The 63,108-nt window shown below is 40.2% G+C and overlaps 5 protein-coding genes, 1 long non-coding RNA gene and 1 pseudogene across 6 annotated transcripts; 4 read left to right on the plus strand and 3 right to left on the minus strand.

Moving 5' to 3' along the window:
- Window positions 1–233: 233 nt before the first annotated feature.
- Window positions 234–1,210, minus strand: LOC146580629 (uncharacterized). Its single transcript, XR_014891699.1, has 2 exons — window positions 1,083–1,210; window positions 234–482 (listed from the first exon to the last, which is right to left on the minus strand). It is a non-coding gene; the product is annotated as an uncharacterized LOC146580629 (long non-coding RNA).
- Window positions 1,211–24,738: 23,528 nt separating this feature from the next.
- LOC146580630 (uncharacterized) lies at window positions 24,739–26,035 on the minus strand (annotated as a pseudogene).
- A 2,953-nt stretch (window positions 26,036–28,988) lies between these two features.
- On the plus strand, window positions 28,989–30,338 carry LOC146580631 (uncharacterized). The gene is made up of 5 exons (XM_085269655.1): window positions 28,989–29,034; window positions 29,137–29,469; window positions 29,609–29,719; window positions 29,873–29,907; window positions 30,003–30,338. The coding sequence occupies exons 1-5, from the start codon at window positions 28,989–28,991 to the stop codon at window positions 30,123–30,125; spliced, it is 648 nt and encodes a 215-aa protein (XP_085125781.1). The 3' UTR covers window positions 30,126–30,338.
- Window positions 30,339–39,137: 8,799 nt separating this feature from the next.
- Window positions 39,138–45,349, plus strand: LOC146580632 (uncharacterized). Its single transcript, XM_085268081.1, has 8 exons — window positions 39,138–39,363; window positions 39,450–39,567; window positions 39,699–39,845; window positions 40,387–40,450; window positions 44,204–44,598; window positions 44,784–44,894; window positions 45,040–45,074; window positions 45,167–45,349. Exons 1-8 carry the CDS (start codon window positions 39,256–39,258, stop codon window positions 45,284–45,286), a joined length of 1,098 nt encoding a protein of 365 aa, XP_085124207.1. The 5' UTR covers window positions 39,138–39,255; the 3' UTR covers window positions 45,287–45,349.
- Window positions 45,350–49,082: 3,733 nt separating this feature from the next.
- On the plus strand, window positions 49,083–50,133 carry LOC146580633 (TRAF-interacting protein with FHA domain-containing protein A-like). The gene is made up of 2 exons (XM_085269656.1): window positions 49,083–49,129; window positions 49,269–50,133. The coding sequence occupies exon 2, from the start codon at window positions 49,461–49,463 to the stop codon at window positions 49,752–49,754; it is 294 nt and encodes a 97-aa protein (XP_085125782.1). The 5' UTR covers window positions 49,083–49,129; window positions 49,269–49,460; the 3' UTR covers window positions 49,755–50,133.
- A 2,133-nt stretch (window positions 50,134–52,266) lies between these two features.
- On the minus strand, window positions 52,267–56,957 carry LOC146580634 (RNA-binding protein 4.1-like). Its single transcript, XM_085267378.1, has 4 exons — window positions 56,839–56,957; window positions 55,969–56,387; window positions 55,227–55,856; window positions 52,267–54,900 (listed from the first exon to the last, which is right to left on the minus strand). Exons 2-3 carry the CDS (start codon window positions 56,375–56,377, stop codon window positions 55,249–55,251), a joined length of 1,017 nt encoding a protein of 338 aa, XP_085123504.1. The 5' UTR covers window positions 56,378–56,387; window positions 56,839–56,957; the 3' UTR covers window positions 52,267–54,900; window positions 55,227–55,248.
- A 1,378-nt stretch (window positions 56,958–58,335) lies between these two features.
- Window positions 58,336–59,520, plus strand: tifa (TRAF interacting protein with forkhead associated domain). Its single transcript, XM_085267379.1, has 2 exons — window positions 58,336–58,498; window positions 58,639–59,520. The coding sequence occupies exon 2, from the start codon at window positions 58,676–58,678 to the stop codon at window positions 59,279–59,281; it is 606 nt and encodes a 201-aa protein (XP_085123505.1). The 5' UTR covers window positions 58,336–58,498; window positions 58,639–58,675; the 3' UTR covers window positions 59,282–59,520.
- Window positions 59,521–63,108: the final 3,588 nt, after the last annotated feature.

Raw genomic sequence — 63,108 nt, forward strand, 5'->3', positions numbered from 1 at the left:
TAACTCTTTTTGGAGAGTTGGTACGTTAACTCTGATTTAGTGTTAAACACCAAATCTGTCTGGAGTTGATAATTTAACACTTGGTGTTAAGAGTTTATATATTAACTCTCAAAGAGTATTTTAGTTTAACTACGTAAGAGTTATCTTCTAATTCATTCTAAAAAGCGGGAATTTTACTGTTCTGAACTTCTAGAAATTTCTTTTGGAAATAAACATTTACTAAAAAGACGCAATGGTTTTTGAAAACCATTTATTCTGAACTGTGCACCACAATTTCAAAACATTTTCTGAAAGATGTAACAGTGTACATGTTCTCACTTTCATTAGAATTTTGTTTATCAAAAGGTCTGACATGGTAAATGCAAATAACAGCATTCTCATCACTTATTTCTTCAATACAATATGCATGTCCTTCATTCATCCCTTTGTGGAACTTCAACGCACTTCTGCTCTCCCCCATATTCCATCTTCACAAGCATATCCTGTGCGGAGATTGAATAAAAATGAGTTGACACTAATTAATGGCACAAATAATCCAGTAAACAATTGCAGCACAGTAAAAAAAAAAAAAAAAAAAAAGGAATCCTCTTTGAGCCATTACTTGTGTAAAGTATTTTCCCAAAAGACAAGGACACAGGCAACAGGTAATACTGAACTAAATGTAAAACCTCAACCTTTTTAATTTTTACCTAAACCGTGTGCACAAAACTCTGGAGGGATCTAACTGCTAACGTAGAACCCAGTCAGGACGTCTGCTACTGCTGTTTGCTCGTTTTGTTTTTTAAATTTTTATGGGAGATCATTTTCAGGCTTCGAGTAGCACCATTATACCAACATTTCACATTCTAGACATTGTTTTAGGTGTATTTGACCAAAGGTTTGACTGAAAATTCACATGCAAGCTTTTTTTCAAGGCTGTGGTATTTGCCTGCAAACAATACCTTTCAGCTAGCTAAAACAGAATGTTATGCTATCAGCGAGCAACATGGCTAATGCCTTTCACACAGCTTTGTCTCAACTCCAAAGAGCCACAGAAGTAAAAGCTAATAACAATTGAAACAATCTTTGAAAAAATGACTTACCAAGCATGGCAAACAACTCAAATATGTAGAGCAAAATGTTCTGAAACGGCTTCACTTCAGCTTCGATTGGAGCCGTGCTGGGGGCGGAGTCTGTGAATTTACTCTATTGGTGTCATAGCCCCTCTAGGAGTTCAGAGTTAAGAGGGCAAGAGTTAATGTTTCCATTGTAACACCTCCAGATTTGTTTTTTTGTGTTCTTCTGTCCACAGTGGAAGTCACTTTCAAAGGATGAGCATAGGAAATATTCTGATCAGGCGGAAACAGAAAGATGTCGTCATGCCAAAGAAAATCCAGCGTGGTCTACCAAAGACAACTACATACGTCCAAAGGGCCAATATGCAGTTCATACATGGGCCCATCGCTGCTCTAAATGATGAAACATTCACAGCAAAGCGTTTGAATCACTTTTTAAAATTCGAATGTGTTTGTATTTAGGGCAAAAAGAGGAAAAGACATCTCACACATCTAGCACAAGTGAAAAAACCATTTCAGTTATTTTTAATGCAAAATGTGATAAAAACAAGACAATAATTTGGCGTTTTTGTTTGTTTTGCAGCATCTGCAGTTGAATCCAAGGATGAAGCACAGCAAACCAAGAGGCTTTGTATGAGGCCAGCTGAGAGAGCCATCCACTTCCTCTTATTCAGTTGTGAAGGACCCAGATCAGCAGCCACAGCTAGATGTTAGCAAAGTGCCTCACCAGCAATCAGTGTGTGCGCAGAATCCAAACACACAGACATCACTCAATACACCTGTGTGTCAAGGAAATCAGGTCCCCACTTCCTGTCACTGGCTGCCTCTGCTGCACCCGTTCAGCTCCGCACTGAGGTCACCTTTAACAGAGACGATCATTGAATTCAACTTGATCCTTTCACCTTCTCACAATCTCAGCAGCCCTCCTGTCTATGTGCAGACCCCGGCACTGATCTTCTATTTAAAAAGACCTGGGGCCCGTTCTTCGTACGTCGCTAAGTAAGTTAGCTGGATTTGATTGTTGACGATTTCGCGTGATCTTGGATCGTTCGGTTCCCCGAAGCTCATCCGGGACTTGCTGTCATAGCAACAGAGCCGTAAGCGTAAACCTGCTCGGGAGCAGGCTTACTTTATGTAAACAGGATTAGATCGCGGCCACTCAGGTATGTCCGCCTCATGTATACGAAAGCAACAGCGATATCCCACCACTGTTTCACCAGAAATAGACATCATCAATGTAACTAAAGATAATGCAGCACTTGATACTGTTATTGATGTCACACAGATACATACAGGTCATTTCCTAAAAAAGGGAAATGTACTATTAATCACGCTATGTCATGTAGGTGATCACGCCAGATGCAACTCATATGTCAGAGTAGTAACAGCAAATTACGTCGTGTAATCAAGATGGGAGACCACGGCTATAAAAGCGAAGGTGGAAGTGGGAAGTCTGTCGCAGCCATGTCCTGTCCGTTTGTACGCGAGCCACCCATTGCGGAAGGTGCAAGAGTGATAAGGAGAGTTTTCAGAATCCAACGTATATTGCGGGATAGACAGGATCCTTTAGCTCAGCGCGACAGTGTGCTCATAGAGAGATACCGATTTTCCCGTGAGGGTATCATCTACCTAACCAACTTGCTGGATCCCCATGTTAAGAGTACCACTCACCGTAGTCGGGCATTAACAACTGCACAAACTGTGTGCATTGCCTTGCGTTACTTTGCGAGTGGCACATTTCTGTACGCTGTTGGAGACGCAGAGAACGTTGGCAAGAGTGCTGTCTGCCGGGCCATTCGCAAAGTGTACCTGGCACTCAAGCATTTCCTGGGTGCGTTTGTGGTTTTTCCAAGCCACTTAAGACCACAGGTTGTCAAACAGGGCTTTTTTGCCATTGCAGGTACAGTAAATTCGATAGTGAATGTGATGCAATCATGACCTATGTCGGTAACTGTAGCTCGATTGTCCGCAGGCTTTCCGAATGTGATTGGTACCATAGACTGCACACACATTGCGATCAAGGCCCCCCCAGGCCCCAATAAAGGGGATTTTGTCAATCGAAAGGGGGTCCACAGTATAAATGTGCAGGTGAGTAATACTAACATTCCAGATGGCAATATATAATGGGAGGAGTGTGTTCACATATAATGTAATCTCCCAGATGGTGTGTGACTCTATGTGCCATATCACAAATGTGGAAGCTAAATGGCCCGGATCAGTGCATGACTCAAGGATCTTCAGAGAGTCAGGGCTATGCACATTATTCGAGCGTGGTAAGAAAAAGAGGCTTATTCTGATATTTCACACTCATTTCGGGCCTAACATAACAGCATTTCTCCATTACACAGGGGCCTACGATGGGATTCTCCTTGGAGACAGGGGTTATGCATGCAGGCAGTACTTCATGACACCGTTCCCTGACCCCAACCCTGGGCCACAAACCCGCTACAATGCAGCTCTAGCCAGGACAAGGGCACGCATTGAAATGACCTTTGGGCAAATGAAGGAACGATTTCAGTGTCTGAAACGCCTGAGGGTTGCACCTGACAGGGCATGTGACATTATTGTTGCATGTGCCGTACTGCACAACATTGCCACCATCAGAAAAGAGAGGACTCCCGTGGTGGAGGTGCAGCCTGATGATGACCTCCAGCCAGTGCACTTGGACCAACCTAGTGGCAGAGCTGCACGGGACAGAATTGTGCAACACAATTTCGAATAATTAAATCATGACATAACATATTTTCTATTGACGTTTATTTGAGCATCTTTGTCTGTCTCATCACACACAAGCCAGTCATCAGTTGCCTGGAAAAACAAATCATATATACTGTGTCATGCAAGGTCATCAATAGTGCTCCGTATGAAAGTGTATTCTTACTTACTCTGAAGTTCCTTTTGAAGCAACTTGATTTCCAGTTGAAGTTTCTGCCTCATTAGAGCTTGAAGTTCGAGTTCACCTAGGAGCCTTTGTTTCTTCAGCTCAGTGTACTCCATTTTTTGCTGGAGACTTCTCTTGTAGAGCAGACGAATGTCACCCTGTTTCAATTGTAGTGACAACATTTAACGGGAAATACATGTCATATAGGCAGTAAAATTAATCACAACACTGCCCACCTCTGTATCAGCAGGCCTCTCTGCCGGCCTCTTGGCCTGCAAATCATACTGCAGTCAGACACACATGGCAGTGCACAAGTAGATGGCAATTCAGGCCAATTCATGCATGTACTCACAGGGTCTTCCTCCAAACCACAGTCATCTGACAGGGTTGCGTCACTGTCCTGTGCAATGGAAACACAATGGTGTTACAAAGGGACGTGGTACAGCCTATTGTTCTGTACAATTGGGTGGGGACATATATATATATATATATATATATATATATATATATATCTCCCAACTTACTATGCATGCTCCAGTCACCCCTTCCATGGGAACAGGTAAAAGTGATGGAGTGTCATGTAACACTACACACAAAGGAAACCCACAATGCCAATGAATGTCAAAGTACGAATAGCATTTTCATTAAGGCAACAATCAAATATTTTACATTGTGCAAATGGAATCATGAGCCCATTCACCAGTTATGTAGGTGCTGCTGCTACTGCACCCCGGCTTCTGGTCTGTGGAAGAGCTGCCCCCAGGGATGCCCTCAACAATGGATCTGGTGGCATTCAACCTTAGGGCCAGCTCCTCTGCCGGGGTGTGACGAGGGGGTGCAGGACCACCACCTGTCTTTTGTTGCTCTGCCCTTTTCTTGGTTGCTGTTATACACAAACACAGGGATTGTTTCAGGGTGTCTTTTCAAGAGACTGACAGCAATATGAGTGATAGATATTACCATTCTGTAGAATGTTCTTGTATTTCACTTTTACTTGTTCCCATGTTCTGGTGGGTCCTTTTGTGGCTCTAATGTGTAGGAGGATATCATGTGATATGATTTGATATGATATAATATGATATGGTATGGTGTCATGTAATATGTTGAATTACTTACGTGTTTAATTTGTCAGCAACTTTCTGCCAGCCCTCTCTCCTTGCTTTTGCAGCCTTTGCAGTGTTCCCTTGCATTTTAATTACACTCTGGAACTCCTGAAATCCCTCAATCAAGAGTTCTTGCTCTGCTGCGGAGAAATACTGGGCGCGCTCCTTCAACATTTTCACCGACCAATCAGAGGGTTGCCGATCAATGTTTCTGCTATCGATGCGTAGCTCCTTTTACGACACCCAGTGATCTCACATTACTTCATCCAGCTGTACTAATCGTCAACAGCAGGTGTGTTCGGAGAACCGGATTAGCGAGCTCACGGTTAGCGCGATGATTTGGTCTTGGATGTAGTAAGTGACGTACGAAGAACGGGCCCCAGCCCTGCTTCTCCTGTTGATTCTACTTCATCTACATAATTTTCATCTGCAGTTACATTCTTTGAACACAGAAAAGAGCCCATCTGTTTTGCTGATGTTCAAGAAGACATGTGGTCACTGTTTGACTTTGATTTACAACCTCCCGGAGACACCCTACTTCCAGCCCCCACCCATCCACATCTGGGATTTAAAAATGCGGGACAGGGTCAGGGTCATCACCTGGGACCTACAGGATGGAGTGGCTAAACCACTCATCACAAAACAAAAAACAAAAAAAAACAAAAAAAAAACAAGGTGGCAGCCATCTCCGATGGGGAGATGGTCATAAAAATAGCATTGTTTGAGGAGTTCTCCTCAAAAGTCCTGGAGGGGGACATGAGCTCAGAGCCACAAATCCCCCTTACGTGATAAATATAACTGCCAAGACTCAGTTTTTCAGGGTAGCTGTCCTTCCAGTCCCTGAAGAGCTTATGGCAAAAGCGGAGGACCTTCTGCATTCCCTTGCCCCTGTAATGCCACTGAGAACGAGCTAAACTGTGGGGGGGCTTATGTCAGTGGACAAAGAGGTCGTGGAGGTAAGTGTTTGAGATTAGTCAAGAAAGAAACAACCATCACAGATCTATACAATCACTATTCCTGACATTGTATTTTAATTGAATTTTCAGTGTGTGGCAGTGAGGAAGGTTGTCTCACGGAAACAACTGAAAGTGGTGAAAGTAATTTGGCATATTTGAGATTGGTGGTAGATGAGCAGATTGTATTAGCTTGTAGGCTTGGTTTTGGTGTTAGTGGCTTTTCGTATTAATTAATGAAAACATCTTTTATTCTGTCATGTTTGTGATTTCAGGATTGTTATACCATGACAGTGTCTCTGTGGAGAGAGGCAGCAATGCAGCACTTTCACGTGGGAGATCACATAAAGGTCTCCCATGTCAAACTTAACCAGTCTGCTTATGGTCCGCAGCTGCACACGACCTCATTTACAAACATTGAGGTATGAAGAAGCCATATGTTTGTACCAACATGTAAAAGCAATGTAACAAAATGCTTAGAATTATAGGTTTTGAAATGTAAATAGATCCTCTGTCAGTGTTGGTCAAAATATGATATATATGTATATCTATATATGTCTAATTGTCTCTCTATATATCCCTATCGAAGATAGATAGATAATGCAAATGTAACCAACCCAAAAGGTTGATTCTGTTTATCTGGAAATAGCATTTTCAGTGGGATAAACATTTCCTCACTCATCCAAGTGACTTCTTCAGTCTCAGCTGATCAGTGGTTGTTGATCATTGGTCATGAGATTTTGCATATTGATCAAGGAACTGACTTCACAGCCCATTGTTCATTCAGTGGTGCTAGTTTCAGTCATTGTGCAAATGTACTGTTTATAAGATTGGGGGAACCTGCAGTCAGCTGAGACTGAAGAACTCGCTGGGATGAGTGATGAAACGTTTCTCCCACTGAAAACACTTCATCCAGATGAACAGAATCAACCTTTTGGTATCTACTTACAGTGGGGCAAAAAAGTATTTAGTCAGCCACCGATTGTGCAAGTTCCCCCACTTAAAATGATGACAGAGGTCAGTAATTTGCACCAGAGGTACACTTCAACTGTGAGAGACAGAATGTGAAGAAGAAAAAAAAAATCCATGAATCCACATGGTAGGATTTGTAAAGAATTTATTCGTAAATCAGGGTGGAAAATAAGTATTTGGTCACCTCAAACAAGGAAAATCTCTGGCTCTCACAGACCTGTAACGTCTTCGGTAAGAAGCTTTTCTGTCCCCCACTCGTTACCTGTATGAATGGCACCTGTTTGAACTCATCATCTGTATAAAAGACACCTGTCCACAGCCTCAAACAGTCAGACTCCAAACTCCGCCATGGCCAAGACCAAAGAGCTTTCGAAGGACACCAGGAAAAGTATTGTAGACCTGCACCAGACTGGGAAGAGTGAATCTACAATAGGCAAGCAGCTTGGTGTGAAAAAATCAACTGTGGGAGCAATCATCAGAAAATGGAAGACATACAAGACCACTGATAATCTCCCTCGATCTGGGGCTCCACGCAAGATCTCATCCCGTGGGGTCAAAATGATCATGAGAACGGTGAGCAAAGATCCCAGAACCACACGGGGGAACCTGGTGAATGACCTGCAGAGAGCTGGGACCAAAGTAACAAAGGTCACCATCAGTAACACACTACAACGGCAGGGAATCAAATCCCGCAGTGCCAGACGTGTTCCGCTGCTGAAGCCAGTGCATGTCCACGCCCGTCTGAAGTTTGCCAGAGAGCACATAGATGATACAGCAGAGGATTGGGAGAATGTCATGTGGTCAGATGAAACCAAAGTAGAACTTTTTGGTATAAACTCAACTCGTCGTGTTTGGAGGAAGAAGAATACTGAGTTGCATCCCAAGAACACCATACCTACTGTGAAGCATGGGGGTGGAAACATCATGCTATGGGGCTGTTTTTCTGCCAAGGAGACAGGACGACTGATCCGTGTTAAGGACAGAATGAATGGGGCCATGTATCGTGAGATTTTGAGCCAAAACCTCCTTCCATCAGTGAGAACTTTGAAGATGAAACGAGGCTGGGTCTTCCAACATGACAATGATCCAAAACACACCGCCCGGGCAACAAAGGAGTGGCTCCGTAAGAAGCATTTGAAAGTCCTGGAGTGGCCTAGCCAGTCTCCAGACCTCAACACCATAGAAAATCTGTGGCGGGAGTTGAAAGTCCGTGTTGCTCGGCGACAGCCCCAAAACATCACTGCTCTCGAGAAGATCTGCATGGAGGAATGGGCCAAAATACCAGCTACTGTGTGTGCAAACCTGGTAAAGACCTATAGTAAACTTTGACCTCTGTTATTGCCAACAAAGGTTATGTTACAAAGTATTGAGTTGTATTTTTGTTATTGACCAAATACTTATTTTCCACCCTGATTTACGAATAAATTCTTTACAAATCCTACCATGTGGATTCATGGATTTTTTTTTTTTTTTTTTTTCCACATTCTGTCTCTCACAGTTGAAGTGTACCTCTGGTGCAAATTACTGACCTCTGTCATCATTTTAAGTGGGGGAACTTGCACAATCGGTGGCTGACTAAATACTTTTTTGCCCCACTGTACCTGGATGAGCACACATTGAGACATGTGATTACCATATTTTTGTTGTTTTTATATGAAAACAGGTCAAGTTGCAAGGTTACATATTTGCTTATTGTGTATCCACAGACAAAGGAAGAGGACAGAGCAGAGGTTCATATAATTGGTGTGGCCACTGCAGAGAAGTCCAACCAGCTCGAGGTGCTCATAGAAACTGGCAAAACCCTGTACATTGACAGCGAAATGTGGAAGCCCTATGATGAAGACCTAGAGAAGGCAACTGTCATCGTCAGTGTGAAAATCAAAAAGGGAAACAAATTACTGACATCAAAAAGAGAATTTAAAATACAGTTACTTTGTTTTGTTCAAAGTGTTTATAATGTTCAAATATCCAAAATTATATTTTATAAAGGATGAATTAAGTTGTTTTTGTGGGTATTTATAATTGTTTGTTAGATGGTATGTTCGTTCATTTAAACTATATTTACATTTTATACTTTCAAGTGTATTCCTATGCCAAGTTTTTATATTTTGAAAAAATCTAATAAATAGCTGGAAATGCATAAAACAGTCTCATGTTTATTAATGAGACAGAAGGCATGTTAATAAAACACTCTTTAACGTACAATTATATTGCAACCTCCAAAGTTTTAGAAGTAGTTAGTCGTTATTAGAAGTGTTTGTGAACTCAAAATCAAGAATGTGGGATACTGTTTGTCTGTGATTTGGAGAGCCCAGCGTGTGCTCCCAACGCAAAAGCTCAACACTGCGCCTAGCATCCTGGAGCACTTCTGTTGTGTTTTGGAGTTCGTACGTGCTTTGTCTCTAGGGACCTATGGAGTTAAATCAGGGCCATAATGTTTGTGTAGTTAAAAGAAAAATTTGAAATCGAAAATATGTAAACTTAAAGCAAAAGTCACATTTTTAGAGTGAACTTTGAAAAAGAATGATTTTATTTGAAATCCAACTCTAACGTTTTGAATATTTGTATTATTTCTCTGAGTAAACTTTATTTAAAAATGTTCAGTAATCTTCTTTTCATTATTATTATTATTTTTAAAAAATCTATTCAGTCTCAGATTACATTTTTTCAGATTCAGATCTTTTAAATTAATGTACAAAAAAAAAAATTCTTCAGGTTCGGATTTTTCTCTCAGTTTCAATTTTTTTTTTCCACTTTAAGATCTCTATTTTTCAGTTACAGACTTTTGGCCCTGTTTTGGCCTGGTGGGCGTGGCTACACCGAGAGGGCCGGGGAGTCATGAGTGACAGCAGACCGCTGCAGGCTCAAGATGGTCCATTTTTCATGTTGCCTTCAGGAAACCTGGGAATGGACATAATTTATCAAACACCTCCTGCACTGTATTATTTGATAATGTTTAGAAAACATGTCATGCATAACTGCTAAAACTCAGTTACTAAAGCTCTTTCAAGCAGTAATGTGTACAAATTACGCTGTAACTGATCAATTATGACACGTTTTCCCAGCCACTACGTGAGAAGTGGTCATTTTCCATGCTCTCAAATTAGCGCGCATTGTATCGGGTGGGGGCTGCTGTTAACTTGTCCCTCAGTGAACGATGGCGTCGTCTTCCAACAACACTGCTGGCACGAACAATCAGGTGAGTGTTTAAGTTTGGAACAATTACACTGCAGTCTGTGAATACTACGAATTTAAGAAGTGGCTATTGTTACGGTTAATTTTTTCGGCTATTCTGTTTTTTTTATTTTATAACGTTTTTTGCTGAAATGCTAGCTCAACAGAAACGCCTCGCTATCATTTTCGGCTGAAACTTACGTCCTAGTTGATCTGTAAGCTTGGAGAACAACAAAGTTAGTGAAGTAACGTAAAATTCTTTGTATTTAATTTAGGAGCAGCTAAAAAGAGAGATGCTTCAGCGACTACTGCATAAAGTTTCCCAGGTCATGCACAGACAACCCCTCGATGTGGACTATTTGCAGTTTGTTATCGACCATGAGATGGTCCTTTTAAGATCTTTGTCCGATCAGGTTGAGATCCCTCAAACTATTATAAATGCTCTGATAGAGCTGTCAACTGTGCTCAGTATGGAGGACGTCAATGAACAAACCCCCTCTCAGATGTCAGTGTCAGAAGGAAAGCTGGGATGTCCAAATTACAATGTATCGCCTGTATAGCTCCAGATACTGACAGAAATGTTCTTATCAATAAACAATAAATGTAAGTATATAGGGCTTGACATTACGCTTTGAATTCTGGTATGTAGGAGCCATGTTAATTGTGTAAGAAATGTAAATAAACCATAGAAACAAACAGTACATCAGAGAAACAGCCAATTTAGAAGAGGGAAGGTAAAAACAACATATTAAAATTCCCAAAAGTATGCTGCATATGAATACCTGAACGAGGGAAGCCTGGAATTTGTATGTGGACAAAAATCTGCATTATGTACAGGTTGGATCTATATGAAACAGCCAATAATGAGCACATAGACAGAAGAAAAACTTCTTGCCACCGCAGTTTGCTCTCTCTCTCTGTTACGTAATAAATTGTAAACTCCTTTAGTAGTGCCTTTATTAGTTAATTATTATTATTATTATTATTATTATTATTATTATTATTATTATCATCATTTATTGTTATTTACATAATCATGTAAACATCCAAATAAACTAAACTCAAAACACCCAGGATCGTGACAATCTTTGCCTGTTATGTTATTTCCTGTTGTGTCCTTTGTGTGTTGTACTCTGTCCATAGTTTTAGTTATAATTGTCATTGATTATTTTCACCTGTACCTTTTTTCCCCAGCTGTGTCTCATCCCCTTAATTAGCCCTCAGTATATTTGAAACCCTGTCTACCATGCTGTTAGCTGGTTTCTTGTAACGTGTTCGTGTTTCTTCTGGGATCTCTTTTTTTTTTTCTTTTTTTTTTTTGCCATAGTGTTTGCAGCCCTCTGGAGTCTGTTGTCTTTGGGTCTCCGCATAATGCCCAATAATGTAAATTTTGTTTTTCCAGATTTTGTGGCCTGCCTCAAATGGGGGCTCTTCCTGTTACAACATGTGGTGGTGTTATTCCATTGCAGGAATAGCAGCATTGCAACCTTCAGTGTTCTGCCTGAAACAAACACCCAGACAGCTGACTGTAGTAGGGTTTAACATCCAGGAGCCTGAGGTTAACAGGCAAGTGGTAACTAGGGGTGGGTTTTGATTATCGATTAAAATCCATTCTAGCTTGGATAACGTGATATCAATTCATTAAAATCCTGAATTGATTTTTTTTAATATAAATTTATTTTGGCCGAAACGCCAGAATCTCAGTGAGATGTCTCCTTTCTCACCCGATCGGGGCCATTTTTTATTATTAGAGTCAATAAATAAAAGAATCTTAACCTTTTTTTCCCCCCACTGTGCCCAAAATGATGCACCTGAAGATGAACTAACTGGGCAAAGCTCTGGCCACACTGATCACAAGAATAGGGTTTTTGTCCAGTGTGCAGACGCTGATGCACCTTCAAACTGTCACAGTCGGGCGGAGACAGATGTATATATTGTGAAGAGTGGACCCAAAATGCAGACACATAGGAACTTGGACCAAAGCTTGAGTATTAACAAAAAGCGAGCCGTTTAATATGGCTGGTAACAAAAGGTACAACTAGTGATGTGTCCTGTGTGTCGAAGCTTCGAATCGTGCGTCGGGTAATCGCGGGGGCGTTTTTCTGAAGCGCGTATCGAGGCTTGCTTTGATTACGTATGCAGTGACGTTCGAGGCCTCGCGGGTAGTCCGTACCACGTGACTGATTCAGGGACTGGTTCACCGGTTCGCGCCAGATTCGAAATAACATGGGCAGGAAAACAGCTGATTCCCCATCACACCGTGTTGTGGAATTGGATTACGTACGTGCTACATAGTTACTTGTGCATTTCTTCTTCGATGGAACCAGCAAGGAAGAGATTTTTTTTTTTTTTTAATTTTGTCTCTCCTAATAAAGTATGCACACAGTAATAAATATCACAAATGATAAACACCAAAATATAAATAAACAACACTACACATCCTATAATCTGATTTCTGTCTTTTAGTTTATTAAAAAGTGAAGCACCAAACACTAGTTTGTGTCATTATCCAGATGTACATAAGGTTTACACATCATTATAATCAAAGAGCCCGCTTCACTTGAATTGTCCACTTGATGGCGCAGTAGAGCAAATGAATCATCACAATGCTTCGAACCATGAGTCGACCAATTGGATGGAAAGCTTCAGTTCATCATGAGGCTTCATCTCACCATCACTAGGTACAACCAAAGTGCAAGGCAAACTGAAGTAAAACTAACATTAACCTAAACTGGGAGAACTAAACAAACAACAAGAAAAACCTAGACTTGAACACATGGCGTGGACAACAGACGACCTGGCAAGAAATGAACAGAAACACACAGACTAAATACACACAAGGGTGATTAGGGGAAGTGGAAACACATGGGGAAACAGCTGACACTAGTCTGACATAACGAGACAAAGGAAGCAAAGCTGACTACACTGACATAGGACACAGACCTTCAAAATATAACAGGAAACATGTGATGCAGACAAGACAATATAAACTTGACAACATAAGACACACAGCATGAAACACATAAAGGGCAAAGGGAGAGGGAAACTTAAATAGAAAACACAAAGGGAAACTAATAAACAACTTAGCTACCCTAAAGAACTCAAACATATCATCCAAATAAACTAAAACTCAAAACGCTGGGTCAACAGACCCAGGAACATAACACAAACTTAATAGTGTTTTGAACGTAAAAACTCCAAAACACGTAAAAGACAACAGAAGTGCTCCAGGATGCTGGGCGCAGTGTTGAGCTTTTGTTATCTTGTGGCTACACAAACCAGCAAGTACCAACGACCGGATTTGGTGTGTGGTAGTAACAGGTAAATGAACTTTTTTTAAAATTATTTGAATATATATGAGTGCCTGTGTATAAATACAGAAACAATACACACATGCTTTCAATTGTGTAATTTAAGTGATCTAGTAGCTCTGCTTTGGAAGTTCAGTTCATGCTAGAATTGTGTTTTGAAGTTTGTACGTGTTTTGTCTCTAGGGGCCACCGCATATATTTATATATAAACATATATAACTAAAACCACTTTTTTTTTTTACGTTAGTAATTCCTTTTGTGCATAATTTCATATTATTGTTAATAATAAATTAATTAAAGCAACAAAACAACCCGAAGAGCCGGTTCGGAGCCGAAAGAGCCGGCTCTTTTTAGTGAGCCGAACCGAAAGAGCCGGATCTCTAAAAAGAGCCGGAAATCCCATCACTATTATTCTGACCCTCTCAATTGAGACCAAACAATTTTGATAAGTTATTATCATACCTTGTTTAAATATTTTTCTTTATTTGCTTAAATAGTTTGATTGTGAGCAGTGGAGTAATGTGGGTTTCTTAACATGACAAATTAGATTAGATGTATGTTATCTATGCAACTTAAGACAATTTTGAATATTCTTTTTCCAGTCCCACCATTAATTGCGTACTCTACTATGGGACTTACAGTCTATAAAAAGTAAAGGTAAGAGTACTTGGAACCACTATTCACAATTACAAGTGGTTTCCCTTCTAAAGTCAACATTTACTCACCTTAACTTCCACCCCAGGGACAAAAACAGTGATTGGCAGTCTTTGGGTACTGGCTCAGTAGATCAGTACGACCATGAAGTTTTAGACCATCACGTAGCTGGGTGGGAAGAGGCACCAACTGAAGGATGGCATGAAGAACAACAGCATTGAAATGCAGAAAGAAAAAAAATTGCATACTGTTAAATTAAAAAGAAAAAAAGGTTTTTGTGGAAAAACAGAGTAAAACAATTTTACCAAACAATTTCTTCTTTCTTTTAAATATTAACAGTGAGTTCTGTCTTTTTATCTTCTGCGGCCGACTCAATCTTAAAGGACAGAAACACACACAAGAGATGGTACAATCTGTGCCACAAACATGTAATTCCAAACATTTTAGAGCAGTGAAACCTATAAAACTTAATACCTGAGAGATAAAAGAAGTATAATGAACATCACAGACATCCTCCTCTCATAATGCTTTCAATCAAAAGCTCTCCATTGCACAAGTACTGGTAACACCAATCTTTGAGGCAGCAGAAATTTCACCAGTACTACTGTGAGAGAAGAGATAAATAAGATCAGTCAAGTAATTTCCAAAATGTGTGTTTGTGTGTACACACAGACAAGGACCCCACTGCATGTAAGCAAGGCCTACTGGAAGTTTCCTTGATCAAGATCCAGCAAGGAATATTTGGGAGCCTTCGCAGTCTGGTCACGCTCAATGACCGTTGCTCCAAGCCTGCAACCATTTCTTTTAACACAAATAGTTAGTCAGGTCAAGTAGCTATTTTTATTCCTAGCAATTTAGAGCATATTTTAAATATGTGTACCATCTCTCCTGACACAATATTCTGCTAGAATGACACAATATTCAGAAGAAGCATCTCATTGTTTTATGCTAATTAATTTATATAGTACAAAAGTAACACACATGTCAAATGATTCAAAGGTTTTTTGTTAATCTGTGCATATGTTGCTTGCGTCTAGTTTCACAAAACCTGGGAGGCTCTTGGGGAGTTTGAACACTGGGCTGAACAGTGGTAGATGTAGAAGTGAGTAAATTTAGCAGGCGTCTTGCTGACCTGACAAGTTCTGAACTGTCTGTCAAACACAACAATTGAGCAGTATGTTAAGAGTACTCTGTAATTAAAAGATCCTTAAAAAATAACTTAAGGCCAAAAAAACAGCCACTTCCCAAAAATTGCTGCAAAAATGTTATATGTTAATATTTTAATATTAATTTAACATTCATGTCTGATGTCAGTGTGTTCAGTTTCACTTGCCTCCTGTCTCGTTAGCCCTAATTTCTCCCAGCTGTGTCTCCCTCCTGTTTCCCATTCCCTGATTACTCCCTGTGTATATAAGCCTTGTGTTTCCTTTGTTCTGTCGCGTTGTGAACGTCTGTTTACCCTCATACCACCCTGTGTGTTCTGTTTGCCTGCCTGCGAGTTTATTTGCTTTCCAGTTTAGTTAGTTCTTTGTTCAGTCTGTAATTCACCTGTGCCTCCGTGAGTTCTGCTCTCGGGTCCACCTTTCCTGCCTGCCTTCACACATTCATGACAGTTTTTTTTTAACAGAAAAAACAAAAGGTTTAAATATTTTCCATAAAATGCATTTCAATAAATATTTGATTGTTATTATAATTAGGCCTTCAGGTGGGTGAAAGATTGGCACCAACACTGATTTTGATACATCATTATTATAAATTTTTTGCAGCGGCACAGTAAATTTAATAATTGTAGCCTAAATGGTATACGTTTTTCACTTTTCCCCACTAAATGTTTATTACCTTGTTGCGTTCTAAAATTAAAAAAAACATTGTGTAAATAAAAATACAAGATCAGTTTGAACCAGAAGAACATTTATTTTTGAAAGATAAACAAGAACAGGTGGAGCAGACGCTTCAAATGAACTGGCTGTGGTCTCTGCAGGTAAACCTCCCACATTTGCAGCAGGTGTTCCCAATTCGTCTTTTTTTGTCAGTGCAAAACTCGCACTGCTTCCTGCCCTTGGATTTTATGAATCGAGAGGGGCCTGCAGCAGCACCCTGCACAGTTGTAGCGATGCCTGAAACGGCTGAGCGGGGAAAGCGCCCTCTCTTCATTATGTGCTGGTTGACTATCATTTCTCCCACCTCTTTGATGTACAGTTCCTACTGTGCCAGTGGCCACCAATTTGTTCGCCTCCTGCATGAGTAGGTGCCAACAATCTAACAAAAAAAAAAACCCGAAAACATCAAACCAATGTATATTTTACACAAGAATATATGAGCAAGAATGAATAAACGGGTGCGTAATTAATGCATAATGACACCTACCTTATCAAGGTTGTCGACACCACCTTTGCATCGGTTGTAGTCCTGTATTATGATGGGCTTTCTTTTCCCTTCATCGCTGACGTCCTGACTGCAGTGTTTGGTGTTTAGTAGGACCACATTCTTGCCCAGGGGATGTAGGACATGAGTGCGTGCGTCATTGTAAATGCAAAGGTGGAGGAGAAGACCGCTCTCCCTTTTGCTTGGGAGCAAAAGAGGTGGAAGTTCGGGTTTTGTTTTGTCGAATTATGCCAACTAGAGCCAGTTTCTCTTGCGCAGCTCATCTGCCAGTGCAAACGAGGTGAAAAAATTATTGCAGATGATGACGTGTCCATGGAGCCCTCTGTCATTTCCAGGACCACCCTCATCCCCTGGTTAACTTCAGAGCGATCGCCAGCTGCTTTGCCCGTGTACACCTGCAGCCTCCAGGCATAGGATGTTTTCAAATCACAGACTGCCCAAATCTTTATGCCATATTTGTCTGCTTTTTCAGCATGTACTCTCTGAAGCTGCACCTGCCTCTGAATGGGACGAGCTGCTCATTTACACAGAGGTCTTTTTCTGGGATAACAGCATCACCAGGCGGTACGTCCACATATCCCATACCTGGCGGAAGACAGCCAACTTGTCTTCCCAGTGTCGGGGTCAGGAGAGCTTGTCATCAAAAGGCAGCGCCCTGGTGATGTGATTAAATCTCTTGTGGGACATCGTAGCCCGGAAAATGCTCCGTCCTGATTTTTCATACCAGAGGCTGAGGGTCCACATTTCCAAATCTCGCCAGGCTTGGATTGTGCGTCTCCCATCAGATTGGTCATGGCAACAATATGCTGCACGATTTCATCGGTCAGGAACAACACGAAGCTGGAGATTGTGTCAGTTATTCGGGCGGCGGCATAGTGAGTAGGTCCCGGGATAAACCCTGTGGCTGCTAGGACATAGTGGAGCGTCTTCGTATTTGTGGGAGACCAAACTATTCTCCAGTTTTTTGAGGTCCATCCTGCTGCTTCTTCATTCATCTCCCCTTTGCTCTCATTTTCAGAAGAGAAATCAGATGATTTGGACGTGGACTCCAGCAGCTCTGTGTGTATGCTTCCTCCGTGTCCTTGGCGGGTGACGAGGAGCCATCCTTGCTCTCACAGTGCATGAGCATGTCAACAACTTCCTCTGTGCTGTAGTATTTTGCCATCGTGGAAATGACTACTCCTGCGCTATGACTCATTCTTATAACCTCGGCTGCAGTGCACCTGAGCAGAGCTTCAAGACAAAATAAAATCTAATTTGGTTTTGGTTCTTGCTTTTATATTTAATTTGTTTGTATTGCAGTGTGGACAATAGAAAAAAGAGTGTCTAAATCCAAAAGTCTTTTCTCTTTGAAGTTAGATACAGACATACTTTTTTGGGGGGGGGGGGCAAAAAGACCCTTTTTTTTTTTCTTTTTTTTTTTTTATTAAACACACATGCCGTTATCCAGTATTGATAGTGACACATAAACCATTGCAGAAATTTAAGGCCAGTAGTCCAAAATGAAATCCTAACATAAAGGAGTGGATTAGTTGATGTTATAATAAATGTGGAATGGAAAATTGTGTTTTTAATGGTTCTCAGTGGGGCAGTTTTTGTCCCTAGGATCAATAGTTTAAGTTTTTGTGTAGCTTAGCCATTTTAGGCTAATTTAATGGACCGAGGCCACAATTCTAAAATTAAAAAAATATATCTATCTATCTCTCTATCTCTCTCTCTCTCTCTATATATATATATATATATATATATATATATATATATATAGATATATATATATAGATATAGATATAGATATAGATATAGATATAGATATAGATAGATATATATATATATAGATAGATATAGATATAGATAGATAGATATATAGATATATAGATATAGATATATATATAGAGATAGATATAGATAGATATATATATAGAGATAGATATAGAGAGATAGATATAGATATAGATATATATAGATATATATATATATAGATATAGATATATATAGATATAGATATATATATATATAGATATATATATATATAGAGATATATAGATAGATATATAGAGATATATATAGATAGATATATAGAGATATATATAGATAGAGAGATATAGAGATATATATATCTCTATATCTATCTATATCTATCTCTATAGATATAGATATAGATATATATATATATATATATATAGAGATATAGATATATATAGAGATATAGATATATCCTTTAGCAAATTTGTCTATATTCCACTCAACACAAACACAGTGAAAATGGTTTAACATTAAAAAAGCAAATGGCAGAAAATGTCCCCAGGATCTTTTAAGGGAAATAACCTCTGAAGGATCCTCCATGGGTCTCTGTATCTTACCCAGAGTTGCTGTGGTGATTGATGACTGTTCCATGCATCTCTGAAAGAGTCGAGGTTGTTCTGCATCTCTGGAAGGAAGACTAGGTGCAAGGCATAAAGATGGATTTCATTGTCTGGCTGAGGTGTTCCCTGATCTACCAGTGAAATGAAGATCTGATCTGAAGAGCTTTAGTAACACACTGGATAAAAGTCATGACTTAAGCTGTAAATACCTTAAGCTGCTTTGTTCCATACGCCTCCTGATTGTCCTTTCAGACACTGAACCTCGCCACTATTTCTCTCACCGTTAATCTACAGAGAACATGATGTTATAGAACGGCACTCGGTATGTCAAAAGGTGGGCGCCCTGGTCTGTGAGTGTGCCGCTGTTCCAGGATTAGTGGTGTGCGGATTGATATTGATTCCTCCGATACCAGTTATTAAAATACCAATATTTTAGTAATTTGGGGTAAATTTCTAGTTTATCATTAACGGGATCAGTGGAAAGAAACTCATTCGGATTGTCTAACTTGGAAGGAACTACTTCCTCTTCCGCGTTTCACAGTCATGTGCGAAATATGGCTGTATAAATGTGTCGCAGCCCTTTTGGCGTGCGCGCATTCACAACAATGGCTGAGCGTAAACAGAGTCATGTGTGGACGTATTGTACCTCCACAAACAGCCAAGACGCAGTTTGCGATACATGTGGCAAGAAAATGAGGTGTTGTGGCAACACCACTAACCTTGTCAGTCAGTCAGTTTGATATGATATATGATTCTATCAGTGTTTGACTACCCTAATCTTTCTTAATAACTCTTGGGTTACTGAGTGTATGATTAAAGAACAGCTTTTTAACAAAATTATTAAAATTGTCTACTCATAGGCAAAAAAAATAGCTACATATTGATCTTAGTTTAGATCCAAACCTAAGCTCTCCAAGATTTTCTGAGCTGTGAAGGTTTCCTGTGGTGCATGTACATGTAGCAGAATTGTACTGTTTTACAATATGTATTTGGGAACATATAGTATTAAAAGAGTTGAGCAAAGTGCTTCACAATTGGTTAAAAACAAGAGAAAACAATAGAGAAACAAATATAGATAAATTGGAAACAAATACAGATAAATGAGAAGGCACTGTATTAACAATAAACATAACAAACAAAACGGGCCTGATGGTACTCATACTGAACTCTAATTAAAAGTCAAAATAAAAAAGCGATTTAAAAGACTGAATAGACTCTGAAGTACGAATCTCCTCTAGCAGATTATTCCAGAGTCTGGATGCTGCTACAGCGAAGACATGATCTCTTCTATTCTATACTTCAATCAAGACTATCTCAGTGCTCTTTTGGGGTCATACATGTTGAGGAGTTCATTTAAATAACTGGGCGCCATATTATTTAAAACTTTAAAATATCAGTACCTGAGATTCAGATAAAGAGCTCGCTGCTTTGCCAGTTCCAGGAGTTTCTTTAACAGATGCAAATGGATCATACCTGGAGACAGTCCAAGTCCTGTCAAGAATCACAGGAGACTGACCAGGCTTTTTATTTAGCATGTTAAAACAAACAGAGATGCACTGTCACAGGTTTCAGAAGGACTCACGCGCAGACCAGGAATCCTTTTGCAAAGAGACTGTGATTTATTTATAATGTTTACCTAGTGCAATATATGCAATGCGCAAGGAGGGTCCATGAGAGGGATATGGGGAAAGGTCCACACATATGAAGCTCTCCAGAAAACTCTCCACTCTTTCCACATGGGAACACCTAATAATCTATTTACAAGAAATGATTAATCAGAACCAGGCTAGAGAAAACACACAGGTTCAGCTATTGGTTGCTGGACTAAATAACACAGGTTATTCAACGATCCAGCAACTAGAAGCACAGAACAGCCATCTTAAATAGCAATCAGGTAGATCAGCAGCAGGTTTGGCAACCAGGGCAGGTGTGTGGGCCAGAGGCGAGAGCCCAAAATGAGCCCTGCCCAGGCAGGCAAAGACAGAGGAGATGAATTAAAAATAATTTTAAAGCCCATTTCTTAAAGCCCGTCATCACGTTTGTCACATAGTTAAGCTTTTTTTTTTAATATCACATTATAATCTTCGGTTTGTTGTAAATGAAATTACCTTTAACAAAAATAAACATGACGGCTGGAGATGCAAAACTGATAACTTTCTCTAAACGAAAGATACATTTTGAATAAAAATGAGAATCTGCTGTTCGTAAATGTGTAAAAAAAAAAAAATAGAAATAATTGCGTCCTCAAAATCTTTGTACATTTGGAAATGAGCTGGCAGCTTCAGAGTTTTAAAGCACGTGGAGGCTGTAGGAAAGGTCCCCCCAGAGATCTCCACTTTCAGTTCAGGAAGAAGCATTTAGTTCATTGTTCATAATACTTCAAAGGAACTACACCGTTAAACTATAATTTTCATGCATTCTATAACTTTAAGTGTTTTATTAACAAGCATTTGCAATATGAGCAATAGCTTTGTTTAAAAAAAAAAAGTTGCCTATACCGGTTTCAATGAACATCCATAGAAAACCAGTGATGCAGCAATTCTGGACTCAACATCAAATTCTTCATCTTCATCAGTATCCTCAACTGGCCGTGTAATTTTGTCTAATACCATCTGATAGAACATGAAAGAGGACAACTTCAACCCTGTGAAAAGAATATGTAGGTTACCATTTTTGTTAATAGGAAAATAACAAGTTCAGTATATAAATATTGCATGGTAAGTTCTACACACATATTTATAAATAAGTTTATATAAATGATGAGAAAGAACTGATTTACCTGCGGAGTAAACAGGATTTCTGCCATTCTTGGAAAAAGAAACGGGACAATATCTGGCCTACATGTACTGCTCAACAAACAAGGCAACTTAAAGATGGCAAGGCAGCTGTAGAGGTGAGCCAGAGCGTCGATCAAGCTAAAGACTTAGTATGGGTAATGCTAAGAGAGTACTGGAGACAGTCGGCTCTTCCTGTATCTTCCCATTAGGGAAACCATGTAGTCATGGGCTGCTATTCTGTGGAAGGTATATCACTTATCTGGATATCAGTATGTTTAAATGACTGAAACAGAAACACTGGATGCTGCCATCTAGCTAAGTGCTACGTGGAGCGCTGTTTACATGTGAAAGCCAGTCGTTAAAGGTTTGTGTGGGCTGTATGCTGTACAATCACACAAAGTTTAAAATAATATTTAAAAAAAATAAAAGAAGGTCCATTAATTTACAAGATAAGAAAAAAATACATTTATAAGAAGATGTGACACTGGGTAGTATATATAGAATACACCAGTATATACTTATTTTAAAAAAATTGCAGACTGTGGATGTATATTTCTGCAACAAGAAGCAAATGACTATTAATATGTGTGGCGTGGGTGTGGTCTCTGGTCGGCTGCAGAGGAGGGGTGATGCAGTGAGCTCCCGGGGCAGCGCAGAGGCGGGGTGAACAGGTGTGCTGGGATGTGAGTGTGATTATGTCTCTTTATATGTTCACAGTGACAGTCGGAGTGGGAGAGACCGGACGTGACAGCAGAACGGGAGTGTCTGTGTCCCTGTGAAAACAAAAACCACAGTGTGATCACATTCGAAAATAAAGTAGTGCTGTCATTACGTCCGTGTCCTGTCTATGCTTAACGGGTCCAACGTTACAATATGAAATGGAAAATGTGTATTTAGTTCAACAACTACAACAATCGTTTTGACACTTGACCAGCAAGAAAATTGGGATCTCCCAGCAGTCACTGAAATAAATTGGAGATGGCTGCATACACAAGGCAGCACGGTGGCACGGTGGTTAGCACTGTTGCCGCACAGCAAGAAGGTCCTGAGTTCAATTCCACCATCAGGTCTTTCTGTGTGGAGTTTGCATGTTCTCCCCCTGTTTGCATGGGTTCCCTCCGGGTACTCCGGCTTCCTCCCGCAGTCTAAAGACATGCAGCTTGTGGGGATAGGTTAATTGGATAATCCAAATTACCACTAGGTGTGAATGTGCGAGTGAATGTGAGTGCGAATGGTTGTCTGTCCCTGTGTGTTGGCCCTGCGACAGACTGGCGACCTGTCCAGGGTGTACCCCGCCTCTCGCCCTATGACAGCTGGGATAGGCTCCAGCGCCCCCCGCGACCCTGAAAAGGATAAGCGGAAGCGAATGGATGGATGGCTGCATACAGTTTCTTGCTAACAGCGTCTGACAGGTTTTTGACATTTTTTGTGCACATCGTGCGATGTATTTGTTGTTACTCGAGCCGTACCGGAAACCCGATCCATATCACGTATGTGCAAAAAGCATCTACTTCTACTCTGAGCATTTTACAATGGACCCTGTGCACGAGAAAATGCTAACTTCCTGGTTTGAGACCGGATGTGGGGTTGTACATTTCCGGTAGCTTTACTTTGCGGTCAATCGCTACTGCGAAGATATACTCCAAAATCATGTCCAAAACCCGAAAACAGAAAGATCGCGTTAAGTTACAAAGAGGAGAAGGTGGGAACACTCGCCACCATTGTGTCATAAAAAATCTAATGATCAATTTTGACGTTTAAAGCGTTTAGATCGATCAGTTGTTTACATCACTCAACACAAGCAGAACTGCATTACTGCAGCAGAAGACACATCGTCCACATTCAGAAGCACATCTCTGTATAATGACTGGTCTTATGATTTAAACATGCAAATGTTCAGCATTCAAACTACAGGTGAAGAATAGTCAAACCAGATGTTTCCCTGTTATGTTGATATCAGCTAGTCAAGTACACACCTACACAGCATGTTAACAAACCGTGAAAAAAGCCACACAAAAAATGAATGATTGCTGGTAACGGTTTCTATGCATTAGTATTTACTCTGTATAAATACTAATGCAGGTATGTTGTGACTTACTTTCAAAATTACAGCGGTCCTTCGCTATAACGCGGTTCACCTTTCACCTCGCTGTTTCACAGATTTTTTTTTTTTAGTGCAAGTTTGCATGCTTTTTTTTTTTTTTCTTACGTCACATTGTGTCCTGCGTCCTGATCGCTGCAGACGATCTCCTCCGTGACGTCTCTCCTGTACAGTCCAGAATCACTGCATCGATCGTTAGCAGTGTGACACTGATGTGCAGTACTGGATGTCCACAATGTCCATGAAACGTTTTGCACCATCAAAAAATAAAATTGGCTACTTGATTTCACCCATCGCTGGTTATTTTTAGAACATAACACCCGCAATAAACGAGGGACAGCTGAGAAATATAAAATTTGAATCCCTTTTCTCTTTTGCTCTGAGGCGCAGGGGAAAAAAATCGACAAGTCGATAAACATCATTTACAGATATATTGGATAAATGCCCAAGACATCTAGAGAAATGTAAATCGCCGCTTGATTCATTCATTTGCTTAACTTGTTTTGGACCGTAAACAAGGTGCGAATAGGACACCGGAAACAAAGCTCCCCACAGGAGTTTCCGCACCGGAAGTAGCATATGCTAACGTGCACATAGTCAATAGTTACGGGTGCACTCAGACCAAAGGGGGCTGAATAATTACACACACCCCACTTTGCAGTTATTTATTTGTAAAAAATGTTTGGAAGCATGTATGATTTTCATTCCACTTCTCACGTGTGCACCACTTTGTATTGGTCTTTCACGTGGAATTCCAGTAAAATTGATTCATGTTTGTGGCTGTAATGTGACAAAATGTGGAAAAGTTCAAGGGGGCCGAATACTTTTGCAAGCCACTGTATTCCACCTAAATGAAAAAAGCATTTCATGTGATTTTACTTCAATATAATATATAAAATAATAAAGAAACAGATTAAAAAGACAACTACAAAATAAGGCTGGCATTATTTCTCATGCTTCAGCAATTCTAAAACCATCAAGGTTCAACGTGAATGCATAAAAATGCGCCTCACCAGACTGGAATAAATAGGGTCCAAGTCTTTCTGACACTTTGCTCCTGGACTGGCATACCGATGATCAATTTGCCATTCAGGAGTCCCATATGAGTGGTCCAGGAGAAACTTCCTCTCAGTTGGTGGATCTGATAATATGCAAATAATGAATAATGCATCTCTTGTGCGTCTCCTTTTTGGATCTCCTGACAAAAGAACATCATCGCCTGCTTGAACAACACAATGTTGTACCTGCTTCCTTTTCCGTGTTCCAAAGGTCTTCCACTAAACAAATCTCCTTTCCCTGTCAGTCAGCCCTTCTTAAATGTACAGACCATTTCATTCAGAATCGTCATCTCCTCAAGTCTTGTGTCTTTATGTCCTCTTCTGGGTTGGCAACTGCAAGGTCATCATCCATGGGACAGGCGTTTGTCACAGCAGGAAGACGTGGATGTCGGTGGAAGAGCAGGAAATAGGGACTGTGGTGGGTGTAGTGCTGATCACATAAAATCTCTTCATTAATTCATTATCTCTTGCACTTGTCAATAACTTTTAAACTTTAAATAAGTTTAAAAATACATTCTTAAGACGATGATACACTGTAAAGCATCACGAGTAGTCATCGTGGTTCTGGTTGATGCACTTTCTGAGAGCACGCTTAATGTTCTGGTTGGTCCTCTCATCCATTGAGTTGTATTATAGAATAGATAAATAAGCATGACTGATTTCACTTGAGTTACTGAAGGTTAGACATCCAAATGCTAACCTGCCCGTTGGTCTGGGGGTGGTATGCACTGGACACAGCATGTTTAATATTGAGCTTGCTGAAAATGCTGTTGTTGAGCTGCAGTTACATGAGCAGACTTGGCCTAAATACATCATATCATAGGTAAAGGTACGAATAACACTTTCACAAGTTTTACCTGGTTCACAAACTCCTTTCCTTGGTCAGTCATGATTTTCCTGACCATGCCAAATGTGTATAACTTAAGAGATCATGATTGCAGAGACCTCAGCTGCAGTCTTGGACTTAAGAAGTTCTGCAATCAGCATTGCCAATTAGTATACAGATCGGTCATGGTTAGCACATATCGGTTCCCTAGACATGTTTCCGGGAGTGGTCCAATTAAATCCATGCCCAGCACTTCGAAAAAGTTCTTTTACCTGCAGGTCACAGAACTTTTCAAATTAAAATTTAAAGCTACCCTGGAGCACACAAGCTTTTTAACATGTAAATTAAAAGGGTGAACAGGCTTTAAGATGTACCTTGATGGGATGTAATCCTGGTGCCACGGTTTTGATTTGGTCCTTCATCTGGCAGCGATGATGACATCTGACCTGAAAAATGTACTCCAAACAATATTCCTAGGATACTGAAAAAACAGTTGATGTAAATTGATAACAATAAAATAAAAAGACAGAAACTAATGTTGAAATGTAAGTGTGCAAGTAAACACATTCATACAGAATTATATAGTTAACAAATGTTTTAGAAAAAATTAGGAAGAGGTTCTGATTTCTCTTGTTAACTCAAATAAGACCATGTCCATTCACCGATGTCCTGGTTCAATGTTGGCTAGTAATAGCCAGCAACAACCCTGTTTCTGGTACCTCTGACAAGATTCTTCTTATTTTTCGGCTTGTTGTTCAGTCGGAGGAAGCTCTCCGTTGAGAAGAAAAGCATGAATTTGTTTGTATACGGCGGTATCCATTGTTTAAATGTCTCGGGCAGTTGAAAAGGAGGCAGAGCTGTCGAGAAACGCTAGGAGCTGACTGGGTGCTAACCGTGTCATTTAAATATATTAACTGTCGCAATGTTGGCAAAGGGAGGAAGTGATGTAAGATTCGCGCATGCGGTACCACACATGCGCGAATGGTAATAGTGACGCACACAACTATTATCAAGTTATCCTCTTGATTTTTCAAGCATTCAGTATTTCAGCATTTAACTATTCAAACAAAGTTAACGATGAATATCGCCTCCTAAAGGAGCAGAGTGTAATTCACTGGGTGTACATCAATCTATTATCTGGCATGGACCTGTGTGGACTTGTTGTGCAGTTTAACCAATCAGATTTTAGACATGCCACAGTGGCAGTGTTAACCCCGCCCCCCGACTTTGATCAGTGAGACTGACAGATAAAATTAATTCATGATGACAGCTGCAGGGCCAGGAGTGCCAAAATGAATGAAATAAATACAGCATTAAATAATTAATTTAATGCTTCAATAATTAATTAAAATTTAAAATAACTAAATAATTAATTAAATGTGTCGATAATAAATAAAAAAATATATAAAAAATAAAATAAATGTGTCATTAATAATAGAAATAAATTAATTAATAATTTATTAAATGCTTAAATGAAATGGAAGGGCATTTAAGTAATTATTAATGGGATATTTAATTCATTCATTTTGTCACTCCTAGCCATCCATACACTATGGCCCTAAGTACATAAGTGGTTATAAAATTAAGCTGATATTGAATATGAACATTAAATGGAAATCCACTTGTAATAAAAAAATTCCTATGTATTCGTAAGACTTATACGAGTAATATGGATAACATTTAAAGACTGAATTGCTAACCTTAACCCTGGCTCAACAGTAGACAATTCCTGAACTGTCAGCATTAGTAAATTTTGTGAAGGTGAGCAGCTTCGATCATCGTTTCAAAACTTGTCCTCTGGGTTTTAACTTTGAGGTAGAGGTTATTGTGTTCATTTATGTTTTTTGAGCAGTGTAAAAAAAAAAAAAACATAAATAAACACCAAATTAAAGATGTCCTTTGTTTTAAACAGCATTCTATTTGTAAAGCTTCTCTCATACCTGTTTGCATCCATCCTTTACATCACTGACATCTTGTGGCCCCAGTTGGCCACTGTCACTGGAATAGTTTCTGCTTGTCTTATTGTAAAAGTCACCACACACCACCACAGCTACCAATCAAATCTAATCATTGAAATCTCTCCAGGGTAGTTGAATTAAACTGATTCTACAAAAAAATTAAAACTCAGGAAGGGGGCCAAAGACACATAAACACTGTTTACAACAGTATACCTTGAACTGGAAGCTAATGTTAAAGCTGAACTCATATGAAGGTCTTTAGAAATCTTCCTAATGAAGAAGTACATACGATTAGTCTGTTTCTGCTACCAAAAACGAAACATTGCTATCCATAACTCTAAATATGTGACTTCTTTATTGCAGTAAGAGAAATAAGCTTCAATAGCAGGTTGATGCCATGATGCAAAATAGAAAAAAAAATCAGGATTATGAACATTTGAATAACTAAAAACCAGATTTGGCCCGCAGCCTAATTACATTTGGCCCGCGAAGCCATACCAAATTACTATTAGAGCTGGCCTACTGGTATTATACAGCTAATATATATATCGTTTAGTATTAAGCTTTGCTTGTTCCATATTCAGTTTTTCAGCAAAACTTGTTTGAGTCCATAAGAAGAGATTCATTCTTAAATCTGGAGGAAGATTTTTCTTTCAATAAATATTAACGTTAGCCCGCGACTTTGTTCCAGTTTTGAATTTTGGCCCACTGTGTATTTGAGTTTGACACCCCTGCTCTAAATAAACACCTCTGCGTTAGTGCATTTGGTGAGGTCTGTAGTTACAGGCAACAGCTCACATATCAATACAACTCACAGTTAAAGCAGGCATAGTCCTTCATCTTGACATTTTTGGCTACTTCTTCACTGCAGTTTTTGAATATAGCAGTGACAGAGTAACACCCCTAAAATAAACTGAAAGTTGGGAGCCAGGAGGGGAAAAGTGGCAGCATTTTATTTTTTTCTATTGACTGGTATAAAATGCCAGGAAACAATCACAAAATAAGGTCAGCCACAAAGATCCTCCAGAAATATGTAAATCAGGCCTTAGAGAGATGGCTTTCAGAGGGAGACAGACAAAACCTCAAGCCTGTCAGGATCGCTTTGGTTGCTGTATCCTTCAAGGTCATCTGTAACCCCAGTTCCAAGAGCGTTAATGTGAAGTTGTACTGGGACTCTCTGAGAGGTTTGTTTTTAATGAGCAGATGTGATAAAATATTTCAACAGTGGTTTGAGAGTCTACATGCGAACAATCACAATCTTTGTCTCTTGGTTCACTGTTAGGGTTAAACTTTCTGGGGGGCGTGATTATTCTTTCACAGATGTATTGTACAGCACATACAGATACTAAAAACCACACCTCTTCAGACCACCCTATATGAACTTGTAGAGCACCATTTCAGGGACATCGTGTGCACAATGAGGAACTTTGACTCTCTAACAGTTTTACTTGTCTGCAGCCTCAGTAAGTACAGCAACTCATTTACTCCACAGAACCAGCTGATTCTGTTGATTAAGATTCTGTTGCTTTAATGTTTGTGTTTATTTATTTTCTTTTGTTTTTCAGGTTGGATCCCTGTATCACAACCTTTGGAGATTCAGTCTGGAAAAGAAGTCACGCTGCTGTGCTCCAACTTTTCCAGTTCTCCCACACAGATACTCTGGTTCAGAGTGACCAAGAGAGCCAAACTCACCTGTATCGCCTCCATGTTCGAACCTCATGAACCTGCTTCATTCTGCGCTGGATTTCAAAATGGAAAATTTGAAATGAGCACTAATTTATCCACTGTGTTTCTCAAAATTAAACAAGTGGATTTATTGGACTCTGGACTTTATTTCTGTGGATTTAAAATACACAGCAATCCAGTTATTGTTGAAGCAACAGATTTAGTGGTCCAAGGTAAGAATGACCTCTTCATTTGGTTTTATTGAATTTCATGAAAATAAGAGTCAAAGTTTAAGATGTTAGATTCTGAACCACACATTTAATAAACTGCAGCTGCTGTCATTTCATTTATTATAATCTGTCTTTGTCACAGACACTTTTATCAGATTACCAAATATGATGAGTGTGATCCTCGGTGTTCTGACTGTTTTCCTCATCACAGTCATCGTTTGTCTGGCTGTTAAAATCAAAAAGCTTCAGAAAGGTATTTTTATTGTAACAGATTTTTACATGTCTTTTATGATTACACTTAAAAAGGAACAACAGCTATTTTCTATTTTAAAAATCCCCCAACAGGAATATTTTTAACATTATAATTCAACCAACCTCATAAATTGTTTGTACTTTTTTGCCGTAGTTCACACTGAAGGAAAGAATCTACAACAAGAAGAGGTGAAGTGTTTCATTTTGTGTCCTTCACACTCTTTATCAGTTAATGTTGGTAGTTTTTTACTCAGCCGTGAGACTGACAGTTCTCTTATTCACAGAGGCAGAGCTCAGAGCACCTGCACTATGCAGCTGTGACATTTCATCCAAAAACAGAAAGTCCTCACAGGCCTGCATCAGCCACAGAAGTGGACCCAGATGTTATTTATTCATCTACTCGATAGACTCAGAAAGTGACCGAGCACTTCATGGAACCGAGGCGTCATTATTGATCTGCTGATGTTTGTTTGGTGGATATTGTCATGCTGTGAAATCACAAGTGAAAATGTACATGAATCCTATTGGTGTCCTGTGTTACTGTTATAAGTGGTCTATATGTCATATGTCAAAACATTTTAGCCTCCACAATCTTTGTGTTTTTTGTCCTATCTTCCTCCCCTCACCTCAACTGGTTGTGGCAGATGCCTTTTCCTCTTTGGAGGTTTCTTCTTGCTAAAAGGGAGTTTTTCCTTCCCACTGTTGCCGAGTACTTGGGATCGTGTCATTGTTGGGGTTTTCTCTGTATTATTGTAGGGTCTTTACCTTACAGCAGAAAGCACCTCGAGGCAACTGCTGTTGAGATGTGCGGCTGTATGAATTGAATTGATATTAGTGTCAGCCACTATTCAAAAACGGATCAATCACTCAGAATTATCAGTGCAAGAGGAAATAATTTGAACAAAGGTAACAGGAATGAATGTATTTCTGTCTGCTTCATATTATGCAATATAATATCAAGAGGTTATGAAGGTATTTTGTCGAGCCATATGTTTTTTGTAAGTATGGTTTTTAGTGTTTGTTGGAGCTTAGACAGTTCAGCCAACATTTTGCTGTGATCTTTAATTTGAGTTTCTAATTATAATTTTCATTATTTTATGTTATAGTGTAATATACCGTGCTTCATAAATTGATCCTGCTTTGTTAGTCTTTTGTGTTGTTGTAAAGTGTTGGTAGGTGTCGTAAAGGGGGTGTGTTAAGCACGAGGGGGGATGAAAGGTTAGTCAAGTAAGCAGGACCCGGAGCAACAGTTTTCTAACCGGCACCGTTTATTGTGCTTTTGTTGTAACATAAAAGGAATGTAAACGGAGCTCCCACCAGAGGCCTTTGTTTGTATTTTTCAGTTTGTATGGAGAATAAATGTTTTTTCCTTTTTCACAAGCGCCTTGTTTTTGCTACCGAAAGGCATACAAGCGATTCAACAAGAGCACGAGTCAGAAACTTAAGTCCTGCAGAAGCGGCAAAGAAGGACCGAAGGTTGCCGCTACAGTGTTTGTGTTTTTTATTTTTGGTGCCAGCCTCAGGTGGCCATTGGAGGTACTGCACTTCTAAGCAGGCAAAGTTTTATTTTAGTCCTGGATGTTGCCATTTGGCTTTAATTCGGTATTAACAATTCTATATCGATATCATGGCACAGAAAAATGGGACAGTGTTATGATACAGTGAGCATTTGTACAGTTATTTTGGTCTTATTCTCAGAATTCTTTTATCTGTAATCAGTCTTAAATATCAGTACAAATACAAAGGCCTTTCATCATCTTAAATCTTCTCATGTCTCATATAGCTTCACAACATCTTACAATGTTAGTAAAGGCAGAGCATAAAAGATAAAAATAAATAATTAAGTCATCTGCTAAATGCCAAAAGAATAATAAGTTGATAATGACAGGTTAACAGCTGTTCTTCATTCTCATCTTGTCAAAGCCGTGCAACTGCTGACCGTTAACCACAACAGAGCTGACTCTGTATCAAGTAGTGAATACTTCCTGTCAGACTGTGCAGAGTGTTTTCACAGACTAAACAGATCAGGGACATTAGCGTTATGCACTGGTGGTTCCCATTAACAGTAAAAGTTCAAATGTATAACTTTTTATTTCTTTAGATTTGCAAGGGTTGCAATATGTATCATTTTAACAAATTGTAAGCTTTTGTGCAGTGATTCAGTGATTTTCCATTTTAGTTATTGCATGCTTTGGTGTTTTAGTGTTTTGTGGGGAGTGGAGATTCCACTCTCGTCCAACTGCCACCTATTTGGAGTTGAGTACAGGGAGTAGCTGACTGGTAATGATTTGAATCCTTCTCTATAAAGGGGAGAGAAAACAGGAAGGAAGGGGATTTTTCTGTAGGACACAGTTATAGTGGGGAAGATGGTTGAAATTTTTGACTCCAGTGAGAGCGTGTGAGGTAGCATAACTTAAACAGCAAGGAAGGTGATAAGTAAATAGCATCAGCAGACCATTTAAGTTCTTTTAAGTATCCTTTATTTCTGGCATCTCCATTCTACCATAAAACAATTAACCTGGTATGCAAAAATCCCACTTGCTTTATACACCTGACCTCGTTAGTCTCTACCATTGAAACAAATGTCAGACCAAACAATACAATTCTAAACAAAGAACAGGAATAAGATCATGCATGAAGTTGACCTCATGACCCTATATAAACACGAAGTACTGGGGCGGCTCTTCCCATATACCTGTCTTAAATATAGGACCTGAATAAACAACATGGACAAACATGGTTAAAAAAACACATGCATGGATGTAATGGATGTAACTACTGCTACCACAAACAAAACCCGGGATAGTGTGTGTTAAGCAAAGTTACAGCAGCAATGTCTAAATTAAAGCATTATGGCTGACTGTAAAATAACAAGGAAAGAAATTATCAATATGGTTAAGGGATAAGTGGTAAATGAGTTCATGCCTAACCACTTTGTCACAGAGAGGTGAGCATTTTAGAGCAAAACCCTCCAGGCCTGCAGGGTTTTGCGTTAAAGTGATCAAATGACAGTGGGTGGAGGATTTGTTTCAATTATTATTTATATGGATTTGTTGTGATAAAAAAAAGACTGGATTGGAGACTGTTGGTGTGCTGGACCTGCATATTCTGGGAGTTCACAGAGGAAAAGCCTACTCCGAAATTAGAGGTAACCGATGAGAGGAAACTGTTCAAGACTTGGTGAGGAAGAGCAATATTGACATGTGCTTGGCTGTGTTTTCTCAGTGACCACCTTTTCCTGTTTTTAACCAGGCTAACAATTTTGACCATGGTGGCTTTGGACCTTGGATTGCAGGCCAGATCTGTGTCTGCAGCCACTAGTCTGCTTCAGAGGAAAATCTTGTATGTCCTAGTTTCACTTTGAATGTGGTGGTTTTCCACAGTTCACTATTTAGAACGTATTCATTTCCTGTGATGATGCCATTTTTGTGGCCCCTTTAGCATTGTCAACAGGATTGTGGCCAGTATATGAAACCACCTGCCTTAAAGTGATCAATATGGCAGATGAATTATCCAAAACTGTTAACATGGTCTCAAAAGTGGTCTGTAGTACAGCAGTGTGATTTTCTGCTGAGTGCAAAACCGTATGGGGATAAAACGGCTGTGGGTACCTTGCATGCCATGTTTTACAATTGCAGACAAAGGCCAGAAGAGCCTATTAGAAAGTTTACTTTACGTTCCAGAGAAGTCACCGCCTGCAGATAACGGAGCCACAAGACCCTTGGTGTGCTGACCTGCACATGCGTGATCAGTTTGCCTTAGGCCTCAGAGAAGGTGTGATATAAAATCTACAGCATCTGTTAAAGCATTACCCTAATCTCCCATTCAAACAGGTGAGCAAAGAGGCGCTTCCCACTGTAAGGCCTCTTTGTTACCAGTTATTACCAGGTTTTTGTTGTTGTTTTTTAATCCTATAATGCAAATATTTTTAACATTAGAAAATTTATTTTTGAATTATATTTTTTGCCGTAGCTCACACTGGAGAAGACAATCTGAAACAACAGGTGAAGTTTTTAGTTTTGTGTCTTTCACTATTTATCAGTTAATGGTTGTTTACTTTTCTACTCAGCTGTGAGACTGACAGTTCTTGTATCGACAGAGGCAGAGCTCAGGACTCCGGCACAATGGAGCTGTGACATTTTGGCCAGACACAGAAAGTCACCACAGCCCTGCATCAGTGGACACAAATGTTATTCCTCTGCTCGATAGACTCAGAAAGTAACTGAGCTTTCTGGCTGGTGGCTGTTCTTCTTTATAGGTTTCTTCCTCCTCCTTCGGTATTAATAATTCTAGATGAATATAATGGCACAGAAAGATGGGACAGTGTTATGATACAGTGAGCATTTGTACAGTTATTTTGGTCTTATTCTCAGAATTCTTTTATCTGTAATCAATCTTAAATATCAGTACAAATATAAAGGCCTTTCATCTTAAATCTTCTCGTGTTTCATATAGCTTCACTGCATCTTACTATGTTGGTAAAGGCAGAGGAACTCATGTACCTGTTTCCTAATAAATAATAGGGGGTTGTGAGAATAAATAAAAAAATTAATGAAATCATATCGATACTGCATAGAAATATATTTGACATGCCTAGAAAAGGCCTCCGCTAAATTCTAAAAGAGTAATAATTTGATAATGACAAGTTCACAACTTGTTTTTCATGCCCATCTTCTCAAAGCTGTGCAACTGCTGACCGTTAACCACAACAGAGTCAGTGGTTGCTTGACGTCTATACATAGTCATGACAAATACGAGCGCCTTTAGAACTTGTGAAAACACTCTGCACAGGCTGACAGGAAGTATTCACTACTTGATACAGACTGAACAGATCAGGTACATTAGCGTTACGATGGTTCCCATTAACAGTAAGAGTTCAAATGTATAGCAAAGTTTCGGGGTTTTTTTTCTTTAGATTTGCAAGGCTTGCAATATGTATCATTTTAACAAATTGTAAGCTTTTGTGCAGTGATTCAACATGCACTTTTAAACCTCAGGGATATCATTCTGTCGATATGGGAAGCATAAATAATTGTGAATCAATTTGATCTCTTTTGATGTAAATGGATAAGACAACACAACCAGTAAAAAGGGAATGGATTTGCAGGTAGTGGCTGCAGGCTGTCCCCTTCTCCTTGTCCCTCTGGACTAATTTTTGTCTAGTTTTGCTTTTTGCTAGTGTCCTTTCTTTACTGGTAGCAGTATAGGTGTTGCTACAGCATCTCCAGACCATTTTATGGGGGTAATCCTGTTTAGTTTACTTTTCCATGTATCTATGTTTGCTTGTATGGCCCAGTTATTATGACCCAAACTGGCCAAGCACTATTGATTCATTCTAATTTATGTAGTATTAACCGTAGCATCTAATTACTTGTGACAGATGAAAGATGTGAAAGATGAAATGAACTGCCCAAACGTGGACATTTGCATCTAGCTGTCAGATATTCATGTTGTGATTATCTTAACCACTACTGTTGGGTGGCAGATACATTTCAAATAAGACTGTGCAGATTTTTTTATGGCCACTCTAACCTACAGCGTTTCAAGAACCAATTTTACAATTTATCTTGTGATACTTTATTTGAAACTGTGAAAAATGCCTAAGATAACACACAATTGTATTTTTGCACCAACAAGGTGATTCCCGAAGAGGTTGAGCAAAAAAAAACTAGTATAACACAGTATGATGTGCAGTGTCTCCTTAAAAATTTGAGGAAACTGGACAAGTGAAGGACAAAAGAAAACATGCCAAGTCTAAAATTGAATATTGCAAAAATATGTACGGACCTTAGTGTCTGCACATGTGTTTTGACATGTGTGCAAGCTGTAAGGAAAGACTTCCGAACTCTCTCCCTCGCATACTGTGGGTGCAGCAATGTGTTACCGAAGGAGCTGTCCAGTGCTGTCAGGGTGACCCTGGTGTATTGATGTCTGTGTGTGTCTGCACATGTGTAGTCGTCTGCAAGGTGTTGTAGAGTCTGACAGCAGTTGGAAGGAAAGACTTGTGGAATCACTCCGTCTCACATCGTGGGTGCCGCAGCCACTGAAAGAGCTGCTCAGTGCTGTCAGAGTCTCCTGCATGGGGTGGGAGATATTGTCCAATGGGGATGACAGCTTAGCCACCATCATCCTGTCACTCACAACCTATACTGGCTCCAGGGGGCTCTTAGAGTTGGCCCTCCGGATCAGCTTGTTCAGTCTCTTCCTGTCCCCAGCAAAGATGCTGCTGCCCAGCAGACCACACCATGAAATATGGCTGAGGCCACCACGGAGTCATAGAAGGTCTTCAGGTGTGGGCCTTTCACTCCAAAAGACCTGAACCACCTGCAGCTATCCACACTCTCAATGTCCATGCCTTGGATGTTTAGTGGTTGCAGTGGAGGATGTTTGTGCCTGCGGAAGTCTACCACCAGCTCCTTGGTTTTTCTAGTGTTGATCTGGAGGTAGCTCTGCTGGCACCAGTTCACAAAGTGATCTGCCACGTGATACAATCTGAAAAGTGTTTGACTGGCACATTTATTTATCCTCAAAAATAAAGCAGTTGCCAAACATATGATAATGGTCCCAAACACACTGCTGATGCAGTAAAAGCATGTCTGGATTTAAAAAACAAACAAACACAAACTGCAACATCATCATTTGGCCTCCCCAAGTTTAACATTGTTGAAGAAGTGTGGGTACAAAAGATGGTAAACATCCAAAGAAGAGTTCTGAATATCATTCAGGAAGGCTGGAAAATTATTCCTCATGACTACAAGAAAGCTGCCCAACAGATTGCAGGCTGTGTTGAAGAATAGAAGTAATCATACCAAATATTGGCTTTCGTTTGTAAGCTGAGCAGGTTACTAATGGCATACAGAAGATATTCAGCTTACTCACAGTATGATGTATGCTGTATTCTAAAGAGGAAAGAGTATTCAGCCACATTTCCTGTGTCTAACTTTCACAATTTACTCTGCAGCGGCTACATCATCAGATAAAGCCGTAACCAGCTGTACATGTGTTGCTTTCTCAGTCATAGTCGTCTGTTTGTCGTGCAGAATGTGTACAGACTTGAGGATGAGTAAGGCATGCATCTGTTAACCTATCCAACAGTGCACGAAAAGAAAATGTTTAATGTCATTTCATGCTAAAGTCAACATCTTTGCCCCTCTAGTTTACACCTTAATCTGTAGGTTTCCTTTAACCTGGCTGCATAAGAGAACCTCTTTCCTGTTGAGGCCATCTAGTCAAAACGTAGGGTCAAGAAAAGCTCACAATAATCATTTATGTCCATCTGATAAATAAACATTTCTAACTAAATGAGACCCAAATTAACAAAAATATGTGATAAAATATGTTTCATCACAGCGCTTTGGTGACATTTTGTGGAGGTAATGCTAAATTATCTATGTAGGAAAATTAACTTTCACCTTTAATCTTAATTATGCAAATTCTCATGACCATGAGTGACGAAACGTTTCTCCCACAAAACGCTACGTCCAGATGAACAGAATCAACTTTTGGAGATTTACTTTCCTGGATGATTGAGAATGCATCAAGACGCTTCTGCTCAAACATTGATGTACCCGGTTTGAATGAAGAAATAAACATGTACAGTACTCCACCTCTTTAAAGCAAAAGATCTCAGAGATGAAGTGTCATAGCAGTGAGGCAACGCACACAATGAGGAGCTTCATCTGGATACCAGCTTTATTTCCCTGCAGCCAGAGTAAGTACTGAATTAGGAATTGTTTAATATTAGCTGTCCCCTTCTCAGCTAAAAATAAATCAAATCTGAACAGTTTCTTTTAGACTGGATTTCTGTTTCGACCTCTGAGTCTGAGACTGTGGAGCCTTGTCATGCCACTGATATTTAAGGGCTCTTAAATGTGTTTGCCTTGAGGAGAATTTGTGTAAAATGTAAACATTTTAAATTCATAAAGTTTTGTCTCCTTTATTGATCATGCAGAGCAGTGTTCCAGTTTAATAACTAAGCTGGCATGTTTGATGATGGCTACTTTGGCTGCTGTATTTCTAGTGATCACCATCGGTAGGTAGTAAACGAATCGCTGCACTGATCCTACTTTTGTCTCCACATGATGTTACGTAGTTCATGAACAACAACACATTCACCAAGAGCAGAACCCTTGCATTTTTTGAGGATCTTGTGTTCAGTAGGAGTATCTGAGATGTGTTTTCTTGAAACACTGTTTCTGCGGCTTTCAAACCATAAAACACACTACTCCAAAACTTGGTCCACTCCAAAGACCAGTCTAAGGAACTTGGAAAGAAAAGTGTCTGGACATCTTTAGGTTTCTTGAAGATGTCACCTCTCATCTGAGAAACTTCTTTTCAGTTCTAAGAGCAATTGGTGGAGAGTGCAGAACCTTCACAGACATATTGCCTTCCAAGGACCAGGTTCCCCAGCACAAACAGTAGTACAGTACACAAGGTGCAAGGACCATTGCCATAAACGTGTAGATTGGGGAAACCAAACAACCCCTGGCTAAGCAGATGACACGACAAATAAGAGCTGCCTCCTCAGGCCGGGACTCTGCAGTCTATTTACACCAACAGAGGACTAGCCACTCTTTCAGTGATCAGGTTGTGCACTTCATTGACAGGGAGGAACGGTCCATCCTGTGAGCATTGCAGAGGAACATTAAGTACTCAGTGATGGACAGGAAGGTGTTGCATCCACCAGGATCAGTTGGACAACAAGACTTGGGGAGGGGAAAAAAAAAAAAAAAAAAAAAAAGACCAAATGACAGAAATCAATGAGCTACAACTCTTAATACACAGCACATTGTTGCATTTCTGAAAAGTGTTTCAAGTTCTGCAGGTTGGGACCCATTCTTCAGACAAACAGAGATCCCATAACAAGCAATTCATCATTTGCTGAAAGTCTACAAGGAAGTTTGCCGCTTAAATTATGTTTATCTGTCTCTCTAACCAAGCCTAACTTACCCTTAAATTAAGATTTTCCAATTAAGGTGAATAATAATGGACTTGATCTTTCACCTCACGTATTTGTTTAGTGATTTTTTCCTCATTACACTGATCAAATGCTTTTCTACATTGTTGTGATTTGGCTCTATAAGTAAAACTGAATCGAATCGTCCCTCCACTGGGCTCGTCACATCCCAGCCCAGCTCACACTCTGCACTGGAGTCTGTCGCTCTATGCCACTGCGGCTCCCCTCGTGGCATCGCCCTGCAAGTAAACAAATATTGGCCAGAAGCATCATCCCGGAAGCTGGCATGGCTAATAGCTGTGGCGACTAGTGATGGGACGTTCTGTATCGAGGCTTCGAAGCTTGTGTCGAGTAATTGAGGGGGCGTTTCCGCGAAGCGCGTATCGAGGCTTGCTTCATTTATGGGAGGAGCTGAAAATGATGACGTCCGAAGCCTCACTGCCCGGCTGTACCACGTGACTGGTTCATGAAGTGGTTCGAACTTTGCCGCGAGATATGACAGCGATATAAACCCCTCAGACTTCATTCAAAAATGTGGGTGTTTGATGGAGAGTTGCGGTTAGTGAGAGTTTGGAGACCGTATGGAGGTTTATGAGAGTGAGGAAAGTCAGGAGAGAATGGAGCCAGCTAAGAAGAGGAGGATGTCCTCCCCTGTGTGGGAACATTTTGATCTTATTCCTCCCAACAAGGTATGTAAATTTCTACAGAAGATGTATTTTCATGATACTGATGGTGCAATACAATTTATGTTGAGCTGTCTTGACTTTTGTACAAGGTGAAGTGTTTGCTATGTGCCAGGGAGCTGGGATATAACAGCAACACCTCATCCATGCTTAGGCACTACAGAGCTTTGCATGAGAATAAGGGGGACACCGATCGTGGAGCAAGACCAGGTGAGCCATCAAATGCAATGATAATATAGGATGCAGTAATGTTACTAAATGATATAACAATATTATACAACTGTTATAAGTTACGTGTGTGATATTTATATTTGTGCTTTATCTTTATTGTCTTTCCTCAGGAGAACAATCTCAAATAGATGAAGACCTGGTCAGCATGGTGATTGAGGACTCCCAGCCATTTAGCATTGTGGAGGACAAAGGATTCAAAAGATTTGTTAAATCATTAAATCCTAGCTATGTTCTCCCCACTAAAGGTTATAAAAGCAGTGAAAATTTAGTTTTTACAGAATAAAATGTGAACAGGCAGGACTGAACCTCAAAGCCTCAGTGTGTAGCTGTCCATACCTAAACGTTACAAAAGCACAACCACTGTCCACACCCCAACCACACCTCACCTCACAGTAAATGATCATTTCCATTTCAAGCATTTCCAAATAATCATTTCCCATACTGCCACCATAAATATACACAGTATACTGCCATCACTACAATATACATGTTTTACACACTCCTTTTGTTGTTGACATTTACAGGCTGTGTGCAAAATGCCACACTCTTCAAATTCATGCCAGCTATTATTTTTACGTCCAGTAGGTGTCCTGCTAGAGCAAATGAAGCTTCATGAAGCTTCGCGTTGGGGTGAACCAATTGGATGAAAAGCTTCAGTGCTTCATGGGGCTTCATCTGCCCATCACTAGTGGCGACCCTCTCCCAGCACAGCTGCACCTGGCGAACAACAGTGGAGACACTACTCACAGATGTACTTCTGCCGTGCTGTCAATCACACGCATTGTCTCCTACTGTCAGGACTGGGTTGCCACGTTACACTGACTGGTCAGTCTCCAAATGAGTCGCCACACTTCACAATCAGGCAGGAGGTCCCTCTTTTTCACACTGGCATTAGTACTCAGCCAGCTCCCTTTTAATAGGTCCATTAACAGCTGATAGGTCACCTCAGGACACATGGCCTCAGCAGGTGATCACTATCAGCCAATTTGTCAGGACCAGAGGAGTTTCCCGCCTTCAGGCTCGCACACCTGGTGGCAATAACCCACTTGCTCTGATGATTTCATTTGGGCAGCTTAATAAGGAAGCAGCGGTGGATCAGGCTAGTGATGGGCAGATGAAGCCCCATGAAGCACTGAAGCTTTTCATCCAATTGGTTCACCCCAACGCGAAGCTTCATGAAGCTTCATTTGCTCTAGCAGGACACCTACTGGACGTAAAAATAATAGCTGGCATGAATTTGAAGAGTGTGGCATTTTGCACACAGCCTGTAAATGTCAACAACAAAAGGAGTGTGTAAAACATGTATATTGTAGTGATGGCAGTATACTGTGTATATTTATGGTGGCAGTATGGGAAATGATTATTTGGAAATGCTTGAAATGGAAATGATCATTTACTGTGAGGTGAGGTGTGGTTGGGGTGTGGACAGTGATTGTGCTTTTGTAACGTTGAGGTATGGACAGCTACACACTGAGGCTTTGAGCCTCAGTCCTGCCTGTTCACATTTTATTCTGTAAAAACTAAATTTTCACTGCTTTTATGACCTTTTTAGTGGGGAGAACATAGCTAGGATTTAATGATTTAACAAATCTTTTGAATCCTTTGTCCTCCACAATGCTAAATGGCTGGGAGTCCTCAATCACCATGCTGACCAGGTCTTCATCTATTTGAGATTGTTCTCCTGAGGAAAGACAATAAAGATAAAGCACAAATATAAATATCACACACGTAACTTATAACAGTTGTATAATATTGTTATATCATTTAGTAACATTACTGCATGCTATATTATCATGGCATTTGATGGCTCACCTGGTCTTGCTCCACAATCGGTGTCCCCCTTATTCTCATGCAAAGCTCTGTAGTGCCTAAGCATGGATGAGGTGTTGTTGTTATATCCCAGCTCCCTGGCACATAGAAAACACTTCACCTTGTACAAAAGTCAAGACAGCTCAACATAAATTGTATTGCACCATCAGTATTATGAAAATACATCTTCTGTAGAAATTTACATACCTTGTTGGGAGGAATAAGATCAAAATGTTCCCACACAGGGGAGGACATCCTCCTCTTCTTAGCTGGCTCCATTCTCTCCTGACTTTCCTCACTCTCATAAACCTCCAAACGGTCTCCAAACTCTCACTAACCGCAACTCTCCATCAAACACCCACATTTTTGAATGAAGTCTGAGGGGTTTATATCGCTGTCATATCTCGCGGCAAAGTTCGAACCACTTCATGAACCAGTCACGTGGTACAGCCGGGCAGCGAGGCTTCGGACGTCATCATTTTCAGCTCCTCCCATAAATGAAGCAAGCCTCGATACGCGCTTCGCGGAAACGCCCCCTCCATTACTCGACACACGCTCCGAAGCCTCGATACAGAACGTCCCATCACTAGATCAGGCTTTGTTTGACTGTAGCCCTGAAAGCAGTTCAATAAGAACAGATCATTAGAATGAAAGCAACATGCTTTACTGATGTCCAGAATTTTAAATTTTGGCGGTTAGAGTCCAACAGCCCGTCTCAGCACAACAGAACCCCAGCGGTGATAAGTATTAGAGTCGGACCTCTCAGAGTCTAGACGCTGGTGGTGGTAGAGATGAAGATGGAGGCTGAGCGATGAGGCGGGTTGCACAAAGGCATCTCCAAAGGAGAGTGACAGATAGACAAAGACTGGCTTGACAGTCTATTCCTGTAATGCATTTTATAAAGTTAATTTTTGAGAACGCAGCTTCACAGGTGTATGTTGAGCCAAACATGGTGAGCACATACATGGCCAACATGTATCATACTCTTGGGGACAAGCCACCCAACGGTGCTCAAGCTTTCCGATAGCCGATAGTGGAGTCCAGGTCTCTTGGTCATTCTGAACCAGAACATCTCTGGAGAGCAGCCTTCATGTCACTAGTGGCCTGGATGTCAATCAGTTCACTTCAAACAGCTGCCTCGTCAAGGCCAGTATATGGCTTGTTGTGCTTGGAGAAAACCCAGGCAGCCTGCTGAGACGTGGTTATTTTCCCTCTCTTGTTCAGTTAAAGTTCAGTTAAGTTTCAAAGCATCATTTTTTTTTCTCTGATGGGTCTCTGACTGTTCAGGATATGACGCTTTGAGGTTTAAATACTTTGTGGTGTTGTGGTAGCTCAATTTATATTCTTCAGCAACAGCGACAGTTTCACTGCAAATGAGGTTTACAGGTACAGCGTTTCTAAAGGTTGCCCTATGAATACATATCGGTTCAGTCTTCATTATAGCAGCGGTTTTCTGCATCAACTGTCTGCTTGAGGTTGTGTTGTTGAGGTAAAGGTTAAGGTTAGGTTTTCTTTGCAAACCATGACATTGCATGTGACAGTGATGGACAACATGAGGGCCTCACAAGTATGAAGCTTAACATATCACAGTCGCCCTCTTGTGGCTTGTTGCAGTACCGATAATGAGTCCATCAACACTGACCAGGTGAAGAAATAACATCAACTTGGGAGGAAAAATATAATGAAATAATCACATATTACCAATGATACTGTATTATTTTATTGTACAACAGCATCTGCCCCTCAATGTCTGCCAAGAAAAATTCAGGCCCTTGGACAAATGTAGTTGCCGACCCCTGCCATAAGCTCATTCAAAAGTCATTAAGCTGTTTTCCTGTAATAATAATGGATTGGATTTATATAGCGCTTTTCAAGGCACCCAAAGCGCTTTACAATACCACTATTCATTCACTCTCACATTCATACACTGGTGTAGGCAGCTACAGTTGTAGCCACAGCTGCCCTGGGGCAGACTGACAGAAGCGAGGCTGCCATATCGCGCCATCGGCCCCTCTGGCCAACACCAGTAGGCAAGTAGGGTAAAGTGTCTTGCCCAGGGACACAACAACCAGGACAGAGAGCCCAGGGATCGAACCGGCGACCTTCCGGTTACAGATGCGATTCCCTAACCCCCTGAGCCACGGTCGCCCTAGACTTCTACAGGACCAAAGTCTTTCTTTGCAACAGCATCTATTGCCATCTGGTGGCTTTCTGAGAGAATACAGGCAATGGACTTACACATTGCCTTCCCTTCCCCAACCCAGAAGCTGACATCCATATTCTATACTGTCTATGGCCCAAACCGATTCAGTTGGCACTCACAATTTAAGTCAAAATTAAGTGCAATTAACTGTTTTTTGCTTTTAATGGAAAGCTTGATGAATTATTAAACATGGTGTGTACAACATACTTTCAAGGTTGAAGATTTATTTTTAATTTGGTTAATTTGTTTATATGTGGACAATCATGTAATTTGTCTCTTACATTTAATTTTCTCAAAGCAAACGGTAACATTTATACAAACAATTTGAAGAAAGCAGCACTGGAGACTAATTAGCAAATCATCAGTGTTAAACTGTGTGTAGGCGTGTTCATATGTGTGTGCTTATAGTAGAAACCACACCTTTTCAGACCTTTGTGTAGAGCTCCATTTCAGGGGCATCGTATGCACAATGTGGAGCTGTCCCTCTCTCACAGTTTTGTTTCTCCTCAGCCTCAGTGAGTGGAATTCATTTACACAGAATTGATTGCATTTTCTATACGATTCCGTTAATTCATTTGCCAAAACTTTATCTTGCTTGTCCAGTTTTTTGGAGTTTTTTTTTTATTTCTGTTTTGTTTTGTTCTTATTTTCAGGTTGGATCTCCGTCTCTGTTTCTGATTCTCAGACTTTTGAGGTTCAGTCTGGAGAAGAAGTCACGCTGCTGTGCTCCAACTATTCCAGTTCTCCCACAGAGATATTCTGGTTCAGATTGACCAAGAGATCTGAACCCCACTGTATCTGCTCTATGTCCCAGCCTCATGAACCTGCTTCATTCTGCACAGGAATTCAAAGTGGAAAATTTGAAATGAGCACCAACATATCCACGGTGTTTCTTAAAATCAAACAAGTGGATTTATTGGACTCGGGGCTGTATTTCTGTGGAACATACTTAAGCAATTATGCAGTTATTGTTCATGCAACAAATGTAGAGGTCCAAGGTAGGAATTTTATATTGATTTCATTTTGATGAATGCATGAAAACATGGATCTAAGTTTTAGATTCGGAATGTTGAAGTTGGAAAATCTTCCTAGCATTAAAACTTAACAACACTAAACTTAGCATTTATTTTATAACTGTAGCACACTGTGTCACTGTTATTTAATTCACTTATGTTTCTCATAGATGTGTTTGATGGATTACCAAAGATGATGAGTGTGGTCCTGGGTGCTCTGACAGTTTTTCTCATTGTGGCCGTCATCTATCTGGCTGCTAAAATCAAACATCTCCAGAAAGGTATTTTTGTTTCCACAGACTTTCACATATACTGTTGCTATATAAGAGAAACATTTTTCTTCTTGTTTAAAAAAAATCCTTCAATAGCATTAGTTAGAAACATTGCAACTAAAATGACTATACAATTTATTTCTGTGCTTTGCAGTACCTCACACTGGAGAACAGAATCTACAGGAAGAGGTGATGCGTTTCATTTTGTGTCCTTCCTAGATTACGATGTTTCTTTTTCTTTACCCGCTTAGTTATGAGACTGACAGTCCTTTCATTCACAGAGCCAGAGCTCAGACCCGGATTATGCTGCTGTGACATTTCATCCAAAAACAGAAAGTCACCACAGGCTGGCATCAGTCAGAGAAGTGGACTCAGATGTTATTTATTCCTCCACTAGATAGAATCAGAAAACATCTGGAACTGTGTGGAACTGAGGTTTTATTATTGATTTTCTGATGTTTGTTTGGTGGATTTCCATAGCTGGAAAAAAAAAAAGAAATTATGAATAAAAGTTGGACAAAAATGAACAAAAAGAAAAATTGTTTTTTAATTTCTTACTATGTGCTATTATTTTAATTGCATGTTTTTTCTTTATAATTCTAGTAATGGCATCTCACTGGCAGAACATGTCTTTGTTTCATATAGTCCCGTAAACCTGATTGATTACTTTTTGCCACTGTTCTTCACTGCCGTTAGCATGAGACAAGGCCTGGGTATTCTCCTGATAAGATAACACACGATGTCACAGGAGATCTCCTCCCAGATTCAGATAGAGGTGATGAGTGATCTCCTGAACAGTGTGTGTATTGGCAGCATTGGATATGTGATATGTAACATCCCAGATTCTTTCAATTTTAGGTCTAAAGAAATTAAGACCCAGTTAATGTCTCTGCACTGCCCACCCAGCTGGTCACATATGACCAGGCACTGTCCTCGGTCAAAAGGAATTCAGAGTCAGCTGCCCCAAATGAGGTCTGAAAAAAGCTCTACGGCCTGAGGAACCACTCAGTACCACCCAGTCAGGGTACCAGTGGGTAGCAGGTCGGGGTCTGTATGTCCCTTCATGGATGTGTCTCCCCAAATCATCACCGCCCCACTGCCAAACTGGTGCAGGTGATATTTACTACAATTCTGTAACGGAAACCCTTTTTAAACTGCACAGATTACTGAGAGCCAAATATTCAGGCACACATACACAATTTGCAGTAGTTTACCCACAGTGTGTGGTTTGGTCTATGCTGTATTCTAAACAACAGGAAGAAGAGCGTTCACCAGCATGCTAGCATTTCCTGCATCTTTCACAATTTAGCCACAAAGGACAGTAGATAAAGTAATAACTGACTGTGCTCATGCTGTTTTCTCAAGCATGGTGGTCCATTAGTTCTGGAGAATGTGTTAAAGATCAGACATGCAACACTTTCACGTCCTGCAGGTTTTTAATATTGTTTACTGAATGGATTTTACTCCAATATAACCAACAGTACACAAAAAGAAAAGGTTCTAAAGTCACAGTCATCTTTCTGACTGTTTGGTGCCCATGGCAGATAACTTGTCTCTACAGATATTCTAAACTTACAACCCCTCTTTGTCACAAAGCATGCAGACTGCAGTCATGTTATCTGTACTGTTGTTTGAAGCCTTTACAGAATTAAATAACACTCACAAAGTGTGTGTGACTCAATTTATTTCAAATTTCAGCAAATGGCTGCAAGATATTGTCTCCATATAGGAAAATAGGCCTTACCCTATAAAATACATTCAGAAATCAAGTTGCATTACAATTAAACACTGTTACCTTTTTGCATTCTTTTTTTAAACCAGTGTTATCAGTTGACTTAATCATTGCACTGTGGTGACCACGGTCTATGTCCACCTAGAACACCAGGGTAGGTAAAGCTTGTTAATTCACTGGTTAAGACTGAACTGAAGTGTCCAGTTTGAGTAAACAAATTAACATGTACAGGATCTCAAAGATAGTCCCAGGCAAACTGAATTACTGTAGTGCAACTGTTGGGTTATTTACCGGAATGATAACTGCTCTTTTTCCCAGCTAAAATAATAAAAATAGTAATTAAACTGTTTGTTTCGGACTGTTTTGACCTCTGAGTCTCAGACTGGGAGGTCCAGCCTGATTAAGAGGTCACCCTGAGGTGCTCCAACATCTCCAGAGTTATACCTTACACATTGTGGTCCAGAATAGATGTTAACAGAAACAAGATCAGAGCACCACCTCTATGCACTGGTCTAGTGGTGATGCAGCATTCTGTCGTGGATTTCAAAACGGAAAATTTGACATGAGCGCCAACATCTCCTTTCTTAAGAGCTTTCTTAAGTTTTGTCCACTTTATTGATCGAGCAGAGCAATGTTCTAGTTTAATAACTGAGCTGGCATGTTTAATAACTGCTTTGACTGCTGTTCTTGTAGTGATGATCGTGGATCTCCTGGTGAAAATCTTCATCCTTCAAACAGATCAGGTCAATCAGACGAGTGACCGAACAATTGCAAATGTCTTTTTTCGCCAGAAAGTAAATGAACCACTGCCCTGACCCTACTGTGTTTTACTTGTCATCAAACAGCTCGTCATCGGATCCCTTGTCTGCATTCGTGACACTCAGTTTCACTAAGCCTCGGTTTTTACCTTTGACTTACAGAGGGCAAAGTTTTGGATGATGGTGCATTCTGTGATTGTGCCATACTCGCTAAAGAGTGTCCTGAATTCTTCCTCATCTGCCTTTTGGGGCACATTTCCCACAAAAATATATTCACCATTGTTAAATATCTGAATAAAAAACTAAAATAATAAATGAAAGCAACAGTCGTCCTGATGTCTTAGAACAGCAGCAGGATCGCATATTACTTTTTTGTATTTGTCTTGTAAATTACTGCACTCTTGTGGCCACAAGCAGGTACTGCATCTGAAAGCTTTTCTGGGGAGGTAGTTGTGATCAGATGACAAAGATGGAGCTTGTGAAACAGAGGGGAGAGCAGCATTTTTGGACAGCTCTGGCTTTGATGGGTGACTAGTTATAGCTGTGAACCCAAATCTACAGCGTGGTAAATAGACTTTAAAAGCGTACAAGCGTCTTAAAACAGTCCGCTAGCAAGCAAAGCTAAGCTAACACTCAACAGCGCTGCAGAGGTGAAAAGCGGCGGAAAAACACTGAGGTTAGGAACTATCCAGCTTTTAAAATGCGACCAATTGTAAATATCGTGACAAGACGATATACATGCCCTGCTACTTTTAGCCGCCACAGCGATTTAAAACCCGTGGAGACGTTTCCTTTTACCGACTTCCGGTGCTTTTTTGCCTGCCTGCCACGATACAAGCTAGATTCTATGACAAACACAGCGCCACCCTGTGTATAGGAGGGCGCATTGATCTACTGAAGGACTGGTTAATTTAAAGAAAAGTAAACCAGTACTTTAGACCTTTCAAGCCAATGATAACTAATAACTCTATGGTACATATAATCTACTTTCTATTCAATATGCCCAGTACAGTTAAAAATTATAATACTGCACTATTTTCTGTCTGAACAGCCTTAAACAAACTTCCTGTATCATACCGTGGCCCTTAAGTAAGTGACTTCATAAGCTGTGGTATGAAATGGTTTGTACATGTTTGGTCATATCCACCTCTCCGACATTTATTAACATTAGCTTTTCTCTGCTTGACTCATATCGTGGCAGAGGATTAGTTAATGTGTAACAGTTGAATATTGCAGAGTTCCTTCTTCCCGCTCTAGTTTTAGATACTGTGAAACAGATGCTGTGCCTTAATGTCAACTTTAAGGTTCATCCATGGACTCCAGGTGGAGATTTCACCAGTGTAGTGTGACATTCATACGCTCATCCACAGAGTGTGTGTTAGACTACTCACCAAGCTATGAGAATATACTGTGTCAATAGTAGCCATGCAGTCACAGAGTCCTCTCTTAAGTATTTCTTCACTAAACACGTTTTTTCAGGGAAATTCTATTTTCCTGACTTGTCTTACAGACACCTACCCTAAATTCTACACTGTTAACAAAATCAAATCAAATAAACTTTTTTTTTCTTTTCCAATAACGTGAACTTTACTTCATCCAGAACAGTCTTTGTGGTATTTGCAGATTTGCACTTGAAACCAGCAGGGTTACTGCAGAGCCAATGAGGAAACTTCCTTGAAACAAAGACAGCCGCTTGTAAAGAGCAGTATAGTCATAAAGACTCATTCATATTTTTCTCTGGCGGCGACAGCACAGTTAGTTGAATCTTCTTACTGAGATACTTTGCATTTCTTGTTTTCCATTTTACCGGTTAAAAGCAGCAATCTTCTACAATTTGAAAACTAAGTCACATTCTTACCTAAGATTATGTTTTTGCCTTGCCTCCAAATCAAGCTTTACCATCCTCAGCAGAGCTGTAAGGGCTTTTATGGTCGTCTTCCTCTGGGAGCCAGAAGAAGACACACTGCCGACGACCCTCTCAGGCTGGGCCGTGACACCGAAACCTGTGCCTACGTCCTGCTTGATCCCCGGGTGTCCCGTAAGCAGCTGGCGCTCTACGCCTACCACATTCCCCAGAGCTCAGAGATGCTGTTTACCATCCAGAATCTGAGCCAGAGGGGGAAACTGTCTGTGAACACCTCAGCACTGGGATACCTGGAGAGGATGGATCTGCCATACAAAGCTCTGATCCGGTTCGGAGAGTATGAGATCCTGATCATCCGCGAGTCTGGTGAAACCAAGGCCAACTTTGAGGTAGAGTTTGAGGTGCTGGCAGTACCTCCTTCCAGAGAGACACCCATGAGTATGATGAACAACTTCTCAGCTGAGCTCAGTGCACGCAACCCTCTGGAGAGTGATGAGATGCACTATCCTTACTGACATGTATATTGTTTATGTTAATGACTTAGCGAACTTACAGGCAAATTGCTGTGGTGTTGTTACATTAGAGTTCAAGCTGGCTGAGACAAATCTGCCCTCTTTGTACCCTGTAGATATTAAAAAACTCTTATCATAATATGATTACAGCTACATTTAAAGCGTTTTAAATGCAAATGTTTTAGAACCTTAAAGCAACTTGTTTCTATATTTTCAGTGTAAGAAATTAAACTGTTTTTCTGCACATGGTTTTAGATAATGTTTGATGTGACTGCCAATTATACACACTTTGAGTTTATGGAAATGGTTTATAGAGGCCTTTACCTTGAACACAAACCAATTTGGCTTATTGAGACAGGTTTATCAAGAGATCAGATAAAACAGCTACAGTTATAAAGTTATCTACATACACGACAAAGTGCAAACCCGAATAGTTTCAGACACAGCGTTCTGACATTTTGTCAGATGAATATAATTAAATATAATTTATAATTCTAATTTCCTTTGTGTGTCTTCAGTGTAACAGTTACAACATGGTTTTCCAGCTCAGGGCCATGCAAGGAAATAAAAATGACATCCGTAGCTGCAGGTACTGCAAAAGTCTCAGATAAGTCCACATAAACTCCTCAAAGTGTCAACAAGAAGTTGTTTAGCCATCAGATTGTTTGGTGAAGCAGCATACTGCATTCTAGTTTCAGTCTGACAAACACCGGTTACACAAGTGTAAATAGGAAAAATACCCACAGTATATGGCTTGAAATGAAGCAAAATGCATCCTAATGTTACTGCAGAACAGTTCACTTCACCTTTCATTTTGCTCTTGCACATATTTCTGTAAGCTTCACAAAGCCTGTTTCAGCTTCAGCTTGGCCAAAATGCTCTCTTTAGACCGTCTGCCTTCAGCATCAACTTTGTGTGTCAGCTGGCTAGTTTCCAGTTTCAGTGTGTGTGTGCCGGTATGCTTGGTGTTTGGTGAAACATATCAAGGAAGGTCAAAACAGAAAAAATACTTTGGGGAATGTAGGCTACTGTTGTTGCATCATTACTAGCCAGTATGGCAGGTTCAGACAAAAACAACATTTTTGTTGCCATAGTGAGAAAATATAATTTGAATTAGGTAAGCCAGCCATAGAGACACATGGGTCATCTGTTACCTCTGGGTCAGGTCCAAAAACTAGTTCTCATTGTCGTAGAGCAAAGTCCAACCTAAAGGTTCATGTTCCTACATTACTGAATTTACAAAGGGGGAACTCTGCTGAAGCTGTATCAGATTGTTATCTTATCTCGTGCTACATGAGATGAGGTGGAGATGCTCCAGCACGCCTATGACTAAATGACATTTCCCAGAAAAAGCAGATAAAATTATGTTTCTCATTCTTTGGCTAAACTTGATATTTTACTTTCAGTTTTACTATGATTCTCCTTTGTGTTCTACTGGGAAAATCAGTGTTACACACACACACACACACACACTATATACATATATAGAAACTAAAAGTTAAAGTCACTTTTTAAGATATATATGTACTATGCTGCTCTATACAGCATTATATGTTTTTAAAAATACCTTAACTTCATTAAGATGAGGAGTTAAATTAATAAGAATCAAACCTAAATACACAATATGATTAAGACCAAGTTGGAGGGCTCTTTCTCCCCATCACTGCGTCACTTGTGTCAGGTTTACAACAGGGAAACATCCTCTGATGAGTTTGAAGTTTCTGGTTACTCAGTGACTATTGAATGCAGCTTCCACACTCTGGTGATAGAAGAGTATTTATTGTCTCATTGCAACTTTCTGCAGATATTGTTTTACCGCTGTTTGGAATTTATTAGTCAAGATGGGGAAGTATCAGGACGCTGTTACTGCTCTGAACACTTACTATACATAACATCACACAACATAAGTTTGCCTTCAGGAACTTTGCCAGAAATGCTCACTAAAATATTAATATTGTTGCTGAAAGGGTTAATGGTAACCTAAAGCCTTGTCCTGACAGCAAACATCACCCACTAAGGTTTGCTGGCATAGTGAAACAACTTTTTAAACGGATCAATTTACACCCAATCCTGCCACATGAAGTTAGTTGTGCACTTATTTATATCAAAAGTAGGAATTAATGTACACAAACTGTCCTAAAGTGTAATTTTTTATAGCAAAATTGAAATCCTTATTTTTAACTGATTTTGGTTATGGGACAGAAAAAAAGTGTTTCCCCATTCCATGACAAAAAGCCTGAATTTAGTTTTGTAGTATAAAATCTATGTTAGATTTACTTTCCCATATAAAATTGAGCAAAGAGCTCTTCCCATGAGGTATCATAGCTCTGCTACTGTCCAGTTAAAAACCAGGATGTTAAGAAATTGCTTCTTGTGCACGTGTTTGAAGACAAATAAATTTGGACAGGGCCAATGTGCAGTAGCAAACAGAACTAAAACAATGCAGTGAAAACAGTGACTCAAATGGCAACCAGCCAAGTAACTAGACACACAGCATGTAAGTTAAGAGTCCATGTTGTTGTTTTTAAATATTTTATTGATATTTGCAAAAATCCAAAAACTAACAATACATTAAAGAAATTATTACTGTGAAATTCCCACACACTTAACCAACTTCATGTTTACAAGGGTTTAAAATCTATATTTATCATATATAGAAATATCACATCTTCAAGTCCAAATGTAGTGTTCTGTGGTAAATCCTTCACATTCATTCAATCAAAAAGAAAAAACTGTAAAAATAAATTATTCAAATTTCCAATTTTAAAAAGACCTCGACTTTCCCTAAAAGCTGCCATCATTTTTTTTAAAATTCAGATGCATTTGAAACCCTACAGCTGGCATCCAGTCTGTCAGCAGCAAAGCGTACCGCTCACAGTCTGTACAGTGTACATAAAGAACAGCCGGACAGTTTTGCAGACTAGCTAACACCTCTGAACCTCAGATTTCCCTAAAATAGATAAGAGAGAACCCAAATAAATAAGTGATCCAGTATTAGCCATCTATGAGCGATGGAATGACACAAACCAAAGCACCACTGTTCTTATTTAACCCCACTACCCCCTGCCCCAGCTGCTCTCTCACTTGTCCCTATCATCATTAACAAACTGCAGACAGGCAGACGACAGTCGAGTTCTTCTCCATGCTGTGATTCAACATTAGAGAATGTGACAGATGTCTGATTACTTAAAAATGACCCGTTCTTTCAACTGCCGGCCCATGGCCCAAATCCACACTAGCACTGTTTACTCATTGGAGTGGAGGGTGAGATATACTGAGTGCTGATCCATACTACCTAAGTGGAAGTGGGTTACGAATCCCTAAACCACAGGTGTCGAACTCCAGACCTCGAGGGCCACGATCCTGCTTCTTTTCAAACTAACCAGCCCTTGTAGCTTCTTATTGGCAAAGCACACCTGATCCAGGTAATCAACAGCAGGTAGTGCAGGGATATCTCACAAACAAGCAGGATACTGGCCCTCGAGGCCTGGAGTTTGAGACCCCTGCCCTAAACGGTCTACACCATGGGTGTCGAACTCCAGGCCTCGAGGGCCAGTGTCCTGCAGATTTTAGATAACATCTTGGGTCAACATACCTGACATTTTGAAGAGGTAATTTAGCCATTTAAATCTGCCGCCCTCAAGGCCTGGAGTTCAACGCCTGTGGTCTACACCGAAGCAGGCGTACTAACCAACAATTACACTCGCATGCCAGGTTTTCACAAAGTGGTGAAACTATTACACACACCGGATAGCTATAGAAACCACAGATGACAGTGGAAGTTCATTTAACCTTCAGAGAAGCACAAGGGCCTTAACAGACTCCACAAAACCAAACTGAGTTAACGTTTGTTCTCAACTTTCCTTCACCTGTTCAATCTAGCTTAAGACATTTGTGTAAGATTTTCCAGCATGATGATGTTTTTCCCCAAAAGATGCGTAAGAGTGGATCATTCCATCACTAAATAACTGACCACACCTGATGGTTTTCTCTTATTCATGTTCCCTGTATCTACCTTTGGTACTTTCAGGACTTTTTTGGCATAAAGAGCCTAAAGAAATCCCCAACTTTTTTCTGGCTACTACAAAAAACTATTGAATGAAAGTAATAATTCACCTAAAAGAATCATACAAATGTGGAATGTGTTTCAGCACTACATCAGCATTCTTTCCAATCCAGTAACCTGTCACTTACCTTTTCACTGCGAAGGTGTCCAGAAGTTGTTGAGGTAATACCCCCCTCCCCCTCCCCAATATGACTCAAGGTAAACCAGTCTCACCTATCAAAACCAGTGTGGGTTCAGTAGGTTTAGAGAGCGCTAGCTCGCTAGCTTTTCTTTACTTGCCTTCAACTTTGGCACTGAGGAAAGACGTCAGACGCCCTGCTGAGGAATAAAAGCTGCAGCATTTCAGACAAGACCAGTGAGGAAAGTTTGGGCGTGTTTTTTTTAATCAGCGTGACGATTTTAACAAGCTTGTCTCACGGTATTTCATCGCTAACAAACGGATAACTTTTAAAATAATGATATTTCCGGTGACCCTACAACAATATTTGAATCAGGTTAATTAGAAGTGTTTGACAATGCACATATAAACGCTCTGAGGAGGCTTCCGATTGACATTTATTTTCTGTAAGTTAACAGTTACTTCCTGCATGCATCGAACTCCTACATTTGAGCAGTTTAAGTTTTTCACAGCGGTTTGTTGTGCGGTGTAAAAGTTTTACATGATGGAGTCAACGTGCAGATTAGATTTTATACCAAACAAAGTTAAGTTCAGTTAAATCTACAGTCACAAGTATCGCCTAGAAACTGTTGCTGAACTCATTCAGCTTCTCTAAGGTCACAAACAACATCAGTATTACTCAAACGAAAAAGTACAAAAAAAATAAAATAAAAAATAAACACCTACTCCAGACGGCAAGCAGTAAAAGTACTACAGCACAATTACATATTAAAACAACCAGGAGGAAAAATACGAGTGTAAAAATTGCCTCAAAGTAATAAAAACAGAAAGAGACGTGGACGTCGGCTATTCGGTTCCTCCTGTCAGCATCGCAGGGGAACGTTACGCGCTCAGCCACTGACAGGGAGAGGATAGAGTCACGTGCATCAGGAGGCGCCGAGCGGCGACGCAGTCGGACGACAATCCTGAAAAAAAGAGCAAATGACAGAAATGAACGATCTGCAACTCTTGAATACAGGACGTTGTTCCAGGTTAATTTCTAATTCGACTTGTTTTTCCCGAAATTCAGAGATTCCATCCTCAACAGTGCATCTTTGTCGTATTATAACACACTTAGTACTATTTTGTTATCTGAAAAGCCATGTTAAATGGATCGACGTGCATTACCAACGAATTTACTTGTGGAACAGCACCTTGTACGCATGCTTTTCAAATCCCCGGCTGCCTCTGCCGTTACAGGAACGCTGTTTTAGGAAAGAGCAACACCAGTCTACCTCAGACCTATCCTCACCTTCAAAATGCGCCGCCCTTGCTTAATAAGCGTAGCGTGCAGGCGGTGGCGGAGGCAGCCGATCTGCGTAGGGGTCCCTTGCACGTGGAACTCCGTATGCAGAGCGATCATAGGAGTAGCCGTTACTGGCAGGGGGCACTGGTGTGGTAGGCGGTCTCCTAAGCGGACTTCGATCTCGGGCGTAGTATGAGGACGGAGGAGGTGGAGGAAGGGGCCGACGCTCATATGGGTCGAGCGACGAGTTCGGAAGACGGTCTCGGACGACGGCTGACGGGGGAGGGGGAGGAGGAGGCACGCCGGGACGCTGGTCGTCGTAGGTGGCCATGCCATACGGACGGGCTCGATACTTCTCATAGTAATCTACCACGCCATATCTGTCCCTCTCAGCATCGTAAGGGCGATCTGGATAAACTGCTCGTCTAGGGGGAGGGGGAGGCAGAGGAGGGGCAGGGTAACCTGGGGGTATGTGGCTAAGACGACCCCTCATGTAGCCAGGTGGAGGAGGCTCGGGCCACTCTCCTGGATAGCGTGGGGGCCAATAGCCACCCCTGTCTGGGGGAGGAGGGGGGTAATCATCCCGTTCTTCATGTCTGGGACGACTCTTGGAAATCTGGACATGGATGCGTTTGCCTACATTAAAAAATAAAAAGTAAAAACACAGGTTATGTGGGCTGGTTTATAATAAGGCAACACTTTAAGGTTTCTTCTTGACCTCCTTATAAATGTTGGTAATCTCTCTTACCTTGAAATTCTGTGTTGTCCAGTCCCTTGATGGCATCCATGGCCTCGTCAGAGTTGGACATGTGTACAAAAGCAAAATTCTTAACAACAGCACACTCTGTGACCGTGCCGTACTCCTCGAACAAAGCACGCAGCTCATCATCAGATCCTTTCTCTACATTTGCTACATGCAGTTTGACTGAGCCCTGGTTCTTTCCGTGACTGGCCTCCACGTTGATTGGCGTGCCATGCAGCTTGTAGAGGTGCAGATTCTTGATGGCTTTGGTGGCAGCCTTGCGGTCGTCCATGTGGACGAAGGCAAAGTTTTTGATGATGGCACATTCTGTCACAGTGCCATACTCGGTAAAGAGTGCCTTGATCTCATCCTCGTTTGTCGCTCTGGGCAGATTTCCCACGAAAATCTTCACCATGATTACAAATCTGTTTCGAGATAATGCAGAGTGTTAAGAGAGAGAAAAACATATAGTTACAATTTTTTTAGTACATACTATTGAAGAGTACGTTTGACCCTTTCTGAGTCTATAAAAACAGCAGCGTTGTTAACAGGCCCGCGCATAGTAAAAACCTAGAGTCGTTCACGGCGGCACAAGTACCAACAATTTAACAACTTTAAATCATTATTATCAATAAATCGTTTCTTTCATATCTGTATATGTCTACAAAAAGAACAAATGAGCAGAGTTTAAACGCCGCTCGTGTAGCCTGTTAGCCCCGGTTAGCCACGCTAACAGACAAAGCAGCGCAGTCGATATTCTCGCGCAACGAGGCTAGCGGGCGAACAAAGGAACCGAGGTTAACAGGGTACTCCACACATACCTATGCGCCACACAAGTGCATTTATATAAAGACGTAAATTTTCTATTTTCATTACCTTTTAGTCGGCGCTCACAAAAAGGAATTGAAGTCCCCTTCGAGAGGTTTCCTTTTGCTAACTTCCGGTTGTGTCTTGCCTGTGGCATACAAAAAGCCAGCTGCACCGCCCCCTCCGCCCGGGCGTGCGCAGTAATCTAAAGTCTTCGGGTAAAACAACAATTTTACAACTTTACAACTTTTATCCGCATTAAATGTTACATATTATACACCCAGTAGTCTACAATATATCTATTTTTCTACTTTGCATGTCTAATAAAAATAATAACAATATAAAAAAAACTAGCTATAGCACTGTGCTTTGTTATAAATACCCTACATTATCTTACGGTACACTTTTGTCCATGTTTTGTAAGTCACCCCGTTTCGTATTTATTAACCAGTAACATTTCAGAACTACATTTATATGGTGAAGAAAAGAGAGTTAAGTACGTTTTAAACGTACTTGGTTCATGTGTAACGGTCTATTTTACGAGGTTGCTTCTTCCCGTTATAGTTGTAAATACCGCAGGGTGGGAAGCAGTGTCTTTAGTTGAGTCTGTTTACAGTAACTGGTTGTGACACTTCTGATGACATTATTATTATTTTTCACTAACCCCAGCCACCCCAGTAATGAAGAGCGACTTTTCATTCTGAAATAAGTAGCTAAATTTTGACATACATAAAATTACATTCCTTAACAGATTACCCTGTTATACTGCGTTTAAAGAAACACATCTCATTTTGTATTTTAAAACATTGTTGCTTCTGAAAAAACCCTATAAGTAATTTGTTAAGACTGCCGAGATATGCAAAACATAAAAATTATCACTAGTTGATCAATCCTCTTGTAAAAAAAATGTTGTTGTTTTTTTGGTTCATTTACTTTTTTTATTTTTTATACAAAACATCATTAATGTCCTCTGTTTCACATCTAATTGTTTCTTCTGTATGTTTGCATGTCTGTATTTTATTTCTCTGCTTTGTTTACATAAAAAGTATTGTAAATAATCATAATACACGGCTCCAAATGAAGTTTTAAAAGCGTTTCTGTCTACTCCGGGTTGCGTCATCATGGAATTTTCAGTGTTGTAATGCTACATTCAGGTGCTCGCGTTAAAAATCGCACAGTACAGCAAACCAGCGGAAAAGAATTTAAATTGTAACAAAGACTTCGGTGAATTATGTTGAATTAGTATTTTTCTTATTAGCATTTTGTTTCATTTTCTTTAATTTCACGTGGCAAACTGTTTGCATTGACTTCGCAATCAAACATACATAAATATTTCAGATCTGCGTAACGCCATTACTGTCCAGTCTCCTGATTTAACAGTGGACATACTTTTACTTTAATAACTGTACTGTGTATTGTAGTGTCTAATTCTTGGATGCTATGTTTTTCAGCTTTTGAATGAAAATTTGTATTTTTCTTTCTTTTATGTTGCATTCACAAAATTTAATTCAACCTGAGAGTAAAATTTCCGGATTTGCACTTGAAAGCAACACTGTTGGACCAACAGGAAAACTGGCTGAATAAAAGGCAACAGCTTGCAAAGCGCAGCAATCAGTCTTCCTGTTTTCGCAGCAGTAGCAGCACCGTTAGATTCTTCTAACTCAGTTTCTTTCTGTCCCGTGAATGGAATAAAAACCTCGTTCTTTAATTAAGAAAGTTTCACATTCAGGTAAGGCATCTAAAAAAACAATGTTTGTTGATTATATGCAATACGATTTAACCCTGCTTTACAGATAAGATGGTCTATTTTCACTGTATGACTAATTTTGTTGTTTGGTTTTTATTTTTTGTCCTTTCTTTAACTATCAGCTGTCTTCTTTTTTTCATCTGGAGTTATTGTTTCACAATGAATGTGTCTATGACGATGGAGACGGAGGAGGACCTCCTGACTTGCCTCCAAATCAAGCTTTACCATCCTCAGCAGAGCTGTAACGACTTTTATGATCGGCTTCCTCTGGGGACCAGAAGAAGACATGCTGCCGATGACCCTCTCAGGCTGGGCCGTGACGACCAGGCCTGTGCCTACGTCCTGCTTGATCCCCGGGTGTCCCGTAAGCAGCTGGCGCTCTACGCCTACCACATTCCCCAGAGCTCAGAGATGCTGTTTATCATCCAGAATCTGAGCCAGAGGGGGAAACTGTCTGTGAACACCTCAGCGCTGGGATACCTGGAGAGAATGGATCTGCCAGACAAAGCTCTGATCCGGTTCGGAGAGTATGAGATCCTGATCATCCGCGAGTCTGGTGAGGCCATGGCCAACTTTGAGGTAGAGTTTGAGGTGCTGGCAGTACCTCCTTCCAGAGAGACATCCACGTCTCTCTGGAAGGAGCAGACATCCATGTCTCTTCCTCCAGTCATGGAGACATGCTCAGATAGTAGGATTAGTTTGTCACCCAAAGATAGCTCCTTTGGCCCCCAGGAGAGTGATGAGACTCTCCCTTGTTATTCATAACCAACCATTACTGCTTATTCACGTGTGACTTTTTTTGTTGTTATTTACTCGACTTAATGCTCAGTGCATTTATTACATTAGACAAGAAATCCCTCTTTGTATATGTGAAATCAATATTTTGCACCCTTTTCGTATCCTGTCTACATAAGCTGCATTGTTAATTTTGCAAATACTGTTAAAGTGCAAAGTTTGAAAGTTATGACTGAGAAATAAACAGTTTATCTGGAATACAGTTGTCTGCATGTTGATTATTTTGTTTTTGTTTTTTGGTGGAACCCTTTACTCTAAGGCAATCATTAATCAAAGAATGAAAAAAGTGTGGCTTTGCATTGAAGACAGAAACAGGTTTTTCTAGAAATCATTGAGATGAAGCGGTAACCTTTCAAGCCTGTAGAAATATGAGATCTCCACACAACCATGGCAGCTTAGGGGAAAACACAGCACTATTCTAGAAACAACACATGTAAGAGCCAATTAAAGGTTAATTTTATTGGTACTGGTAAAATGATTAGAGGAGAAATATACATGTTTGATGTTAAGAATATAATTCTAGTTGATTTTAAAATACTGTTTGTTAAATGTATAGAATATAGAAGTGCAACATTCTAATGCGCTTTTTAGTATTTTGGGCTTCCGGCACACTGTAATTACGTAGTTGGGGAGTCGGATAAGCTGGAGGCAACACAGTTTTTGAACGAGTCTTGCCATGTAAATTAAAAGTTTCAATAAACATATTTTTTGCAAGAAAAGTACCTGGACTAGCTCGCGTTTCAAATGCATGTTGCCGGACTGACTCCTAAAGGTGGAACAGAAGAGTGAAATAGAGACGGAGTGCCGCCACTACAACACACATTTATAGAGTTGAAAAAAGGCATTCCTAGTCTGGAATGTGGTCACTGTCGCTGCCATGCAGGCGGTAGTTGTACGAGTTTCACATACTCTAAATGATATCTAGCAATGTATTTTTGTGCTCTGTGGAGGACGTAATTGTGTGAGACCACTACATCATTTATGCAATCTATACGAGTCCTATATACTGTCAGGAGAAATCAGTTGAGCAGAATGAATAGATTTCTTCTTCCCCCTGTTGATTTATTTAATTACTGTTCTAAAAGTACATTTAACTGTATCTCTCCTGTCTTTATCAAGTGAGTTCAAATTATTCAGAAATGGTGAAAATGGTTTTTCACCATGAAACATGAAAACAGGAAAAAATCTGCCCACAACTACCAAGACAGCTGGTCCTCTAATTATGTCAAACAGAAAAGATGCATCCAAGTTTCAGAGAAACGTAAAGGTCAGAGCACACAAACCAGAGGGATGTCCTCAACTACGAAGATAGCATTAGGCATGAAAACATTGTGTATGTGGATAACCTCAGATCTGAATTTACAGGTTTCTGGTTGTAGCTATGAATCGAGGCAGATTCTTCAAGATTAGGCAGCCCATCAAAGTAACGATCTTGATATCTCTGAAAGAACGTCCTCTGGGAGGTGAGAACTCTCTCAAACAGTGCTGTCATGGAAAGACGATTCCCTTCATTGGCTGGTGTCCTGTATGGCAACTAAGAAACCAAATCCCACAACTTCAAAGCCTTAGCTTCCATAATGGACTTTGGGTGTTGTTATTCTGCCCCTTTCAAGTTCCTCAAACCCTGGCCTGAACTTTCACCTTCCAGCTCTAATGTCTGTCCCCCTTCAACAGTTTGAGGAAAATGCTTCACTCAGCACTCTGTCATACCAGCTATGATCATGGAAGTGCCACTGGTGACATGACCTAACCAGTTTTCAGTATTCCAATATGTTTCATTGATCTGTTGTAATTCACGTGAAATAAACTAAAAATTTAACTTTGCCATAAATCCACATAAAAATGAGACAAAATATAATTCTGTGATCAAATAAGACTTGATGTCCACTACAAAAGACTGAAGATAAAGAATAAGAAGTAAAGAAATAACAATTCAAAATCTAAGTATTAAAAAAAAAATTCTTCTTGGATGAGCGCACACGATTTCCAAGTATTTGTTTGATTTAGGGGAAAGTGACTTAGGGACTAGAGGAAATGATACTTCGCTCTTTAGCAGATCCAATGAACTCACTTCCAGTTTCACTGTTCATTGATTAGGCAACTATAGTATCCATCTATGCATTCTGCCCCTCACTCAGTGGAAACATCTGTTTAAAACCTGGATTCAACACTCCTCTGCTTTAACTGTCTGGTTTCTCACAAATGAATAACATCATGTTGCTGGTTTCTCACAAATAACATCATGTTAGTGAGTGCTGAATAAGCACAGCTGTGGAATTGTGCAAATAAAATCACACTGACTCATTGTGCTTTAGGTTTTTGGGGAGGGAGTATGTGATGACTGTATGTTTTAATGCTGCAGGCAGTTCCACACCCCTCTGGTGAAGATAACACTTTGTAGCTCAAAAACTACACTTTTGCACTCGGCCTGAAACCAAAGCAGCATCAGTCTAAGTCAGTTTATATGCTGAAGTCTGACTTTTATAGATGCTTTGTGCTCAAATCAATCAACCACTTGTAATTAATGATATGTGACATTTAAAGATCTCATAATAACGCCCCGAAAGAACACATTGCTGTCACATAGCTGGGTTCTTGTGGTTCCTGGGATATTTAAAAGTAAAATTGAAGGAAGAGCCTTCTGGTTTAAGATCCCTTTTCTGTGAAACCAACTCTCAGTTTAGATTCAGGGGAAGATACCCTCTCTACTTTTAAGATTAGGCTTAAAACTTTCCTTTTTTATAAAGTTCTTCCTCTCCTCATCTCCAGCCAGACATCTCAGATGGCCCCCGTCCCTGAGCCTGGTTCTGCTGGAGATTTCTTCCTGTTAAAGGGAAAGTTTTTCCTTCCCACCATCACTAAGTGGTTGTTTGATTGTTGGGGTTTTTTCCATGTTATTGTAGACCTTACAATATAAAGCTCCTTGAGGCAACCGCTGTTGTGATTTGGCATAAATATATAGTCATCTGACAATTTATTAGATATACCTTACTAGTATGAGTTTTGCCTTCAGAACCATAATTCTTTATGGCATAGATTCAGACATTTTGGTCCATATTGACATACCGATAGCATCACACAGTTGCTGCAAATGTATGCTGTAAAAATCCGGTTCCACCACATTCCAACGGTGTCCTTATAGACTGAGACCTGATGACTGACAACCACTGGAGCACAGCAAACTCACTGTCACGTTCAAGAAACCAGTTTGAGATAATCTGAGCTTTGAGGCATGAAATGTTATCCTGCTACAAGCAGCCATCAGAAGATGGCTACTACCATAAATGGATGGTCAACAATACTTGGGCAGCTGTGGCATATAAGCAATTCTCACTTGGTACTCAAGGGCCCAAAGTGTGCCAAGAAATATTCTCCACATGCTCACAGCATCAGAAGCAGCATGAACCTTTGACATGAGGCAGGGTGGATCCACACTTTCATGATGTTTACACCAATATTTGGTTACAGCAGAAATTAAGAATTATCAGACTAGCCAACATTTTTCCAGTCTTTTATCGTCATACTTTGGTGAGCCTGTGCAAAATGCAGCCCGAGCTTCCTGTTATGACCCCTGGTGTGGTCTTCTGCTACTGTGGCCCATCTGCTTTATAGTTCAACATGTTGAGAATTCAGAGATTCTCTTCTGCATACTTTAATTCTCGTCTGACACTGGACACCAACAAAAATATTTATTTATAATACAAAGAACTGGGTTTTTGTTTTTTTTTGTTTTTTTTAATGTCTTACACCCTAGAGATAGTTGCCTGGAAAAAGGTTTTGTTTTAAATCCCAGTAGA

The sequence above is a fragment of the Mchenga conophoros genome, linkage group LG3 (assembly GCF_057382185.1).
Source record: "Mchenga conophoros isolate Kocher_MC1m ecotype Shallow Benthic linkage group LG3, M_conophoros_male_GT1.1, whole genome shotgun sequence".
In the NCBI taxonomy this organism is placed as follows: domain Eukaryota; kingdom Metazoa; phylum Chordata; class Actinopteri; order Cichliformes; family Cichlidae; genus Mchenga; species Mchenga conophoros.

Bases quoted from the DNA above. Each gene is read 5' to 3' on its own strand.
- LOC146580631 (XM_085269655.1), top strand. From the start codon at position 28,989: ATGAGGAACTTTGACTCTCTAACAGTTTTACTTGTCTGCAGCCTCA. The intron at 29,470-29,608 runs GTAAGAATGACC...TCTTTGTCACAG, and splicing joins AACAGATTTAGTGGTCCAAG to ACACTTTTATCAGATTACCA. The intron at 29,720-29,872 runs GTATTTTTATTG...TTTTTGCCGTAG, and splicing joins AATCAAAAAGCTTCAGAAAG to TTCACACTGAAGGAAAGAAT.
- LOC146580632 (XM_085268081.1), top strand. From the start codon at position 39,256: ATGGAGGTTTATGAGAGTGAGGAAAGTCAGGAGAGAATGGAGCCAGCT. The intron at 39,364-39,449 runs GTATGTAAATTT...CTTTTGTACAAG, and splicing joins ATCTTATTCCTCCCAACAAG to GTGAAGTGTTTGCTATGTGC. The intron at 45,075-45,166 runs GTGATGCGTTTC...TTTCATTCACAG, and splicing joins AACAGAATCTACAGGAAGAG to AGCCAGAGCTCAGACCCGGA.
- LOC146580633 (XM_085269656.1), top strand. From the start codon at position 49,461: ATGCTGTTTACCATCCAGAATCTGAGCCAGAGGGGGAAACTGTCTGTG.
- LOC146580634 (XM_085267378.1), bottom strand. From the start codon at position 56,377: ATGGTGAAGATTTTCGTGGGAAATCTGCCCAGAGCGACAAACGAGGAT. The intron at 55,857-55,968 runs GTAAGAGAGATT...TTTTTAATGTAG, and splicing joins GGACAACACAGAATTTCAAG to GCAAACGCATCCATGTCCAG.
- tifa (XM_085267379.1), top strand. From the start codon at position 58,676: ATGAATGTGTCTATGACGATGGAGACGGAGGAGGACCTCCTGACTTGC.